Source organism: Neoarius graeffei, chromosome 19 (assembly GCF_027579695.1).
Source record: "Neoarius graeffei isolate fNeoGra1 chromosome 19, fNeoGra1.pri, whole genome shotgun sequence".
In the NCBI taxonomy this organism is placed as follows: Eukaryota; Metazoa; Chordata; class Actinopteri; order Siluriformes; family Ariidae; genus Neoarius; species Neoarius graeffei.
In genome coordinates, this window is record NC_083587.1 from 42,910,155 (window position 1) to 42,970,005 (window position 59,851).

At 42.9% G+C, this 59,851-nt stretch overlaps 1 protein-coding gene across 1 annotated transcript; it reads left to right on the plus strand.

Moving 5' to 3' along the window:
- The first annotated feature begins 10,260 nt into the window (after positions 1-10,260).
- On the plus strand, positions 10,261-56,269 carry txndc5 (thioredoxin domain containing 5). Its single transcript, XM_060900099.1, has 10 exons — positions 10,261-10,546; positions 13,973-14,125; positions 28,478-28,583; positions 28,838-28,934; positions 29,333-29,448; positions 30,885-30,971; positions 38,811-38,960; positions 39,518-39,600; positions 46,725-46,854; positions 55,070-56,269. Exons 1-10 carry the CDS (start codon positions 10,359-10,361, stop codon positions 55,190-55,192), a joined length of 1,233 nt encoding a protein of 410 aa, XP_060756082.1. The 5' UTR covers positions 10,261-10,358; the 3' UTR covers positions 55,193-56,269.
- Positions 56,270-59,851: the final 3,582 nt, after the last annotated feature.

Sequence of the window (59,851 nt, forward strand, 5' to 3'; positions counted from 1 at the left end):
CCAGAGGCGGCACGGTAGTGTAGTGGTTAGCACTGTTGCCTCGCAGCAAGAAGGTTCTGGGTTCAAGCCCAGCGGCCGACGAGGGCCTTTCTGTGTGGAGTTTGCATGTTCTCCCTGTATCTGTGTGGGTTTCCTCCAGGTGCTCTGGTTTCCACCACAGTCCAAAGAGATGCAGGTTAGGCTAATTGGTGGCTCTAAATTGACCATAGGTGTGAGTGTGAATGGTTGTCAGTGTCTATGTGTCAGCCCTGCGATGACCTGGCGACTTGTCCAGGGTGTGCCCCGCCTCTCACCCATAGTCAGCTGGGATAGGCTCCAGCTTGTCTGTGACCCTGTAGGACAAGATAAGCGGCTACAGATAATGGATGGATGGACATGCCAGAGGTAGTATCAAGCCACCTAAAATTACTTGCGGCTGACACAAAGATGATCCGCCCAGTCTGTCATGAGTGGGAATGTGAACTGCTACAACAAGACCTTTCTAGTCTACAAGGATGGGCAGGAAAGTGGCAGTTGTGCTTCCACCCTGACAAATGTACAGTGATCCGAATTGGTTCAGGGCATCCCGGCTACACGTATACCATGACTGATAAAACAAGAATGGTGCCGTTAGCCTTCACACAACAGGAAAAAGATCTGGGGATTCTGGTGGACAATGTGCTCAGTTTTGAGAACCATATAGCAGCTATAGTCTCAAAAGCCAACCAGTTTGCAGGACTTCTGTGGAGATCATTTGGATATGTGGATAAAGGTGTCTTCTCTCTCCTGTACAAGCCATTGATACACCCACATCTTGAGTACAGTGCCCCAATATGGTCGCCCTACACGTGGAAATTGGCGGAACAGATTGAGAGCGTTCAGAGACATGCCACAAAACGAGTACCTGGACTGAGGGATCTTTCATAGAAGGACAGACTGAAAGCTCTTAAGCTACCTACATTAGTGTACCGCATACTACGAAGCGATATGATAAACACCTACAAATATGTACATGAAAAATACAATACAAAGGCATGCATAACAGGAATGAAGATAAACACCAAGACAAGAGGGCATAGTCTATAACTGAAAAAGAACACTGTCAAGAGCAACAAAAGACTATTTCTTCAGCAACGAAGTGGCCTGTTGGTGGAACAACCTGCCTGAGACAGTTGTTACAGTGCCAAATGTTAATGTATTCAAAGCACGGTTGGACAAATGTATGGAGGACCATCCCATGATATACAACTCACAGAAACCTGAAATGACATCCATCCATCCATCGTCTGTAGCCACTTATCCTGTTCTACAGGGTCGCAGGCAGGCTGGAGCCTATCCCAGCTGACTATGGGTGAGAGGTGGGGTACACCCTGGACAAGTCGCCAGGTCATCACATGGCTAGCACATAGACACAAACAACCATTCACACTCACATTCACACCTACGGTCAATGTAGCGCCACCAATTAGTTAGCCTGCATGCCTTTGGACTGTGGGGGAAACTGGAACACCTGGAAGAAACCCATGCGGACCCAGGGAGAGCATGTAAACTCCACACAGAAAGGCCCTCGTCAGCCGCTGGGCTCGAACCCAGGACCTTCTTGCTGTGAAGCGACAGTGCTAACCACTAAATGACAGTCAACTGAAAATAGGAGTGGCTCAACTTGGAATACTACAATTTCTACCCAGCTGAAAGACTTTAGGTGTCGATAATTGTAGCCGCCCCTCTATCATACCACCAATTTAGGTACGTCATCGAAATGTACGTTAGTAAACAGTTATGGCGGCCAAACTTGAAAATCTTAAGGTTCACACAGTATTGACTTGGATTTCTAATATTTTTGGACAATTTAATAAACAGGGTAAGGGTAGGTAACATTAGTTTTAATTTATTTGTTGTCGTTCTGTTCCTTAATACCACCGAAACAGGTTCCTTGAGGGTAATGTCATCTTCACCATGCCCATAAGTATACACATAGGCGTAGAATTGGGTATGGATGGTATGGACGTGTCCCTACCAATATCAAATGACAGCTGATATGTCCCTACCAATACTGCTGATTGAAGAAAAAAAAAATCATGCTCCGTGCGCGGTACACAAATGGTTGCTGTATGTTTCCACTGGGTGAAACACCACGCAAAATTCACTCATGAATATTCGCTCTAGAAGTGTGGTCGCGAAAACAGCAAGCAAGTTTGGGTACCATGTCAATCAGCAAGTGCGGTTGTAGTGCAGTGACCGGCTGCTAGCTAGCAAGCTAGCAAACTGTCCTTGAGCAATGTAATGTTAGATTAGCTTGTAAAATGAATCCGTTAACAACAGTTCGTATTTAGTGTGTGACAACGACAACATACGAATATGTTTTCTGTTTTCTAAGTTTGTGTGGCATGTAAATAACAATCCGACTTGATACTGACAACAACTGGTGTTCATTAAGGTCACAAAGACATTATTAAATCATATCAAGTTGTGCTAATGTTGGCTAATATTGCACCTAGTCTTGCTTGTGAAGTGCCTGCAAACTTTAGCAGCCAGCTAACCCTTAATTTGAAGTGCTTCAGTTAAGACCTGCAGAGAGCCCTGACCAAGTTTGTGTAACACGACACATGTAAACAACAACCCGATGGTGATGTGGACATTGTTCGTGGCCCAGACACCTTTTAAACATTTTCACGTCATAAGCATAACAGCCTCTGCCTTCTTGATCAGAAATTTTTGGTTACTCCCTCTTCTCTTTTGAAAACGTCACATACCGAGTACATACATACGCTGAACTAATTGGTTTTCGAGGGGGTTCATTTGAACATGGTAGGCTAAAAACTTTTCTCTGTAGAACCCTGTCACTCCCTCCTCTCTGGGCTCAAGAAGACAACAGAAGGGCAATAATATAACAACAACCAATCAGAATTCAGGTACATTCTGTTGCCAAGTAAAATTGTAACCTTTCAACTTGTCAAAGTTCTAGGGTCCTCATCCTGTTTTACCGTTAGATCAATCACATATCAGCTTAAACTAGCATTCTAAAACTAGTTAAAGATCACACAGAAGATAGCCTACTCCCCCTGCCAGCCTGTCACTCACTGCTGTCCTTGTCACCGGTGACAATTGGTAACCCTGTCGGCTTGTCGGTTGTGTTGTCTGCGGCGTCTGGCCTCAGCTCTTTCTGTAAGCTTCGTCTCAGCCAGTGCTTTGCCCCGTCTTAGATTGTTTCGCAATGCATCATGGTTTGATGTTTCCTCGTACCAGTTTTCGCCAAAACCACAGATGTTCAGATCTTCTTTGGCACAGTCTTTCCACCTTTTTCTTGGACACCCTCTGGACCTGGTTCCACTGGCTAATTCACTGAATAGGAGCTGTTTAGGAATTCGGTTGTCATCCATGTGACAGACATGGCCAAGCCAACGTAGGCAGTTGGTTCTGATGGTGGTCTCTATGGTGGTGCAACTAGCTCTTCTTAGAACCTCCCTGTTTGTGATACGTTGCCACCAGCTGATTTTGAGTATGTGCCGTAGTGATCTTTGGTGGTACATTTCCAGCATATGTAGGTGGCGGGCTAGGGTGGGCCATGTTTTGCTGCCATAGAGGAGTGTTGGCAATATGATGGTTTTGTAGACTGCCAGCTTGGTGTTGATTGATAGAAAAGGGCCAGCCTAATGTAACGCAGTGTTTAAGGCTCCGTATGTGTTTTACTTCCATTTATGAGGGAAAGGAACATACTCCATCCCGACAGTCAATGCGTTATTCGCTTGTAAAACACATTTGCAAATTGGTAGAATGAGTTAATCATCACATGCAAGATTTGCAATTAATCAGATGAATTGCATATTATTATTCATGAATTACTACAGTTCTAAACTTCAAATTTTTAAAGTCTGGACTTTGGAGAGATGATGGATACTCTTTTGGTGGAACACAACAGAGTAAAATATTGTGACCCTCTAATGTTGACCTGAAGTTGGTGCCACTGGGGGTTGGCATTGGGTTTATGTCCCCACCCATGTTAATACCAAACCTACGCCCTTGAGTATACATGATTAGAATATGCACCTATCTGTTTGTATAACAAAAATAGAAACAGCTTGCTTTGAAATAATTTATCTGGTGAACAGAGGTGGACAGTAACAAAGTACACTTACTTGAGTACTGTACTTAAGTACACTTTTTGAGTATCTGTATTTTACTTGAGTATTTTTAATTTTTTTTTGGAAACTTATGACTTTAACTTCACTACATTTGAAAGACGAATATCGTACTTTTTACTCCACTACATTTCTATCAAGGTCCTCATTACTATGAAGCAGCTTTGAAAGTGGATGTTTTGTGTTTTCTTTTCTAAAATGTAATTGGGTTTTTTCACAGCTGACACTGAGACAGTCTATCAGTAATCACTAGGGTCACGTCACATCCATAGACTGTATAAACTCAAGTTCAATTTCTCAGCAGTATTATTTGAACATAATTAGTTGATGACAGAATGGAAGAAGGCGGTTTTTCTGGAGAATGCACACACTCATGGCCATACCTAGAACCCATGTTTCAGTTTTCAGAAAGGATTAAAGAGTAGTTTCGTTTTAAATGTTTTTGTTTGCCTAAAACGAACCACGTCACAGCCTTCAAAAACTTGCCGTCCGACCTGCGGAAGCATATTGAGATACACTACCGTTCAAAAATTTGGGGTCACTTTGAAATGTCCTTATTTTTGAAAGAAAAGCACTGTTCTTTTCAATGAAGATCACTTTAAACTAATCAGAAATACACTCTATACATTGCTAATGTGGTAAATGACTATTCTAGCAGGGCGGCACGGTGGTGTAGTGGTTAGCGCTGTCGCCTCACAGCAAGAAGGTCCTGGGTTCGAGCCCCGGGGCCAGCGAGGGCCTTTCTGTGTGGAGTTTGCATGTTCTCCCCGTGTCCGCGTGGGTTTCCTCCGGGTGCTCCGGTTTCCCCCACAGTCCAAAGACATGCAGGTTAGGTTAACTGGTGACTCTAAATTGACCGTAGGTGTGAATGTGAGTGTGAATGGTTGTCTGTGTCTATGTGTCAGCCCTGTGATGACCTGGCGACTTGTCCAGGGTGTACCCCGCCTTTCGCCCGTAGTCAGCTGGGATAGGCTCCAGCTTGCCTGCGACCCTGTAGAAGGATAAAGCGGCTAGAGATAATGAGATGAGATGAGACTATTCTAGCTGCAAATGTCTGGTTTTTGGTGCAATATCTACATAGGTGTATAGAGGCCTGTGGCAGCGGGGGCGTGGTCAAGCATCAGTCTGTGACCGGAGGGCGGAGTCAGGGAAGGTAAGTGGCAGAATCACTACACCTGTCGTTAATTAATGTTTGTGTGTCTTCCCAGGGACCGCGCCCTATTTAAGGAGAGAGAGCGAGAGAAGAGGGAGCTCTCTCCCCACCCAGACGACGGATGCACTCAGACACATGCACACACATCCGTTGTCTGGGTGGGGAGAGAGCTCCCTCTTCTCTCGTGCTCTCTCTCCTTAAATAGGGCGCGGTCCCTGGGAAGACACACAAACATTAATTAACGACAGGTGTAGTGATTCTGCCACTTACCTTCCCTGACTCCGCCCTCCGGTCGCAGACTGATGCTTGACCACGCCCCCGCTGCCACAAGGCCCATTTCCAGCAACTATCACTCCAGTGTTCTAATGGTACAATGTGTTTGCTCATTGCCTCAGAAGGCTAATGGATGATTAGAAAACCCTTGTACAATCATGTTAGCACAGCTGAAAACAGTTGAGCTCTTTAGAGAAGCTATAAAACTGACCTTCCTTTGAGCAGATTGAGTTTCTGGAGCATCACATTTGTGGGGTCGATTAAATGCTCAAGATGGCCAGAAAAATGTCTTGACTATATTTTCTATTCATTTTACAACTTATGGCGGTAAATAAAAGTGTGACTTTTCATGGAAAACACAAAATTGTCTGGGTGACCCCAAACTTTTGAATGGTAGTGTATATAAACGTTTTATTCCAAGAGAAAGCTTGCCATGAAATGGTCTGTGCTTTTAGAGCTAGCAATAACGTTACAATAGCTGTGCAGTCTGGTTAGTCAAATGACTTTCTATGGATTTGCCCACCAAGTTGCTACAGCCTTGTCCATGGCTAACGTTAACACACAGCTAGTTAACTTGGACACTGTTAGTTAGCATGCAAAAACAGTTATGCTAACATGAATAACATTAACTTTAGCATAATCTTGCCAAATAAACAGAATGTAGAACTCTTTCTTTTCTAGTGGCATGGTGGTGTAAGTGGTTCGCACGGTCGCCTCACAGCAAGAAGGTTCTGGGTTTGAGCCCAGTGGCCGGCAGGGGCCTTTCTGTGTGGAGTTTGCATGTTCTCCCCGTGTCTGCTTGGGTTTCCTCCGGGTGCTCCGGTTTCCCCCACAGTCCAAAGACATGCGGTTAGGTTAATATGGGACGGCCTTGGGCTGAGGTGCCCTTGAGCGAGGCACCTAACTCCCAACTGCTCCCCGGGTGCTGTTAGCATGGCTGCCCACTGCTCTGGGTATGTGTGTGTGCTCATTGCTCACGTGTGTGTTCACTGCTTCAGATGGGTTAAATGCAGAGAGGAATTTCACAAGTGTGTGATGAATAAAGTTGTGCTTTCTTTCTTTCTTAGTAACATTAGCTACCCAATATGATTTCGAGTTTGAAGAGAGTTTGCTACAATAGCATGTCAGGTGGAGCTTCAGCTCTACAGGTTTTACAAACTAGTCAGAAAATCCAGTCGGTTGCTTCAGAGGCATTAGGTTTTGTAAGTGTTGTGGCAATAATACAACAATGCATTGACAGAAAATGTACTTTTAATACTTAAGTATTTTTAAAAGCAAGTACTTTAACTTAAGTAAAAATTTGACTGTACAACTTTCACTTGTATCTGAGTAACATTTGACCAGTGGGACCTGCACTTTGACTTAAAGCTCATAGGCAACGATTTTAATTTTATGCACATTTGAAACTTTATATGTTAAAAACCCTCTGTAATTTTCTTCTGGTCCCAAGAAGTATTCTTAATAAGTAATAATTAAAATAAGTTTGCGCGGATGGCAGCGAATTTCTGTTCGGCTATTTTCATGACCACTTGGCGCATGACGTCATTTAAGACAAACAAACCGCTTGAGTTGAGTCCACTTCCGTTTACTTACATTGCCGTTCGGCTTGAGTGCAGACGTGCGTTCGGGAATTTCCAAAGAAAAACCATGCTTTATTGTTGTGCAGTGAACTGTAACAACAGGACCGGTTCAGGAAGAAGTTTTTACCTTTTACTGAGAGGGGAGAAGAGGCAGAGAGAGTGGATTGGCTTTTTCTGGAACAGGAGAAGAGGTGGAGCGAGATGATTGGCTTTTTCTGAAAAAGGAGAAGAGGCGGAGCGAGTGGCTTGACTTTTTCCGAAAGAGGAGAAGAGGCGGAGCGAGTGGGTTGTTTTTTTCTGAAAAAGGAGACAAGGCAGAACGAGTGGGTTGGCTTTTTCCAAAAGAGGAGAAGAGGCGGAGAGAGTGGATTGTGCGCGTGAAGCCAGAGGGTTGGCTTTTTCCGGAAGAGGAGGCGAGGCGGAGAGAGTGGATTGTGCACGTGAAGCTAGAGGGTTGGCTTTTTCTGGAAGAGGAGGCGAGGCGGAGAGAGTGGATTGTGCGCATGAAACAAAATCAAGCAGTCAAAGAAGAAACGGACCAGCAACACTCAAGCAAAAAGGAGAAGATTGGAGGTAAACATTTTTACTTTTGCTTGCAATTGACAAGTCAAGAATCCTGAGGGATCCTGTACAATCATTGTGGAAATGAGACAGGGATATTTCATCGCTTAGAGTAGGCTATAAATAGTATAATGCCACGGATGGCAGGCTAATGTGGCCTACCGGCGCACTGTCAAGTAATCGTTAGCTATATCCACTACGGAGGGCGGTTTAATTATTCTTCAAAAGGGCTCTTATTTAGTATTCCGACGAAAGTAAGAATTTATCATAATTACCAGGATAAATTGTTTGGGCACGAGTCTTGTTGAGGTCCGGCGTCACCGCGATCAGAGTCGGCCGAGTCACTGTCCGATTCCGAGGCCGCACAGTCAAACCAGTGAGCCACATTCACCGATTGCTTCGCAACGGCCATAGGTTCATATATATATGGTTTCACCTCTCGATATTTAATTAAATATCGCTATCACTTTCAGACATTTTACACAAACTCTCACGACCAGAATCCGTACACGTGTGCTCAGTTCGCAGGTAAACATAGAACTGCTCCCGGTCTATTTGGCTTAAATGACGTCACGACGACGGTCCCCTGGCGGTGAAAGTGCGCATAAGTGAGATGGAGACAAACCTTCGGAAATTGCGCAAAACAGTATATTTTAAGGGCGGCACGGTGGTGTAGTGGTTAGTGTGGTCACCTCACAGCAAGAAGGTCCGGGTTCGAGCCCCATGGCCGGCGAGGGCCTTTCTGTGCGGAGTTTGCATGTTCTCCCTGTGTCCGCGTGGGTTTCCTCTGGGTGCTCCGGTTTCCCCCACAGTCCAAAGACATGCAGGTTAGGTTAACTGGTGACTCTAAATTGAGCGTAGGTGTGAATGTGAGTGTGAATGGTTGTCTGTGTCTATGTGTCAGCCCTGCGATGACCTGGCGACTTGTCCAGGGTGTACCCCGCCTTTCGCCCGTAGTCAGCTGGGATAGGCTCCAGCTTGCCTGCGACCCTGTAGAACAGGATAAAGCAGCTAGAGATAATGAGAACGAGAAATTTGACACTTTTGGGTCGTTCTTCTAGACAATATAGTTGATATTCTACGTTTCACCTCCGACCCTTGCCTGTGACTTTTAAGTAATAAACTTGGGTACTTTGTCCACCTCACGGTGGTGTAGTGGTTGGCGCTGTTGCCTCACAGCAAGAAGGTCCAGGTTCGAGCCCCGTGGCCGGCGAGGGCCTTTCTGTGTGGAGTTTGCATGTTCTCCCCGTGTCCGCATGGGTTTCCTCCGACAGTCCAAAGACATGCAGGTTAGGTTAACTGGTGACTCTAAATTGACCGTAGGTGTGAATGTGAGTGTGAATGGTTGTCTGTGTCTATGTGTCAGCCCTGTGATGACCTGGCGACTTGTCCAGGGTGTACCCTGCCTTTCGCCCGTAGTCAGCTGGGATAGACTCCAGCTTGCCTGCGACCCCGTAGAACAGGATAAAGCAGCTAGAGATAATGAGATGAGATGAGATAATGAGAACGAGAAATTTGACACTTTTGGGTCGTTCTTCTAGACAATATAGTTGATATTCTACGTTTCACCTCTGACCCTTGCCTATGACTTTGAAGTAATAAACTTGGGTACTTTGTCCACCTCACGGTGGTGTAGTGGTTGACGCTGTCGCCTCACAGCAAGAAGGTCCGGGTTCGAGCCCTATGGCCGGCGATGGCCTTTCTGTGTGGAGTTTGCATGTTCTCCCCGTGTCCGCATGGGTTTCCTCCGGGTGCTCCGGTTTCCCCCACAGTCCAAAGACATGCAGGTTAGGTTAACTGGTGACTCTAAATTGACCGTAGATGTGAATGTGAGTGTGAATGGTTGTCTGTGTCTATGTGTCAGCCCTGTGATGACCTGGCGACTTGTCCAGGGTGTACCCCGCCTTTCGCCCGTCGTCAGCTGGGATAGACTCCAGCTTGCCTGCGACCCTGTAGAACAGGATAAAGTGGCTAGAGATAATGAGAACGAGAAATTTGACACTTTTGGGTCGTTCTTCTAGACAATATAGTTGATATTCTAGGTTTCACCTCCGACCCTTGCCTATGACTTTGAAGTAATAAACTTGGGTACTTTGTCCACCTCACGGTGGTGTAGTGGTTGACGCTGTCGCCTCACAGCAAGAAGGTCCGGGTTCGAGCCCTGTGGCCGGCGATGGCCTTTCTGTGCGGAGTTTGCATGTTCTCCCCGTGTCCGCGTGGGTTTCCTCCGGGTGCTCCGGTTTCCCCCACAGTCCAAAGACATGCAGGTTAGGCTAACTGGTGACTCTAAATTGACCGTAGGTGTGAATGTGAGTGTGAATGGTTGTCTGTGTCTATGTGTCAGCCCTGCGATGACTTGGGATAGGCTCCAGCTTGCCTGCGACCCTGTAGGACAGGATAAAGCGGCTAGAGATAATGAGATGAGATGAGACTTTGTCCACCTCTGCTGGTGGACATGATAAACGCTTCACAATATGAAAAGTATTAAAATCCCAGACATGGCAACCCTATTTGCAATCTTCAGGGACTGTACTACGTGTCTCCTGTAGGAAGAGTGAGTAAGTACAGACAGAGTTGCGAATCTGCTGCAGTGTAATCGTGTGATTGGGCCTTTTAGAAAGCAGTGCAGTCCCGTTTCATTCACTGTGTAACTGTATTCCGCTTAGTGTCATCATGGCCACATCAGCACTGAAAATGCACCGCGTTGTAATAAGTGTCCTTTACAGTGCATTTCTCTTTAGTGTAACGTTGTGCGATAATGACACAGACGAGGATGAGCACACCGAGCACACTTACACAGTGGAGATGTTTAACGACGCTATTCCGACCGCTCCACACTTCGTCATGTTCTTCGCACCTTGGTAAAGTTATATAAGTTTTGCTAGCTAGCTAAGATCTTTCGAATTGCAAATGCTTTAGTTTGCAGTGACTTGCTAAATTTCAACTAACCCGTTACAGTAGCTCATTTAGCTATCTAATGTTCGTGTAAAATTCCTAATTTCCCTCAAATATCGCAGCTTCATTTGACTACGGTGTTTTTAGGTTGAATTTAAAAAATAAAATAAAGTTTCTTCGTTGCTGAGGTTTGTTAGCTGTTAGCTAGATAGCAATTCCTTTTACACTTGGAATGGTTTACAAACTTATACTGCTGGTAAGACATATTAGTTTGGAGAATCTGTAGCTTTTTTTTTTTTTTTAATTTTTATTTTTTATTCCCCCCCAAGCTAGCTGAAAGTGCCTAGCTAAGAATGCTGCTAAGGATAGTGAAGCTAACAGGATTTCTGTTTATCAGTTCATGAGACTTCAGCCTACGTGGCGAGATTCCTCTTTACTTCAGGATCATTTTACTTCATTTGGTAGTTCCTTGTACTTTAAGTTCTACCTCGTTAAAGTTACACTGCCGTTCAAAAGTTTGGGGTCACCCAGACAATTTTGTGTTTTTCCATGAAAAGTCACACTTTTATTTACCACCATAAGTTGTAAAATGAATAGAAAATATAGTCAAGACATTTTTCTGGCCATTTTGAGCATTTAATCGACCCCACAAATGTGATGCTGCAGAAACTCAATCTGCTCAAAGGAAGGTCAGTTTTATAGCTTCTCTAAAGAGCTCAACTGTTTTCAGCTGTGCTAACATGATTGTACAAGGGTTTTCTAATCATCCATTAGCCTTCTGAAGCAATGAGCAAACACATTGTACCATTAGAACACTGGAGTGATGTGCTGCGTTCATGTGCTGTGGGAAGATGATGTTTTCCAGTTGGGAAGTGGTATTTACCAGTGTGTTGTGTTCACATGTTTTTGTTGTTCTCTCATCTCATTATCTCTAGCCGCTTTATCCTGTTCTACAGGGTCGCAGGCAAGCTGGAGCCTATCCCAGCTGACTACGGGCGAAAGGCGGGGTACACCCTGGACAAGTCGCCAGGTCATCACAGGGCTGACACATAGACACAGACAACCATTCACACTCACATTCACATCTACGGTCAATTTAGAGTCACCAGTTAACCTAACCTGCATGTCTTTGGACTGTGGGGGAAACCGGAGCACCCGGAGGAAACCCACGCGGACACGGGGAGAACATGCAAACTCCACACAGAAAGGCCCTCGCCGGCCACGGGGTTTGAACCCAGGACCTTCTTGCTGTGAGGCGACAGCGCTAACCACTACACCACCGTGCCGCCCTGCTTTTGTTGTTGTTGACAAATTAAAGATGATGGATCAGAATCAGGCTGTTATTTGGCTAAAACAATTATAGATTGCCTTGTTCATCAGCTGCAGCAGGAATATGAGTTATCAAAAGGTAAATAATCGCTGAATATTTCCTGATCATGACAAGTAGAGATTTTCTTAACACATTGAATGCCACGCAGTTTTTGGAAATTTGGCTGTAGCCACAATGAGAGTAGCCAGTATCTAGATCATTGTTGGCGTTCTTTGGACAGCCGCAGAAAATTTTGTATTAGGCTATAATATACATATTATAATAATATAATATACATTACATGACTCGTTTAAAAGGCGAGAGTCAGCTTTCCATAGGTGAAAACCACTTCTTTCTTGGTTCATAAGCTAGTCTTGTACCGCTCGCCGCCATGTTGAAAAGGTTAAAGTTCATCTCATCTCGGCAACTCATCTCATTATCTCTAGCTGCTTTATCCTGTTCTACAGGGTCGCAGGCAAGCTGGAGCCTATCCCAGCTGACTACGGGCGAAAGGCGGGGTACACCCTGGACAAGTCGCCAGGTCATCACAGGGCTGACACATAGACACAGACAACCATTCACACTCACATTCACACCTACGGTCAATTTAGAGTCACCAGTTAACCTAACCTGCATGTCTTTGGACTGTGGGGGAAACCGGAGCACCCGGAGGAAACCCACGCAGACACGGGGAGAACATGCAAACTCCACACAGAAAGGCCCTCGCCGGCCACGGGGTTCGAACCCAGGACCTTCTTGCTGTGAGGCGACAGCGCCAGCCACTACACCACCGTGCCGCCCTGCTTTTGTTGTTGTTGTTGACAAATTAAAGATGATGGATCAGATTCAGAATCAGGCCTGTTATTTGGCTAAAACAATTATAGATTGCCTTGTTCATCAGCTGCAGCAGGAATATGAGTTATCAAAAGGTAAATAATCACTGAATATTTCCTGATCATGACAAGTAGAGATTTTCTTAACACATTGAATGCCACGCAGTTTTTGGAAATTTGGCTGTAGCCACAATGAGAGTAGCCAGTATCTAGATCATTGTTGGCGTTCTTTGGACAGCCACAGAAAATTTTGTATTAGGCTATAATATACATATTATAATAATATAATATACATTACATGACTCGTTTAAAAGGTGAGAGTCAGCTTTCCGTAGGTGAAAACCACTTCTTTCTTGGTTCATAAGCTAGTCTTGTACCGCTCGCCGCCATGTTGAAAAGGTTAAAGTTCATCTCATCTCGGCAACTTATCTCATCTCATTATCTCTAGCTGCTTTATCCTGTTCTACAGGGTCGCAGGCAAGCTGGAGCCTATCCCAGCTGACTACGGGCGAAAGGCGGGGTACACCCTGGACAAGTCGGCAGGTCATCACAGGGCTGACACATAGACACAGACAACCATTCACACTCACATTCACACCTACGGTCAATTTAGAGTCACCAGTTAACCTAACCTGCATGTCTTTGGACTGTGGGGGAAACCGGAGCACCCGGAGGAAACCCACGCGGACACGGGGAGAACATGCAAACTCTACACAGAAAGGCCCTCGCCGGCCCCGGGGCTCGAACCCGGACCTTCTTGCTGTGAGGCGACAGCGCTAACCACTACACCACCGATCTTGGCAACTCGTGTATCAAAATTTTCTACGAGTTGCCCAGTGGAAAATACCACAAGAGGGGGTGTTCATGTGTGCTTTCCATGTCGGCGTTTGGTATTTACCATAATTCCCATAGCACATGAATGCACCAATAGTTGCTGGAAATGGGCCTCTATACACCTATGGAGATATTGCACCAAAAACCAGACATTTGCAGCTAGAATAGTCATTTACCACATTAGCAATGTATAGAGTGGATTTCTGATTAGTTTAAAGTGATCTTCATTGAAAAGAACAGTGCTTTTCTTTCAAAAATAAGGACATTTCAAAGTGACCCCAAACTTTTGAACGGTAGTGTATATTATTGCATGAGCTGTGCTTGTAAAACTTACAGCAGTTGGTTCTTTTTAGTAATCATTCCATTATTCAGGAAAGCTACAACCTGTATTTTTATTATTTTTTTTCCCTGTACAGGTGTGGTCATTGTCAGAGGCTGCAAGGGACCTGGAATGAGCTGGCAGAGAAATACAACAACATGGAATCTCCCCCTATCTATGTGGTTAAAGTAGACTGCACAAAGGACACAAAGTTTTGCTCCAGCACCCATGGGATTCGAGGATATCCCACGTAAGCATACTTGCCAACTTTTCAAAATTCTCATTGGGGAGAAAAGTGCGTGAACGACCTTTTTCAATTGGACGAGGGTATGATGCGCGGTTGAAACGATAAAAACAGTGGATCCCAATTAATTGCAAACCATTTGAAATTCATACAATTAAAGAGTTTTTGAATTGTTGATATTGTTCCATCAATTACTATAGGTTATGGGATTCATGTATCAGGCATGAGAGAGCTCAGAGTGAAGAATCTGAAATGCAGGTAGTCGTCGACTTACGACTGCGTTTGGTTACGACTGACCGGTCGTAAACCGATCTGGTCGTAAGTCGGCCTATGTTAAATGAACGTAAGTATATTGTGATGTGTAATGATATTGTAATCATCTTAAAGTCTTATTTTATCAACATTTTCTTATTTCATTACCTTGGCTCATTATTTGGTTTAAGTCAAACACTGCATACTACACTGCGTACAGTACAATTCGTTTAATATGTGCAAAACAAAAAATACGAAATACAGGTGTGAAAAATAGAAAACATTTTAGTTTGAAACATACCAAAATACAAATGTAAAACATAGCAAAATACAAAACTTAGTGACTGCTGGCATCACTGGTGCTTGGCTGTGGGTCGTCTGCGTCATCATCAGCTGTTGCAGCGCTCGGGCTGGCGGGAGGATTTGCTCGTTTCATAAACCAGGAGCTGGGGCGGAAACTGTTGTACGCGGTGAGAGGCTGGATGCTGGGCGCTGCCAGGAGCTGGGGCGGAAACTGTTGTACGCGGCTAGAGGCTGGATGCTGGGCGCTGCCAGGAGCTGGGGCGGAAACTGTCGTATGCTCAGCTAGCTCAGCTGGAAAACACTTGCCAGTCATAACCAGACGGTCATAAAGTCGATCGGTCGTAAGTTGCATAGGTTGTAAGTCGACGACTACCTGTAATACTCGTCTTAAATTTTTAATATAATACCAATGAGAGGGAAGTCAGCTTAAATCAGATTTTGAGCTGAAAAATCTCCTGCCTGAATATTGTATACATACAGAGACCCACAGAAAATAACACAAGTGATGCTTTAGAAGAATGCTTATAATTTCTTAAAATAGTCGCAGTGAATGAAAGTATTATTGGATTGCATCAAATGTGTTTTCCTTCTGTAAGCTCATGTAAAAATACAGAGAACTATATCATATATAAATTAAATAAAATTTTAAGATTTAACCAAAATAACTCAATTAAATAAATACTGCCCTGTCTTAGTGCTACTAAAATGCATCTCTCTCACTAAACACTTTCCAACAGAATTTTTAAAAAGCAATAGAAATACTATCCAAATCCTATCGGAATGCATCAGAGGAATTTGCTCATTTGCAAACTTTGACTGAAAGTTTTCAAACAAAATTTAAAAATGCCACTATAAATACTACCATACTATCAAAATATACTCCACAAAGAAATTCACTCGACTGCAAAGTTTTAGTCCTACCAAAATACACTCACTAGTAATCTTTCACTTAAAACCTCAAAACTCGATCAAAATCAATCACTTTCCAGATAATTCACTTGTAAACTTTCAAACATAAATTCAAAATAGCACTAAGGCAGCCTTTCAACCGGGGTGCCGTCCGGCTTCGTTAGGGGTGTCGTCAAAAAGTTGTATATTCTAACATTGAAATAAATAAAATGAATTAAAATAAAAAAAAAAACGATAGTTACGCTAATGCAGATCATCGCCGCCTCATGCATCATCAAAATTTGTCTCACGGCCCCCTTTCCCGTGTCACAACATCACTGCCGGGGTCAGCGTATGGTCAGCGTGACTGCGCATGTTTTATATGGGGGTGCCTTGAGAATTTGCATACTTCTGAAGGGTGCCATGACTGAAAAAAGGTTGAGAAACGCTGCACTAAGACACTACCACACTATTCAAATACACTCACCAAACAAATTCTCTGTCATGCAAAATTTCACTGAACACTTTAGAAGTTGTACAGTTTGTTTCTGAAATGGTACGGAAGACTAGTTTAATTTCACACTCAAATGTCCATTATATTCTGATTTAAGGTATCTTTACCTTAAAATGTGTAACTGGCTGGTCGAACATTTGCTTATCCATGGAAATTCATTCTCTCATGCAACCTGGGATTTGCATTCATATTTTTGCTGTTTGGGTTTAGTGGCCATGATGACTGAATGCTTGTAAAAAATGTCGGACAGCCTGGGTGAATCCTACATTACGGCAGTGACTGTCGTTCTGTTTGCTGATTGGTTAAAAATCAGTTGACGTCAGCAGTGTTTCTCATACGATTCTGATCGGACGTAATCGGGAGTATTTTTAACTTGGCGGTAGGGATTTCCCCAAACCGGGAGATTACCCAGTTTTTAACAAATATGATCGGGAGGCAGGAGACGGAGGCTAAAATCGGGAGCCTGCCGCCGAAATCGGGAGGGTTGGCAAGTATGCGTAAGCAGTACAAGTTTTCTCCTGTTGAGCGCTTGAAGTCTTGTAAGACTAAAATAGTCAAGATGTCATGGATACAGATATCACATGCACACGTTACAGCAGCAGTAAAGAAGAAGAAGCCTTTGTCACATGCACACTCAAGCATAGTGAAATTCATCCTCTGCATTTAACCTATCTGAAGCAGTGCGCACACACACATATACCCAGAGCAGTGGGGAGCTATGCTACAGCGCCTGAGGAGCAGTTGGGGGTTAAGTGCCTTGCTCAAGGGCACTTCAGCCCAAGGCTGCCCCATGTTAAAGTGCATATTCTGGACCAATTTTGTGTTGTGTGTGTGTGTTTTTTTTTTTTTTATGAAAATGTGTCCCTTTACACACTCATCCAGAAGGGTAATTTTGTACAAGGCCATCTGTCTACAGCAGAAAAAAATAAAACGCGTCTGGAAAAATCCCAAGGGAGTCTGGAGCCAGATTCGTGACGTCACCTGCGGAAGCACCAGCAGGCTGTGCGAGCTTTGCACGGTTTCAGTGCACAGCCTGTGTACACCAAGCACTCCCATTTCTCTCTCATTGTCCGGTCTTTTGGGAAACGATGAGTACTAATCCCATCAAGATTGGTGTTGCTACACCCTCCTACAATACATCTGTTAACCATTTTAATAATTACGCGATAATGTTGAAGAAATTTGAGAAAATGACCTGGTGGTTTTCTGTATAAACAAACCAGCGCTGACGTAGGATTCAGAGGGAAGCGTCCCGCAGATGACGTCACGAAAATCAACGTTTGCCGGGAAATCCAAATGCCAGTTTTTTTCGGAGGCGGACCAATTCGCCTCAAATGGCTTGATTTCAACTGAATTTTTCTGGTATTGCACAAGGTAAAAAAATTGCAGAGAATGCAGAATGTTATGCCGCTTTTCCACTACAAACGCGGCTGAGCCGTGCCGTGCTGAGTTGGGCTGAGTCGAGCTGAGCGGGGCTGTTGGAGTTGCATTTCGACTACAACCGCGCTGAACCGTGCTGGCTGGAAGTGGGTGGACACATTGGGTGGAGTTAGTGAAAGTGGGTGGACGTCACGTGATGTCGTTAAGCAGCGCAAACAGTGACATCAGTGAGCTTTTAAGCGGTAGTCTCACAACCCGGATAGTAAACAATAAACATGGAGGACATGGAGTCGTTAGTGTGGCTGGTCTTGGTGCTGTAGCTTGTTGTCACCAACAACGCCAACAGATACTGGCAAGGGCGTATAGATGAGGCGAGGCGCATAAGGCTCCAGAAATTCTCGTAATTCGTAATTATTATTCTTCCGGGTTTGCGGTGTTTACAGATCCCAGTGTGCTCGCGGGGCGTGTGTGGGCATGTGAGGACACTCCTCCTCACCAATCAGTGCACAGGGGAGTGTCTGCTCACACCCCCAGCCTCACTCGGCTCGGTTTGGCTCGCTTCAGCCCCACTCCAAAACGGTGCGAGTTTTAGGGGCTAAGCAGGGCTGAAGCGAGCCGAGTCGTGCTGTTTTTTGGTAGTCGAAACGCGAGCCGTGTCGGGCTGAAGTGAGCTGAAGCGAGCTGAAGTGAGCTGAAAAAGGGTAGTGGAAAAGGGCCATTACAGATATTTGACCAAAGTTTAATATAAAATAGGAGAATTACATTGATCTTGCTCCTGAATTTACCCGTGATATGCACCTTAACCTAACCACATGTCTTTGAACTATTTGGGAAACTTATGCAGACACAGGAAGAACATGCAAACTCCACACAGAAGGGCCCTTGTCAGCCACTGGGCTCGAACCCAGAACCTTCTTGCTGTGAGGAGACAGTGCTAACCACTATAGCACTGTGCAAACCCCCCCCCCCCCCCCCTTTTGTTTCAAAGATTAGAGTGAGCAAGTAAGAGCTATTCAAAAATAAGCATTCAGTAAAAATGATAAAATATAAAAGTATAGAAGTATGGGTATTTTACACTTTACCCTACCGCTTATTCAGAAATGTGTCATGCGGTATATGAACCACCTCTCTTTGCATTCATGCACGGGCATTCCTTCGATTCGAACAATTCAGTCGATAAATTAACTTATATAAAGTGTAATGCAACGTACCTTATATATCTAAGCAAAAAGATCAGGAGACTGGGGACTGCTGGCTGGGACTGGCTGCAAATTTTGGATTTGTGCAAGAGGGGTCCAAAAAGCTGCTGGCTGTGCTTGTGCAGGTAGTGACAGGCGAGACTGTGGCATGTGAACATGCTTGAGTTGGTCAAAAAAAGCGAGGAATTTATCACTTTTGTCCTCAAGATAACATCATCTGAATATGAATTCAGCAAAGTGTGCGTCATAGAGACCCTTTGTTGCGCCAGAACCAGGGAGAGACCTTTTGACAGCTCGCCATGTAGACCCAATAGTTTGCGTGTGGTCGCCAGTTTCCGAATTCACAAATTCCCCCAAATGATTGACAGTTCTGTGAATATAGGCTTCTTTACTGAGGCATTCGTACAATTTCCAACAGGTCAGATATAATTTTGGTTCCAGGAAGTATGAATTTCTTGATGATCGGTATGGAACAGTTGTCAGAAAGTTTCCTTGATCCCCACTCAATATCAAATCAAATCAAGTTTATTTGTACAGCGCTTTTAACAATAAACATTGTCGCAAAGCAGCTTTACAGAATTTGAACGACTTAAAACATGAGCTAATTTTATCCCTAATCTATCCCCAATGAGCAAGCCTGTGGCGACGGTGGCAAGGAAAAACTCCCTCAGACGACATGAGGAAGAAACCTCGAGAGGAACCAGACTCAAAAGGGAACCCATCCTCATTTGGGCAACAACAGACAGCCTGACTATAATATTAACAGTTTTAACAGGTATAACCCTCAACTGTCCTCATGGGGCCGTCCTTCACAGGAGCGGTGCGATAAAACTCCGACCAGACACAGGGCACCAGGATGGATCAAGCAGGTCCGAGGGGCAGAAGAGGCCAGCATCTCAATCCCAGGATCAACATGTAACTCAGAGGGACAGATGGGGGGGGGAGAGAAAGAAAACACGTTGTTAGGTATGCCCTAAAAATGACAAGTATTAAATCTGTGTGGTAGGCTTGCAGAGACGAGAGTCTTTACATCAGGCATAACACACAACAATGGCATGTTATTATGGTAAAAAATATCATGACCTGCTCTGGCTGGATGCTTGATTGGGTGATGGGAGCACACTCCTCAGCAATGATGAGATGCAGATGGGACCCTTAGGGCTGGCCAAGACAATTCAGTTTCAATATCACCAAAGACCCAGGCTCCATCTACTCTCCTACATTTGTGGTATTTTCTTTTTGTGCATTTTGATTCTTCAATTTCAGCTGTGTGTCCTGGTCCACCAATTGGCCCAGAATCCCTCTCCAAAATAACGACACGCACTTCCCTGGCAAAATTGTACCAGTCCACGGTAGTCAAGTTGGAGACGAGCCTTAGTTCGCTTTGAACAAATTGTTCTGAATAATGGTATACCCAATAGTACGTAAGCTTTACAATCTGCACAATATCCAGGTGCGAACCAGCAAACCAGCTTCCTTTACAAATGGGCACTTTGTGATGACAGGAGCGACAGTACTACACTAGTCTGTCCTTTGAGTAACTTTTGTCTTTGATTAGATACAAACTTCCTGCGCCACACTTACAACAAACATCACCACAAAAGTCCCCCAGTAATCCTCTGTCCCTTAACCATCCGTGTAATCCTTCCCGAATAGAACAAATTCGGTAAATATCGTTGTAAATCAATGGAAGCTCATGGGCCATCACAGAAATGACGGGCGCTGAACACACAGGGAGCGCATGTACACATTCCATATGTTGGAAAAGTAGTTCAGCACAGGCTAAATAGTTCCACTTCCTTCACTATATACAATGCCTTGCAAAAGTATTCATCCCTCTTGGTGTTTGTCCTGTTTTGTTGCATTATAAGCTGGAATTAAAATGGATTTTTGGAGGGTTAGCACCATTTGATTTGACCTACCACTTTAAAGGTGCACTTTTTTTTTATTGTGACACAAACAATAAGATGAAAAGACAGAAATCTGGAGTGTGCATAAGTATTCACCCCCTTTTGTATGAAACTCCTAAATAAGAGCTGGTCCAACCAATTCACTTCAGAAGTTGCATAATTAGTTGATTTAAGATCCACCTGTGTGCAATCAAAGTGTCACATGATCTGTCACATGATGTCTGTATAAATCAACCTGTTCTGGAAGGACCCTGACTCTGCAACACGACTAAAGGCCTCTGCATGCTCGTGCGACAAGGCTTTCGCAGATAGCTTTTCGCAGACAGTTGTAATTTATTGTTGAGCGGGGAGTAAAGGCGTGCGCGATGTTATTCACCGGCACAACGCAAGGGGGCGCGAAGTCGCTAGGAGTAGTTGGTGGGTGTGGTTAGTGGAGTGTTTATCCTCCGGTTATAATGACTAGAACTTTTTTTTTTATAATGACTAGAACTGGAGTCGTATAGATGTACGTACTTCCTCACTTCCTCAATCAACCGCTCTTCATGCTGCTCCATCTTCACTCGTGTTTTTAAAAATGGCGGTCGTGAAAACAAAACAAACTGGGAAAGTAGGGAAGCGGAAGTGCGTGTACAGCGGATGTAGAGTGGACCAATCAGAGCCCTCTTGTCTGCGGCGCTGTCTGCGAGGCTTCTGCGGTGGTCACAATTTTTGGGAGGTGCGCGCAGAGCGTCTGCGAAGGTGGGGGGGCTACGCAGACACTGTCTGCGACGCTATCTGCGAGGACTGGGTTGTCAGCATAAATTGGCCTTAAGCAAGCAACATGAAAACCAAGGAGCCTCCAAACAGGTCAGAGACAAAGTTGTGTAGAAGTATAGATCAGGGTTGGGTCATAAAAAATATCCCAAGCTTTGAATATCCCACGGAGCACCATTAAACCCATTATAGCAAAATGGAAAGAATATGGCACCACTACAAACCTGACAAGAGGAGGTCACCCACCAAAACTCACAGACCGGGCAAGGAGGGCATTAATCAGAGATGCAACAAAGACACCAATGATAACGCTGAAGGAGCTGCAAAGATCCACAGCGGAGATGGGAGTATCTGTCCATAGGGCCACTTTAAACCGTACACTCCACAGAGTGAGGCTTTATGGAAGAATGACCAGAAAAAGTCATTGCTTTAAAAAAAAAAAAAATCACGTTTGGAGTTTGCCCAACAGCATGTGGCAGACTCCCCAAATAGTGCAGCGGTTAATTGCATATTTCATAAGAATCCTTCAAATGGTGACACAAGCATGAAATTCTCCACAAATATGCTTTAATGTCCTCTCTTTTAGAAAAGGGTCCTGGCCACGCCAAAAATTCAAGATGGCTGCCATTTTCCAAGATGGCTGCCCGAATGTGACAATTTTTTGTTATTTTCCCTCTTTTCTTAATTTAATTTTCCAAGTGAACCATGTTTATGCTCTTATATGCTAATTTTACAGATTTTGTTGTCTCTGATATAAATTTAAGAAGGTTAGCCTTCAATGTGGTGCTCAGTGTGCTGCCTTTCCTCCAGAGCTTGGGACTTGATCAGCTATGGCTGGCATTTGGTCAGGGTCAGAGCATGCGCTATATCAGTGTGCATGACTTGTGTCACAGCTTGAGCCAGGAAAAGACCAAGGGCATACTCTTCTTTCATGCGTTCACAGGCTGTGATATAGTGTCAGCTTTCAGAAACAAGGGAAAGAAGACTGCCTGGCAGACCTGGGATATCTTCCCAGATGTCTCCCCTGTGTTCTCCAAACTGAGTCAGTACCCTCTCACAGTGCAACAGAGCGACCTTGACATCCTGGAGAAGTTTGTCATATTTATGTATGACAGATCCAGCACGGCTGCCACTGTAGATGAGGCGAGGCTTGAATTATTTGCCAGGAAACAACGACCTTATGAGGCCATCCCACCAACCAAAGCCGCTCTTCTCCAACATACCAAGCGTGCTGCCTACCAGGCCGGTTGTGTGTGGGGCCAGGCAACCCTGTGTCAGCCTGAACCTGAGAGTCCTGCTGACTGGGGATGGCAGAAGTCTGGTGAACAGTGGCACGTTTTCTGGACGGCCAATGCTCCCATAGCCAAGAGCTGTGAGCAACTGACCAAATGTGGTTGCAAAACCAGCTGCCGTGGTAGATGCAAGTGCTTCAGGCTGGGCCTTGTGTGCACAGCACTCTGCTCCTGCAAATGTGAACTGTAGATAAATTTTTCGCATTGATTTTGTTTGTCTTTTGGTGGATGGCATGCGTTGTCGGACCATCACTTTTGGGATTATTGTGACTTCCTACAGCCTAAAGGTTTTTTATATAGTTGCAAATAAGTTAGAGTTAAGTTAGTCATAAGTGTTTAGAGTTAAGTGTTAGAGTTAAGTGTTGTTAAGTGTTAGAGTTAAGTGTGTTTTAGAGTTAAGTGTTAGAGTCAAGTTAGTCATAAGTGTTTTATAGTTATAAGATATGTATAAGATTGTGTAACAGTATTACTAATGTAGATATTAAGATAACACTAGAGGGCAGTAACAGATACGAGATAAGATAACATAGAAGTTATATATGTCACTGTAAGTAAAACAAATCGAATCCTGTTGCTTTCTTTTCAATGCAGTTCAATGCAATTAATTTTTTTTTTGTTGGACATCTTCGCTGATTGCGCATAATAGAACATTTTCTTCTCTTCTTTATTTTCTCTGGGGCTGGAGCCAGGTTCGCCTGGTTTGGTGGCCCCATGATAACTGGGCTGTGCCCAGTGCCACTGCTGGTCTGTGGCTGGATACGGAGCAGGCAGAGCTGGGCTCTCCTAGCTCCGATAGTTTAGGTTGGACTTGGAGGTCTTCTTTGTTTAAATCTTGAATGACATGGTAGATTGTGGGAAACAGTTCATGATCACAATCCCATGATTTAAAGTTCATTTAAATGGAAAAAACATGTTTATTTCAACAGATATATGGTCTCGGTGTGAGATTGCCAGATACTGATGGTGGCCATCTTGAAAAAAGGTCGCCATCTTGAATTTTCACGTGGCCAGGATCCTAATCTGAAAGAGTATATCCAGGAGGGTATCTGTGCAAAATTTCATGCTTGTGTCACCATTTGAAGGATTTTTTTTAGTTATCTGCTCCACTAAAACACATGGAAGAAGATTCTCTGGTCAAATGAGATAAAAATTAAACTTTTTGGCCATCATGGGAAATGCCATGTGTGGTGCAAACCCAATACCCTGAGAACACCATCCCTACACTGAAGCATGGTGGTGGCAGCATTATTCTGTGGAGATGTTTTTCATCTGCAGGGACAGGAAAGCTGGTCAGGACTGAAGGAAAGATGGATGCAGCGCTCGAAACTAACGGTGTCCCGACGTCCCGGGGACCATAAAAAATGTCATCGGGACACAAAATTATCATATCTGAGACAATCCCGGGACAATGGGAAAAAAACAGATCTAGAAAAAAAGTTCTACATTAAAACGTGCAGTACGAGATTTTGGAATAACGGTTCCCGCAAGCCATATTTTGAAAAGAAACACTCCCACCCCCTGCGTCTCCACCCCTCCTCCCCCTCATAAAGCCTGAGAAATTCCGGCTTTATAATGGGTGTCTATTGCGTTACACACCAGTGGAGCTCGTTAAGTTAGAGTGTAGAGAGCTTGGAAAAATAGCTCAAACTTTCTCATTTAAACTGTGTTTTCAGCCCCAATTTTCACTCCACACACATAATTTTCTCAAAAGTAGTAGCCACACTCGTCCTGATTCACACAATGTGTCTACCTGAGCGATAGGATTTACAGTTTTTGAATGAGAAGCCTGAAAGTAACGAGAGCGCAGCCTCATAGACTCCCATTATAAACGTGGCAGAAAAGTCACTCGTTTTTAACTCGCTCTAGTGACCTCATTTTTTACACTACAGACAAAAAAAATTACATCCGTGTGTTCAGGAGAGCCTTGTGGCACTCACTGTGAAAGAATTTTGTGAATATCTCCTTCCATTTTCGTGTAAATCCCCGTTGTTTGGAGGGAGCGCACTGAGAGAATCCTGCGCTCTGTGTGACACTCTGCTCGCTCTCACACACACACAGAAGGGACGGGCTGCTCGCGGGCTTCAGTCTGATTGACGTGTCAGTATCCAATCATTTTGAGGTGGTACCTCGATATGATTGGATGGCGTTTTTCCTTTATTTTACACTGTAGACTGGATTAAAATATTTCGTTTTTTGGGTCAAACCTTCTATTGTACTGCTTGCAACATGGGTGTGCATTTCATCCATTGATGGTATGGCTGATGGCTTTCAAAACATCTCTGAATGGGGTAACAGGTATATTACATAAAAATGGATAACGGTAATGGTGAAAATGATAAGTTGGCCTTATATATGCCAACAGATATTCAAGGTATAAGTAGATGAAACGAACATAAAAGGGGTCTTATTTTCAGCTAAAGTGTACTGCAGATGTAGTGAGTTGAAACATTTTCTGAATGAGCTAGTTGGCCCCTTTTAAATAAACAGGTATCTATTCATACAGTGAGATCGCCAAAGTTTAATAAACTGAAAATGCAATAACTGTAATTTTGAAGTAGATGATGTATTGGACATGTGTCACTTGTGTTTTGTGACTTATTGTAAAAATGATATAAAGGGTTCAAAATCGTATAGTTATAAATATAATAGTAACTTCATATGATAATATTAACCACTGGTTATTTCAGAGAGGAAAAAAATGGGGACACTATTGCTTCCATTCGGGACAATACAACACAGAATTCGGGACCACTGGGGGACACAAAGAAAAAAAGTTAATTTCGAGCCCTGGATGGATGGCACTAAATACATGGCAAGTCTGGAGGAAAACCTGTTTGAGTCAGCCAGAGGTTTGAGACTGGGACAAAGGTTCACGTTCCAGCAGTATAATGACCCTAAACATACTGCTAAAGCTACACTGGAGTGGTTTAAAGGGAAACATTTAAATGTCTTGGAATGGCCTAATCAAAGCCCAGACCTCAATCCAATTGAGAATCTGTGGGATAACTTGAAGCTTGCTGTCCACCAACGCAACCCATCTGACTTGAAGGAGTTGGAGCAGTTTTGCCTTGAGGAATGGGCAAAAATCCCAGTGGCTAGATGTGCTGAGCTAATAGAGACATACCCCAAGAGACTTGCAGCTGTAATTGTAGCAAAAGGTGGCTCTATAAAGTGTTTTTTTTTTTTTTTTTTTTTTTTGGGGGGGGGGGGGGAGTACTTATGCACACTCCTCCAGATTTCTGTTTTTTTTTTCATCTTAATTATTGTTTGTGTCACAATAAAAAAATAATGTGTACCTTTAAAGTGGTCGGCATGTTGTGTAAATCAAATGGTGCTGATCCTCCAAAAATCCATTTTAATTCCAGCTTGTAATGCGACAAAACAGGACAAACACCAAAGAGGATGAATACTTTTGCAAGGCACTGTATAACATAGTTCTAATGATATTGGTAAAGTGTAAAATACCCATATAAAGTAAATGTACCCATGTAAACACCAGTCCTCTGAGTAAGTGTAAAAGTGACAGTGCAGTAGTTACACGTGCAGCAATGTAGGTATGATCAGCAGAGTATCCACAATAATTTAAGTAAGAAGTACAGTGCGCTTATATAATGATTTAATAGCAGTTCTGTAAACCAAGTGCAAAAATGCAGCAGAAGTCCAACGAGCTTATTCTAGGAATAGACCCGAATGCACATGAGCTGTTGTACAGGGCGTACAGTTGTCTAACTGTGTGCTGGCAGGAATCATGTCCTGAGTTTGACATGCCAAATAATTTCTTCCAGAAGCAAGATTATTATGGTTATCTATAGCCCTCCCCTTCTCTTATGCTTCTCTTAGAGAGCTTAAAGTTTGATCCCTAATATGACTGAGTTACTGAGAAATCAAGGCTAAAATCATGTTAATGTGTGCACTAGGCTTGAATCGTACATGTGAGTGGTGAGGTGTGACTTGACCTGAAATACAAGCAAGAAACGCATAATATTCCGGAATAAAAACCCACAACTGTGTTTACTCTTTGATTTCACAGTCACAACTTCTTTGCTTAATCTTTCAGTATTTGCATCAGTCACAGAATGCATAGCTGCCAACTACTACGAATGAATCGTATTTATTACGATTTGTCGTTTTGATTACGAAAATACGAATTTACTACAATAAAATACGATTTTGCCAATTTTCATGGGTCATTTTCAAAGTCTATCGCCGGTGGGATTCGTATTTGATAAAACACCGCTTCGTTCCAAGCGGCAGATACTACGCCAAATTTTATTGGCTATTGCTTGTTCTCTCAGCCAATCAATGATGCTATTAGATCATCCATGGCACGCTATCGTCTGGCATTTGTTCACGAAGTTTCTGAACAAAGCATGCCGTTTCAAGCTTTTGTTATGAAGATGTAGCGTAGTACTAATCTCTAAAGAAAGCATGGCTAAGGGGAAGGGCCAGCGCTTCAAGGACTCGTACCGAGAGGAGTTTCCCTTCATTTCTAAGTCAAGTAAGGGCGATCACTACGCGTTTTGTGCTCCATGTCGGTGAGACATTTGTGTGGTGCAATAACATCAACTGTTGACTGAGTAAGCTCTAGTCTATTTCTCTAATGTGTACTTTGTCAAAAGTTATATGTGCCAATTGCATTGTTTGAAGTTTTTGCCTGATTCACTGACTATTTTATACTATTTTATTGACTATATAATGTTGTTTTCTGTTTCCGGTTGAGAGTACGTCGTGCGCATTCTGGCTGCCGCTTCTCACCGGAGCTTTTTTTATTTTATTTTTATTTTATTTCTTTTTCAATTTTCATTTTTTTTCTCTGTGTGTTTGTGTAGTTTGATGTTTGTTTGTGTGTTTTGTCCGCCGGTTGTGGTGTGGCTCCGAACCCAGTTTTGGGCGTCGGTTCCCTCCAGGCCTTGGTTCGCTGTGGGTGATACCTGTGCTCCCAGCTGTGGACTGCAGTGAGCTCGTTGCTCATTTAACATTCGTGGTTGTCCAGCGCTCTGCGCTTTAACGCTTGGCGTGATGTTCCGAGCGATGTTGCTCGGTGGCGTCGCGGCGGCTGTGCGGGTGGTTTGGGACACACCAGCGCTCTGCGTGGCACAGCTTCTCTGCTCGCTTTGTGGATCCACGGCGTGGTGTTCGGGTGATGTGGCTGGCGGCGTCGCGGCGGCTGTGCTGGAGATGTGGGACTTGTTTTCGTGTGCCTTTTGGTGGGACTGTGGCTGCTACACCACAGGAATTACATCCTGACCCCTACTTGGTGGACTTTTTATTATTTATTCATTTATTTATTTATTATTATTTTTCCCCCCTTTATTTATTTATTTATTTATTTATTTTTTCTTTGTCTATAATTGTAAAGCGTCCTTGGGTTTCTTGAAAGGTGCTATATAAATTCAACTTATTATTATTATTATTATTATTATTATTATTTTCATACATTGTTGAAAAGAACTTTGCAAATTAATGTAAGATGATAGTTTAGTTTGTAGAATAAATTTTGTCAAACTATTTTGTTTTAGTGTGATTTTTCAGGGTAGTTTTGCTAGAAAGCTTTGGCGGCGGGAAGCCCCCCCGACCCCCCACCAAGACTCAGTACCCAACCTTGTATTACTATTTACAATTTCGGAATGTTGGCAGCTATGAGAATGTGCAGTATTAGTATTTTGGAGGTGTACATCGGCAAGCCTCTGACCTGCTGGAAGCTACAATTACCAATAAACCCCCTCTCTGTTTTGGTCTGTGAACCAGTTATAAAGGAAACTAGAGGGTGTGTCGTTTTTTTCATTATAGGTTCTTCCAAATTGGGTTAAATAATCCCAGTTCACCTATTTGTACCGTGTGTGTTTGTGTGTGTGTGTGTGGTGTAGTTTGAAGCTATTTAAACCTGAGCAGGAAGCAGTGAAGTATCAGGGGCCAAGAGACCTGCATTCTCTCGAGACCTGGATGCTGAAAACACTTCAGGAGGAGGAAATGGTAAGAAGTGTGTGTCTTCACGCCTGGCTTTAAGTAGGCTTTATTACTGGATGATGTCGTGGTCCCCCCCCTTTTTTTATTTAATGTATTTTTTTAAATAAACGTTTTGAAATGGTTGGAACAGTGGTCATGGTTTGTGGCCAGTACCTTTTTTTTTTATAGTTTCAGGAATATTTAAAAACAAGAGAATTTTTGTCTAAATAAAAGCAGAAGTATGTGTAATTTGCCTAGGTTATGTCTTTTGTGTTTCCCAGGTGCCACAGAGTGAGCCTGAGGATCCCAAAGTGCCAGAGTCCCTGCAGGGCATGTATGAGCTTACTGCCTCCAATTTCAAATCGCATATCTCCAAAGGTATATTTAAAAAAAAAAAAAGTTAACACAGTTAAAATTTTCATGATATTAACAGGGCACGGTTTTGTTTTGTTTTTAAATTGCCCAACACATTGATTTACTGTGGGATTATTATGGTAGTCTCTTTGGGTTTCGATCTCAAACTCTGTTACATCAGTGAAAAATGTTTGTTAAAGATGCCACTGAAATGTTTGGTGGAAAACAGGGTTTTGTTTGTTTATTTAATAAATAAATTTTATTCCATTTTATATATATATATATATATATATATATATATATATATATATATATATATGGGTTTTTTTTGTTTTGTTTTTGCCTGGAAAATGAAATACTATTTTGCAGCAGGTAAAAACAGATAATGCCAAATTTCAGATTTGTGTTCTTTCCTTTTGCAGGCTCTCACTTTGTGAAGTTCTTTGCACCATGGTGTGGTCATTGCAAAGCTATGGCTCCCACATGGGAGCAGCTTGCCACCAGTTTCGAACACTCAGAGTTGGTCAAGATTGGCAAGGTACAGCCATTAATGATGTCGAGTCTGTCTGTGATCCAGTTCTGATATCAAGCCATCTAATAAAGATACTTTATTACATTTGGGGCCATTGTATGGCAGCAGTTTTAGATGTTATTGCATATAAATGGCTTTCGAAGTGTTTGGTTTTCACAGAGTCCATCTAAAAAATGGATGCAAAATAAGGGTGTTTTCACACCTGGTCCCCTTTAAAGGAACCAGACTCAGTCCTATTTAAGTGGACCAAAAAGTGGACCAACAGAAAAAGAACTCAGTTCTTTTTGTGTTCACACTGTGAATTTATTACAAAGAGGACTGGGTTCTCTTTCTGGTCCAGTTAAGCTTTGATGGGGCTTCAGTCCTCTTTCTCTTCACACCAGGTCCTCTAGAGCCCTCAGACCCCCAGTGCACAGAATTCTGGGTAATTTTCTCTTGAATCAAAATGTCTGCTGCCATGCTTGCCCTGCTGTATTCTTTGATCAAAATAGTGCGGATTAAGGAAAATAAATTTATTATATATTTATTAATAAATATATATTATCTCATCTCATGATCTCTAGCCGCTTTATCCTTCTACAGGGTCGCAGGCAAGCTGGAGCCTATCCCAGCTGACTACGGGCGAAAGGCGGGGTACACCCTGGACAAGTCGTCAGGTCATCACAGGGCTGACACATAGAGACAGACAACCATTCACACTCACATTCACACCTACGGTCAATTTAGAGTCACCAGTTAACCTAACCTGCATGTCTTTGGACTGTGGGGGAAACCGGAGCACCCGGAGGAAACCCACGCGGACACGGGGAGAACATGCAAACTCCACACAGAAAGGCCCTCGCCGGCCACGGGGCTCGAACCCAGGACCTTCTTGCTGTGAGGCGACAGCGCTAACCACTACACCACCATGCCACCAAATATATATTATATTAATATATATATATATTATTTATTTATAATATAGTTATATTATTGTGGCCGACTCATCAGTCAGTAAGTTCAGAGAACTGTAAAGCGGCTGTGGTAAGTTCCAAAAGGAAGTTGAGTTTCCCTTCTACAGTCACGTGACCAACTACGGCAAACGAAGAAGGTTAAACTACAGTGAAAAAGGCGAAGTGAACCCGGTGCGCTTTTTGTTCACAATGCGCAGATTAGTCGAACCGTACCATTGATTTTTAGCGAACCGTACTGAGACCACCTCCTGAGGTGGTCTCAGTTCGGTTCGCTTTAAAGGGGTCTGGGTACGGTTGGAGTGTTCACATATGCGCAAAAAATGCTGAGTCATCGATCTGAGTTCGGTTAGATGGCTGAAAGGGACCAAGTGTGAAAACACCCTAAGATTCTAGCAGAAAGTTGCCACTCTGTGGTACTGACTAGAACTGCATGAAGTTTGTTTTTTTGTCATGTTTGGTTTATTTGGTTTGTTTGTTTACTTGCTGCAGTTAGACTGTACTCAGCATTATGAGATCTGTTCAGAGAACCAGGTGCGAGGCTACCCCACATTGCTGTTCTTTACCGATGGAGAAAAGGTAAGGACTATGCTTTAAATAGATACCAAACTTTCAGTGTTCTCATGCTTGGGAGGATTTATCAGTCATTTGTGAAAATCCATGAGTATGTAGAGCCATGTAAATATGAAAAATCAGCACATTTTGGCTGAATTAATGCTTTTGATGCAAAAGCTCTTCGATCATAGATACACAACTCCCCCATCATTTACATTCTTTCCATCATAATACAAATTTGCCCTTTGGGCAGGTTTTTTTGAGACCACGTTCGTGATGGTGAGTCGTCCTTAAAATCAGTGTGTTATGTACTTTTTGGAGAAATATGCTAAATTATTATGGGAGTACAGATTCTCTCAAAAATCATCCAGTGCTGCTTAATGTTTGAACCTGGGCTAATTACTGAAGGTGAATTTTTCTTCTTTTTCTGCTTTGACTGACTTGATTTTTGTACCTGAAACCTCTGCTAGGAAATCCGGTCTTAAAGGTCTGATGACACGAACATGACTCTATGCAATTTCTTAAATAAACTATACAACATGGCAAACATGTTAGATTTCTGTTATAATTACGTGAAAAGAAGCTGTTGTTACGCGAATATCCAACTTTTAATTGCACAGCGCAAGAAAACCGGGTCCGTGGCTCGCGGCCATGTTGTGACGTCAGCGGAAGAACACGCTGCGGTTCACTGGCTGTTCTACTCTAGTTCTACTCAATGGAAATGGCGCATGAAAACGCCGGTGAACTCTCTAGTGCTAGCTCTTCCTCTTCTGGGAGTCTAGAATTGTGTTGATCTCTTCCGAATAGAATCTATGATAGCCTACCCTCTTTACCCTTTGCCTCTCGTTGCTAGGCGGCAGTTACATGAAAGCCGCAAGCTTTCACAAGCAAATACATGACTGATATCATGCCGACTTTATGATTACATTTATGATTATCATGTAGAATCTATAGCTCTACGTACCTTTATCTTATGTCGTTTCACAACACATGTTCTGACAGGAGGACTGTCTTTGGATCCGGCATAGCTACTAGTAGACCCCCTCCGGAATACTGGCAGTGTTGCCAGATTGGGATTTTTCCCGCCCAGTTGGGCGGTTTCAAGTGCATTTTGGTGAGTTTTGAACATATTTTGGGCTGGAAAACGTCAGCAGTATCTGGCATAATAATAATGTATAATAATGTCTAATAAAAATACTAATAATGATAAACTGAACACCTGTCGCATCAACAACAAACTGGTAAGTTAGGAGGAAGGTTCTTTCGCTGACGTCATATAGCTCCTCCTCCTCCTTCGTCTCCTGGGTGCTACAGCCCCGTCAAATTTGCCCAAATAGCCGCGTTTATCATCATAACTTGTAAAATAGGCGCCTTCATGAATTAATATATGGATCATCGGGAATTACTTTTTATGTTATAAAACATCGCCAAAGATGTCAAAAACGTGTCATCAGCACTTTAAAGCAGTAGGGAGGAGGGAGTATGTATGCGTGTAGGTGTCTTTCCCCTGAAGAAAATAAGTATGTTTTAATATTAAATGCACAATTTGGTGCACTTTGAAAGCAAAATTGAGAGGTTAGCTTGATGAGAAATTTTGTGCTTTAAACGATTGTGCTTTAGTAATTTAATCATAAACCCATTGGTTGGATAGGAATGAATGATTACACAGTTCACACCCACAAAGCATAGTAAAGGAGTTTAACAGCTCACAAATGGAGGACAAGAGCACACAGGGCCGTCGCAGGGGGGGTGCGAGACCCTGTGCGAACTTGAAATGCGAGGCCCTAATCTTTGACATGGATGCGTAATTGTGCATGAATAACAGTTGCACGGATGCAACTATTCTAGTTCTATTGCACGCATAATCTCGCTGCAATACGTTTTATCAAGTAGAATAATACAGCATAATCATGCACATAGTCTCAGCTATGACTTTTTGCTATTTATTTCAAAGGGAAAAAAATCAACTGTGCAACGAGTGGCTACAGTACATCAAGTCAGTTCAGTCACTTTATTTTTGGCATCTTGACATTTTAAACAAGCAGATTAGGACACTTTTCATTCATTATATACATTTATTAATCACAACTATACACAACTCATTTTACTTATTATTTAACTTATTTACAACACTAACCGGGAGATGCTAATTGCTGCCACAGCATCACTGGCAGTACTGATAAATTTATCCAGCGATCCCCGCAGTAACTTGTGAAATTCCTTCTTTTTAAATTTTTTCCTCTTCTCAGCACCCGATTCGTGCTTGCGAAATCGGTCGCGTTCTCTTGCCGTCGACTTGTTTACTTTCCCCCGCTTTAACTTTCGTCCTCTCCCGTCTTCAGTGAGGACGCATTACGTAATGACAATGAAAAACTCGCTTTGTTTGGATTTGTTTTTTATTTGTTTGTTTGTTTTTATGTGACATCTCATTGATACAAAATCATACATAACTAATGTATTTATTTAAAAAAATAATAATAATTAAAAAAAAAAACACAGCAAGATTTAAGGCGCGAGGCCCCCTAGTGGCGCGAGGCCCTGTGCAGTTGCACAGTTCGCACAGCCTATGGGACGGCTCTGAGAGCACACATTTCAGCCCTCAAAGAAATGAAGCAAAAGTGGTGACCTGTGTTCAACTGGTTGGTCTGTCTGTCTAGCTCTAAAATGTAACAAATAGACTGACTTCACTCTCTTTTTGAAATATTTTAAAAATGCTCGTGATCTGAAAATCAAGGGCACAAATATTAAGCATAAAACAGTAGCAGTAACTTCACCTTGATTGGGTACCACTACTTCAACTTGATTTGTTGCACTTAAGTGTCCAGGAGTGGACACTGGCACAGGAAGCATGAGTAGGATGGAAGAAAATGCGCTTTTATTTTCTTTTTTGTGTGTGTGTGGCGAGGGGAGGGTGCCGGGAAGGGGGTGTGCCTGCACATCTTGGCTGTGAAGGTGAGCTCAGTGTAGGGTGGAGGAGCGGAGAGCCTCTGTGCCATGTGGCAGTTGGTCTGTGGCGCTGTATCTCTGTGAAGGTGCGTGAAGTCTCTCTGGGCTGGAGTCTGCTGGCAGAGATGTGAAGCAAGTCAGAATCAGCATGTACTGTAGGTGCTGAGATAGAGCGGATCAGCCGCTGTTCATTCAACACCACTGAGGCAGCCAGGCTGCCACTGAGGAGCACAATGCTGGCTTGTGTGTGAGGGCCATTGGATTGCCATCGCCACATTAGTTAACATTACAAATAGTCTTATGGCCTTCTGCAGCCAAGTGTTTCAACAAAGAAATCGTGTCAGCTCTGCACTGGTCCTCAGAAGGCGCAGCCAAAAGTAGGTCGTCAACATACTGAATTAAGGTGGAGCCTTCTGTTAGCACAAGAGAACTGAGGCTTTGTCTCAACGCTTCATTGTAAATAGTGAGAGACTTGCAATATCCCATCCTCGTCGCCAAAACTATGGTGGAAAAAACGTAATAAGACTTGAGACTTTTGGGGGGGGAGTAGGCGGAAATATGAGTTTATTATACTCCTTGCAAGAGGGCTTTCTCTGAAATGAAAAATCGCAGCATTTCACCCAGAGAAAAGGCTCCCCCGTTAACAACATGCTTTTTTTTTTTTTTTTTTTATACAGTTCAACATGACAGACATATCAGATGTTCCTCTGTTATCTCCTTTTATGGTCAGGGGCAGATCATCATCTATCTCCTCACGTAGACAAACTTAAGAAAACCTTGTAGGCAGGGGCGTAGCCATCATTTTTGAAGTGAGGGGGACAAATTGTTCAGAGGTCTATTGAGTGATTTATCATCCTCTCGCATTCAGTTGCACCTCTCCTTAGCAGCTAAAGAACCACATAACCACAAACAGCACAGCACCAGGGAACCGACTTGAGTTCTTTAAAATGATATATACTATCAAAATCTAAAGTCTAAATCTATAAATAAAATTTATAAATAGAATTAAGAATAGTAGTAGTGACATAGCTAGTTTAGGGTGCATCAGTTGCCCCCTAAAAATGAAAAGTTCCTCCGATCATGATGCATTTTTGTTTTTATGTTCCTTTTGGTAAGAAAACACACTGGGTGAAATATTTTGACAAAATTCAAAAGTTTAATGGTGGCACCAGGAGCTCAAAGTTATGGAAAAAGCTGCTATTTTTTGACAAAATTTCGATCAGTTTTCATGAAACATTATGGCACCTTATAGAGTATACCAAATATCTTAGATACACATTTTTAGTACATATTCTAAATATATTATCAAGCACAGTTTGAGTTTTAGCTGTTCATTGAATCATTGTTCAACTACTCTTAAACAATACAAATGTATTATGAATCACATTAATGCTTCTCAATCCCTTGCAAAGGTTCTTAACATGATCTCTGGCTCACAAGAAATCAATAAATGGAGTCCAACATTGTGATTCAAACCTTACGCGAAAACATAAGCGTTTTTTGGCAAAAAATGAACCTCATGGTGCCACCATTAGACTTTTGAATATGGTCAAAAAATTTTACAGGATGTCTTTATTGGTGAAAAGGAACACCCAAACAAAAATGCATCAGATTTTATGAAAGTGAGGGCAACTGATGCGCACCCTAAGCTAGTTATATTCTCTTCTCACCTGTGACCCTGCATAATCATCCCTGTTGGCCTCTGGTCCACTGTCTCCTCTCTCACCCTGCTCTTTCTATTGTGGCAATAAAGATTAAAAAATATGTGGAAAGCAACATTTTGAAATAGAATTAGGAATACAGTAATAATAATCAGAAAATTCATGTACTTTAAACTTTAACTACCACAAAAATAAATTAAATCTTTACAAAAATAAGTCAAAGGAACACAAATACATTTATATTCTTATTTTCTACCCAGAAGTGAGTAATCTTGGAGTAGCCAAAATAGTAACGTTACTCAAGTAAGCGTATTGTTACTTTAGAATAATATTACTCAAGTAAAAGTAAAATGTATTTTGCAACAAAACAACTCTTAAGAGTACAATTTATCCAAAAAGTTACTCAAGTAAATGTAACGGAGTAAATGTAACTAGTTACTACTGCCTCTAAGTTAGCTAGCTAGCTTAACTAACTAAATTGACATTGATTTGTCATCTTTTAGCTAAACATTATCTACATTCAACACCATTACTCAACTTACACGGTTTATTTGGAAAAAACTGTCTAAAGTCTTTAGCCTCTTGGCTGGTTTGCTGAACATACAGAAGCGCTGCCCAGATCTGAATCACACCAAAGATACTCATACAATATTTTCTAAAGCGTCTCTGATCACACACGACAGCGGTGTTTGTTTGCCACCTTAGCTCCGCCTGCTCATGATGCGTTTAGAGGCGGCTTGGAAAAACGCGTTTCCACATGTTAAAAATGAATTGAGTGGTTGTAATGGCTGCAAAAAGTGCGGGGTACAGAGGGCACAAGTACGGGAAGTGCAGGGGACATGTCCCCCGCGTACCCCGCGTCCGCTACGCCCATGCTTGTAGGATAGAACAGTGTAACACAAAACAACATACTTCATCTTATATAAACACAAGCAGGTTACCTGGCATTGCCTAGGTTTTGCAAAATTCTGGGCTGCCCCCTGACTTGCATGTCAAATTTGGTGAAGATCTGTCGAGAAATGGTGATGTTAACCCAAGACAAACAAAAATCCAAACATCCACCACCCAGGGGCCCATTGGGGACCCCCTGGGGCCCAAATATGGAATTTCTGAGTTCTGCCAAATTGTGGCCGTCTCCTGTACCGACGTGCCAAGTTTAGTGAAGATCTGTCTAGAGTTGTTTAAATGTAATGTGAAAGACATTGAGGGAGGGGGGTGGGTGGATGTTTGGTTGGTTGGTATAAACCTGTATTAAGTCCATTTTGATAAGTCGGTAACTAAGGAAAAATACAGACTAAGAAAAAGTGAAGAATACTTATTTGACTTTATTTTTCAAGGAAAAAAGTGGAGAATATTTTTCCAAGCCCTGTACAGTAAACTTTGTCTGCAGTTGGCTGTCTAAGGACAAAAAATGATGGCAGTGCAGATGCAATGTTGTTGGTGTTGGCTAGTATGCAAATATGCAAGCATACCATCATCACTATCACTTTGTCATTGCAAGATGAAATAAGGAGTGGCTGCAAGGAAATGTACGCTAATCCAAAAAAGGTGGAAATGTATTTAATATGTATTTTGCAAAAGTCAGTGTTGAGGTCATCCCCTGATCATATACTGTGACTTGATATGAAACTGACACTGTAGCACCCCGTAGTCTATAGATAGTTTTCACTGACGTCACGGCATTCCAGGGAACGCCCTCCAGCCGCCATCTTGTGCGGCAAACAAAACGGACCATTGCCATTACCGGCTATGTTATCTCGGACGAATTTATGAAGTTATATAGTCAGTTTTCTAAAATAAAGATCAATGTCGGCAAAATCAAGCAAACAGAAGTACTCGTATATAGATACATTAGATGACATCTCACGACAACGGTATGCAGCCAAACTGGCCTTGATTGGGGGAATTGACCCCTACGAAGTGGACAAAGATGCATTTTCAAGTGACTATGCAGGGCTGCCAAAGCCTGAAACTTCCAAAGCCTGCTCCAAAGCCTGAAACTGACTTCATCAAACTTTAAAGACTGTCTGATATATACAACTTTATATATTCACAGCGCGCCTTTTGGCGGATGCCGCCTTTTTCATGGCTGAATCGCGCAGATCCGATTTTTTTTTTAGGGGGGGCGTTGGAGTGTCTGATTATAATTTCAAAGTAAATTCTGTATTAAAATTACTAAACAAGAAGTATAAGGATGAGAAAAAAAAACAGTTTAAATCGGAAAGCTGCGCACATTTGCGCAGTCCTGCACACCGCTCGGGCTGCGCAAATGTGCGCAGCTTTCCGATTTAAACTGTTTTTTTCCTCATCCTTATACTTCCTGTTTCATGGACTGTAACGGATTTGCTTATTTAGTAATTTTAATACAGAATTTACTTTGAAATTATAATCAGACACTCCAACGCCCCCCCTAAAAAAAAAAAATCGGATCTGCGCGATTCAGGCGGCATCCGCCAAAAGGCGCACTGTTTGCATCCCAAACACAAATCAAATCATACAGAATAGACCTAAAATGTGTTTCAAAAATGACCCTTGCGTGAGTGAAGTGACAAGTTTCAAATAGAAATGTGACAAACGAGCGATATTAAGTGTACATTACAATGTAAATGTACACTCAGCGGTTCCAGTTAGGCATTCTCCAGAGATTGTTCACATGATGTTTTGGTTTCCAAAAACAAACTTAAACACAATTGATTATTTATTTAAACAACTTACCACTTATAAAATGATCGGAGCAGACTTTGCTGTGTTTGGAAGGCTGATAATCCTTGCGGTTGATTCTCGCAAGCCATAGATTTCTCCTTTGTATGCTGAGTTTCTTTGTTTGCTCGCCCTCGTGCTCCCGTACAGTGGGAATTCCATAAAAGCTCCGCTTGACTTCATCATCTGACCTATTACGACAGCCGTGAATACAACAGGTGTGCACCATTGCTAGCTTTAAATAGCCTGCTTGGTTTCTTTTGAAGACTTTGTACTCGCGCGTTACAATGTGTGCTCAGTGACCCGTACGGTAAGCTTGACCCGCAAGATGGCCGCCACTAGGGAATCCCCGACTCTGTGACGTCATGTGAAAACTATCTATAGGCATAGAGCGAAGAATTGTTTGTTTTTAATTTATAAATGGACATCTTGGTGCTGAAAATTTGTTCATCTGTCTCTTCCATAGAAATTCTAAACCAGTTTATACTGAACTTTGTATTCCGCTTATTGCATCACCAACGTAAAATTGACCTTCACCTGATTTGTTTGTTTGCAGATAGATCAGTACAGGGGAAAACGTGATCTGGAGTCCTTTAAAGAATTTGTGGATAATCACTTGGCAGCTGCCTCTTTAAAAGATGAGGCTGCTGCCGAGGATGCAAAAAGCAATGAAGTGCTACAGAACACGGATTCTGTTAAAGAGGAGGTAAGACATGGATGTGAAAGGATTTCTAATAGTGGAATTAAAGTGTTTATTACAACTCGTATAAGTAAGTCCAACTTCCGCATATTACTGAAAATCTAGAGGTCCCTTGTGTTTATTAATTATTGTAAAAATCTTAGGAGCTATGTCCGTCCGTCCCCCCCCCCCCCCCCGGTGCTTTTTCTGCAGCTCAACTAGTTTTGCTTCATGCCCCCAATCCCAACATCATGCCGATGAAAATTCATAATTGTATGGAGTTTTCGGTTTTATCGGTCAGTGGAGCTAACCAAGTATGATAACCAAAATGCACTTTCTGAAAACTGTAGTATTCACTTCTGTAGGTCACTTTGAGTTGGACATCTTAGCCCTTGTACAATTTTTTTAGTTCATAGCTCATTTAAACCACATTCGTGCAAACCTAGGAAAAGATTGTTTGATTGATCATCACCAACTTAATGATTCACCGCTACAGCATATTCAGGCTACAAAAACTGAAGGACCCAATGATTGCTGCTGATGGTTATTGTTGTCTTTTGTTTGTTTTATTCTTGTCTCTTTAGTCCACGGTCAAAATCCTCACTGAAAGCAACTTTGACGAGTCTATTGCTAAAGGAATTGCCTTCATCAAGTTTTATGCTCCATGGTAAGTGCTTCTCAATGGCTAATTTGACCAGTTAGCAGTTTACTTTGACAGCCAGGTGATATTCTTTAAACAATGCAACTGTTGAAAGCAGCCATTTCTGCTATCATAGATGCTCAAGGAAACTTTGTTCAGTTTGAAAAGTGAAGTGGTTAAGCTTTTGTTGTTTCTTTACCCCTTGATGTTCTGACGGCCTGTGGGTGGGCCGTCGAGACCGTGCGTGGGGTGTCGGAAAAAGTACACACATCTTTTAAAGGTCATAGGCAGTGGTCGGAGGTGAAACGACAGAATATCAACTTTGTTGTCGAGAAGAACGACCCAAAAAGCGAATTCAGTCTTCCTAGTGTCTAATTTGCACCCTAAAATTGAATAAAATGGATAAAATATACTGTTTTGCCCAATTTCCGAAGGTTTGTTTACATCTCACTTATGTGCACTTTCACCGCCAGGGGACCGTCATCGTGACATCATTTAAGCCAAACAGACTGGGAGCAGCTCTGTGTTTACCTGCGAACCGAGCACACGTGTACGGACTTTGGTCGTGAGAGGTTGTGTAAAATGTCTGAAAGTGATAGCGATTTTGAAGGAGGAATTCTCCAAATTAAATATCGAGAGGTGAAACCATATCTGTATGAACCTATGGCCATTGCGAAGCAATCGGTGAATGTGGCTCACTGGTTTGACCGTGCAGCCTCGGAATCGGACAGCGACTCGGCCGACTCTGATCACGGTGACGCCGGACCTCAACAAGACTCGTGCCCAAACGATTTATCCTGGTAATTATGATAAATTCTTACTTTTGTTGTAATACTAAATAAGAGCCCTTTTGAAGAATAATTAAACCGCCCTCCCTAGTGGATATTGAGGTATTTCACTCACGTGACCAAGTCATGTGACGCTGCCATTTTGGACGGCACGGCTCGAATCAGTTTGAATGCGAGGAAGGCGACAAACGAAAAACATAAAAGAAAAAGGAGCGAGATGCAGAAAACACCTTCACTATCCAGCGACGTAGGGCATTTACAGGGCGAGCAGAGGGAGAGGTATTTGCAAAAATTGAGGTTAGCAGGCTTAGAGAACGACGTTTACCTGCTTCCACCAGGATTGTTCACTGACGTACGGAAGTACACGAAGCCCTCGTCTTTACCTGACTTCGGCCCACATGATCTGTATACCTATGTCGTTAAAAACCCATCGCCATACACAGGTATTGATCTGAAAGCGTATACGAGTTTGGATGCCTACAAATATTTTGTGTCAGGCTGGGTAACATGCCTACATCAGCGGGTCGTCCCTGGAGCCGGTGGTCGCCATCTGATTACAGCTAAGGTTTGTTCACATTTTCATTTACTTTCGGTCCTCAGGATAAACAAAATGTTATTAAATGTCATTGAAATAACTTCTTAGTCTGTTGAGACATGGCCCGTTATAAATTTGCTGTTACCAGGCAATGACCAAGAACTGTATTATTAGGGTCGGTGTAGTTGTAGCAGTGTATTAGCAACTAGCTGTTAGCACTAGCTAATGTCAACAACAGTAACTAGTATGTTACTGTAGCAATGTTTACGTTCAGTCATTTGGATGACTGTTAAAACCTTTCAGTCTCAAGTTTTTCCTTTACTGGATTTACTAGTTTACTGAGCTAGCGCGCTCGGGCAAGCTGGGAGCCATCGCGCGCTCTCCGGCCGAGCCGGGAGCCATCGCGCGCTCTCCGGCCGAGCCGGGAGCCATCGCGCGCTCGGCGGCCGAGCCGGGAGCCATCGCGCGCTCGGCGGCCGAGCCGGGAGCCATCGCGCGCTCGGCGGCCGAGCCGGGAGCCATCGCGCGCTAGCTCAGTAAACTAGTAAATCCAGTAAAGGAAAAACTTGAGACTGAAAGGTTTTAACAGTCATCCAAATGACTGAACGTAAATATTGCTACAGTAACATACTAGCTACTGTTGTTGACATTAGCTAGCTTGCCGTCCAAAATGGTGGACACCGGGGCGTCACGTGAGCCTGTGACGTCAGGTGAAATACCTCAATAGCTAACGATTACTTGACAGTGCGCCGGTAGGCCACATTAGCCTGCCATCCGCGGCATTATACTATTTATAGCCTACTCTGAGTGAGGAAATATCCCTTTGTCTCATTTCCACAATGATTGTGCAGGATCCCTCAGGATTCTTTTTTTTTTTTTGATATTCTCTTGGGCTTCTTCACCCCCACTGGACAGGACAGTGCAGAGACAGGACAGGAAATGATTGGGAGAGAGAGACGGGGAGGGACCGGGAAACGACCCCGGGTCGGAACCGAACCCAGGTCCCCGGACCCATGGCACGGCACCCCAGCCACCCGAGCCACGACGCCCCCCCCCCCCTCAGGATTCTTGACTTGTCATTTGCAAGGAAAAGTAAAAATGTTTACCTCCAATCTTCTCATTTTTGCTTGAGCGTTGCTGGTCCGTTTCTTCTTTGACTGCTTGATTTTGTTTCACGCGCACAATCCACTCTCTCCGCCTCGCCTCCTCTTCCAGAAAAAAACAACCCTCTGGCTTTACGCACATAATCTACTCTCTCCGCCTCGTCTCCTCTTTCAGAAAAAGCCAATCCACTCGCTCCGCCTGTTCTCCTTTTTCGGAAAAAGCCAACCCTCTCGCTCCGCTTCTTCTCCTGTTCCAGAAAAAGCCAATCCACTCTCTCTGCCTCTTCTCCCCTCACGGTAAAAGGTAAAAACTTCTTCCTGAACCGGTCCCGTTGTTACAGTTCACTGCACAACAATAAGGCATGGTTTTTCTTTGGAAATTCCCGAACACACGTCTGCACTCAAGCCGAACGGCAATGTAAGTAAACGGAAGTGGACTCGACTCAATCGGTCTGTTTGTCTTAAATGACGTAACACGCCGAGTGGTCACGAAAATAGCCGAACAGAAATTCGCCGCGATCCGCGCTAACTTATTTTAATTATTACAACCCCAATTCCACAAAAGTTGGGACAAAGTACAAATTGTAAATAAAAACGGAATGCAATGATGTGGAAGTTTCAAAATTGCATATTTTATTCAGAATAGAACATAGATGACATATCAAATGTTTAAACTGAGAAAATGTATCATTTAAAGAGAAAAATTAGGTGATTTTAAATTTCATGACAAATCTCAAAGTTGGGACAAGGCCATGTTTACCACTGTGAGACATCCCCTTTTCTCTTTACAACAGTCTGTAAACGTCTGGGGACTGAGGAGACAAGTTGCTCAAGTTTAGGGATAGGAATGTTAACCCATTCTTGTCTAATGTAGGATTCTAGTTGCTCAACTGTCTTAGGTATTTTTTGTCGTATCTTCCGTTTTATGATGCGCCAAATGTTTTCTATGGGTGAAAGATCTGGACTGCAGGCTGGCCAGTTCAGTACCCGGACCCTTCTTCTACGCAGCCATGATGCTGTAATTGATGCAGTATGTGGTTTGGCATTGTCATGTTGGAAAATGCAAGGCCTTTCCCTGAAAGAGACGTCGTCTGGATGGGAGCATATGTTGCTCTAGAACCTGGATATACCTTTCAGCATTGATGGTGTCTTTCCAGATGTGTAAGCTGCCCATGCCACACGCACTAATGCAACCCCATACCATCAGAGATGCAGGCTTCTGAACTGAGCGGTGATAACAACTTGGATCGTCCTTCTCCTCTTTAGTCCGAATGACACGGCATCCCTGATTTCCATAAAGAACTTCAAATTTTGATTCGTCTGACCACAGAACAGTTTTCCACTTTGCCACAGTCCATTTTAAATGAGCCTTGGCCCAGAGAAGACGTCTGCACTTCTGGATCATGTTTAGATCTGGCTTCTTCTTTGAACTATAGAGTTTTAGCTGGCAACGGCGGATGGCACGGTGAATTGTGTTCACAGATAATGTTCTCTGGAAATATTCCTGAGCCCATTTTGTGATTTCCAATACAGAAGCATGCCTGTATGTGATGCAGTGCCGTCTAAGGGCCCGAAGATCACAGGCACCCAGTATGGTTTTCCGGCCTTGACCCTTACGCACAGAGATTCTTCCAGATTCTCTGAATCTTTTGATGATATTATGCACTGTAGATGATGATATGTTCAAACTTTTCAATTTTACACTGTCGAACTCCTTTCTGATATTGCTCCACTATTTGTCAGCGCAGAATTGGGGGGATTGGTGATCCTCTTCCCATCTTTACTTCTGAGAGCCGCTGCCACTCCAAGATGCTCTTTTTATACCCAGTCATGTTAATGACCTATTGCCAATTGGCCTAATGAGTTGCAATTTGGTCCTCCAGCTGTTCCTTTTTTGTACCTTTAACTTTTCCAGCCTCTTATTGCCCCTGTCCCAACTTTTTTGAGATGTGTTGCTGTCATGAAATTTCAAATGAGCCAATATTTGGCATGAAATTTCAAAATGTCTCACTTTCGACATTTGATATGTTGTCTATGTTCTATTGTGAATACAATATCAGTTTTTGAGATTTGTAAATTATTGCATTCCGTTTTATTTACAATTTGTACTTTGTCCCAACTTTTTTGGAATCGGGGTTGTACTTATTAACAATGCTTCTTGGGACCAGAAGAAAATTACAGAGGTTTTTTTTTTTTTAACATATAAAGTTTCAAATGTGCATAAAATTAAAACCGTTGCCTATGACCTTTTAAGTAGGTACTCGTGCAACGTATCTTCAGAAAGCCAAGGTTCTTGTGATATGGTTGATGCAAACCATTTCAAAATACAATCACAACAGGTACACGCAACACCTCTGTCACATGACCAACCAGCAAACAATAACGAAATTCAGGTAACTCGCCTGTGAGTCTTGTAGTAATCCACCGATCGATACTGTTCTGATTAAAAACAGTTTTGTTACATTGGGAAAGGTCAGGGCACTTGCTGTGATGGGCAACCGGCATTTTTTTGGGGGGGGTTATTTGACTTTAAGCTAACTCCACTGACAGAACAAAGCTTGAAAGAGAAGTTTTTTTCCATTTATATGGGTATTTTACAGAGTGTCAAAGCTGAATTAAAATTGAGCATTTTTTTCCCTTAAAAAAACTGTAAATGTTGCCTGGTGTTTACTAGTATGTTTGGTTGATGCATTGCATTTTATAATTATACTGACATTGCTTTGATGTAATGATTGATTAGTCAGTGTCCGCTAGCTAGCAGATGGTAGCTCAGTCAGTCATGACTCAAAGCTCTAAATCCAGTACGTTCATGCAAGTTACATGATTACAATTTAGCATTTTACATATTAATTAGTTAATAATGCTGCAGCTGCTATTTTGTTTTAGCGTGTGATAAAGTTGCACTTCAGTTGTCAGTTGAAGCAGATCCATGATCAGTATCGACGATTGCAGCCTCTGACTTCAAAGTCTCTCTAAAAAGTTGTGTTTTGTGCACTCACAACTAAATTGCTGCGAATGAAATAAAAATCATTAAACAAATTATTCGGGAGAAAACACGCTGCTAATGTAATATTAAAGATGTCAACAGTGATGTCTAAATTCTTAATTTTTCATATATCTGTTTGTAAAACTCCAATCTTGGTGAAATAAACTGTAAAAGAAATATAATGAATTGGTACACTGGATAGTGGTAGCTGCTACATAATGTGTACATATACTGTAATATGCAATTATTTTTCAGTTAAAACAGGTACTTACGTATACAGTTGAAATAGCATAACTTGTATTACACCAGTTTTGATGCTTTGTTTTGTTTTTTTCGTTTCCATTTCCGGTTGAGAGTACGTCGTGTGCGTTCTGGCTACCGCTTCTCACCAGAGCTTTTTTTTATTTTGTTTTTATTTTCTTTCTTTTTCTATTTTCATTTTATTTATTTATTTATTTATTTTTCTGTGTTTGTGTAGTTTGATGTTTGTTTGAGTGTTTTGTCCGCCGGTTGTGGTGTAGCTCCAGACCCAGTTTTGGGCGTCGGTTCCCTCCAGGCCTTGGTTCGCTGAGGGCGATGCCTGTGCTCCCAGCTGTGGACTGCAGTGAGCTCATTGCTCATTTTACATCGTGGTTGTCCAGCACTCTGTGCTTTAATGCTTGGCCTGATGTTCTGAGCGATGTTGCTCGGTGGTGTCGCGGCGGCTGTGCAGGCGGGTTGAACATACCAGCGCTCTGCATGGCGGTGCTTCCGTGCTTGCTTTGTGGATCCATGGCGTGGTGTTCGAGTGATGTTGCTGACGGCGTCACGGCGGCGGTGCTGGAGATGTGGGACTCGCTTTCGTGCGCCTTTTGGTGGGACTGTGACTGCTACACCACGGGAATTACATCCTGACCCCTACTTGGTGGACTTTTTTTACTTTTTATCTTTTTTATTTTTTATTATTTTATTTTTTATTTTTTTCCCTGGGCGGTACAGTGGTGTAGTGGTTAGCACTGTCGCCTCACAGCAAGAAGGTCCGGGTTCGAGCCCCGTGGCCGGCGAGGGCCTTTCTGTGTGGAGTTTGCATGTTCTCCCCGTGTCCGCGTGGGTTTCCTCCGGGTGCTCCGGTTTCCCCCACAGTCCAAAGACATGCAGGTTAGGTTAACTGGTGACTCTAAATTGACCGTAGGTGTGAATGTGAGTGTGAATGGTTGTCTGTGGCTATGTGTCAGCCCTGTGATGACCTGGCGACTTGTCCAGGGTGTACCCCGCCTTTCGCCCGTAGTCAGCTGGGATAGGCTCCAGCTTGCCTGCGACCCTGTAGAACAGGATAAAGTGGCTACAGATAATGAGATGAATGAGATGAGATTTTTTCCCTTGTCTATAATTGTAAAGCGTCCTTGGGTTTCTTGAAAGGCGCGATATAAATTTTTTTATTATTATTATTTATGATAAATCAGTCAGAATGGAACACTCGTACTATTTGCCTTCACACCTTTCAGCTGTGTTCATATATAAACTAAAATGCATAGGTAGCATTTTTCAGTAATGTCTTGGATACTATCGTATAACATGTCTTTGTGTACAAGCACAAGTTGATTACCATATAACCCTGTACACATGGAGTTTCTACCTTAGACAAGTAATTCATGAAAAGAAATTCTAGGACTACCTACTCTTTAGGGTTGGCAGGTGTCCGTTATAAAGGCAGTGCCTCATACCCAGAATGCCACTGTTCATTGTGTGTTATGTTAAAGGTGTGGCCACTGCAAGAACCTGGCTCCTGTTTGGGAGGACCTGTCTAAGAAGGACTTTCCTGGCCTGACTGATGTCAAGATTGCAAAAGTGGACTGCACTGTTGAGAGAACACTCTGCAACAGGTTTTCAGTGAGTCACATACTGTTGTTCCTATAATTAAGGTGGTGTTTGTGGGTTGTTGGTTTTTTTTGAGTAGTTAGATTTATTTAGCTCCGTCTCATTTCCACTAACGTAGATGGAGTTGCTGGATCACTAATAAGTACTAGATTTAGGTACTAAACATGGTTTACAAAAACATTGTGCACTACTTGCAGTACAATTGGCAACAGCATGGTGTACAAAATAATTGCAAACTACTCGCCACGGTGCATTTTATCATTCAGCAGAATTAATAGCATTTAGCTTCATAACCTGGGCTGTGTTGTGTCTTCCTACATTGTATGCAGGCTTTCGTCTAAACGGGGGAACAGGGGCGCTGCGCCCTCTTACTCTCGGCGTGCGCCCCCTTACCGACTCCGTGAAAACATCCCAGCAACACTACGTGACAATGTGTCTGATCATCAAATACGTTATAATTGCTCCAAAAATATTCCAATCATAGTAGATACACCGCCAGACGGTGCAAAAACAATCCGAATTGGCGTTTTCCAGACCGAGGCGCCATGTTGTTTAGTTGTTTACTTGTCGCGGCTGCTCTTGCGAGATTTGACATGGGTTACATACAAGGTCAGCTGACTTGTAGAGCGAGATTTCTCGAGACTGAATGACCTTTCACCCACCAGCGCGGGAGCTTTTGACAGAAGTAGTTCGCGAGTTGTTTTTGTTGACACTTGGGCATTTAAAGATGTCATCCCGCGGCACGAAGCGGAAGAAAGCCAAAGACTGTCCGGGGCAGAAGAAGATTACTTCTTTCTTTTTCAATGTTGACAGGCAATTTGTTACAATTTCCCTCTCAGATAGCCTCAGAATGTCCCATTGTAGCATTTTTCAAAGGCTTTGCACGGCGGGGGGGGGACAACCGGCACCAAATCCCCCCCCCCGCTTCGCTCCCTCGCCATGGTGAGCGCCCTCATACTAAATTTTTCTAGAAAAAACCCTGGTATGGGTTTATCTGAAGGCAATGAGAGGCAGGTAATTTACATTCAATGAGAATCCAAGGATGAGTCTGCCACCCGTTATCAAGGTCTCCGAAGTATTTCACTCTCAGGTGAAAGAGCAAAACCTTTAACAAGATCTTGCTTTTTAGCTAGTGCGCTAATACAGGGTTAGTCAAAATTATGTTCACACTTAAATGGTAGAAACCGTTTATTCACAAAACATAGATCATATGTGCAAGATGATTTTCCAGGACGGTCTCAACCTGTTCATGTTCAACACACAAAAACCAGCGAGCAACATTGGCGTACGTCTATCGACAGGAGAAAAATAATCCATTAGTGTTAACATAATTTTGACTAATTCTGTATTATCCAGCTGGCAGACCAACATCGGTTGTTTTGCTCTTTGTTGCAATTACACAGCAGTGCTATACCTGAGTACATCATAGCTTCAAGTTAATAGCGGCATGCTAGTCAGATAAAATTAGCACACTTACTAAAATCTAAGGTTATGTAGAAGGAGAAAGGATTTATTAAACAAACACGGGTGTAAGCAGTGAGGGGGAACAGATGGAAAACAAGGCCAAAACACCGGGAATGAAAGCAAAGAAAATCTCATCTCATTATCTGTAGCCGCTTTATCCTGTTCTACAGGGTTGCAGGCGAGCTGGAGCCTATCCCAGCTGACTACGGGCGAAAGGCGGGGTACACCCTGGACAAGTCGCCAGGTCATCACAGGGCTGACACATAGACACAGACAACCATTCACACTCACATTCACACCTACGCTCAATTTATGGCCCTTTTCCACTACCCTTTTTCAGCTCACTTCAGCTCACTTCAGCCCGACACGGCTCGCATTTCGACTACCAAAAACCAGCACGACTCAGCTCGTTTCAGCCCTGCTTAGCCCCTAAAACTCGCACCGTTTTGGAGTGGGGCTGAAGCGAGCCAAACCGAGCCGAGTGAGGCTGGGGGCGTGAGCAGACACTCCCCTGTGCACTGATTGGTGAGGAGGAGTGTCCTCACATGCCCACACACGCCCCGCGAGCGCGCTGGGATCTGTAAACACCGCAAACCCGGAAGAAGGAGAATTACGAATTACGAGAATTTCTGAAGCCTTATGCGCCTCGCCTCATCTATACGCTCTTGCCAGTATCTGTTCGTGTTGTCGGTGACAACAAGCCACAGCACCAAGACCAGCAACACTAACGACTCCATGTCCTCCATGTTTGTTTACTATTCGGGTCGTGAGACTACCGCTTAAAAGATCACTGATGTCACTGTTTGCGCCACCTAACGACATCACGTGACGTCCACCCACTTTCGCTAACTCCACCCAATGTGTCCACCCACTTCCAGCCAGCACGGTTCAGCGCGGTTGTAGTCGAAATGCAACTCCAACAGCCCCACTCAGCTCGACTCAGCACGGCACGGCTCAGCCCGACTCAGCCGCGTTTGTAGTGGAAAAGCGGCAATAGAGTCACCAGTTGACCTAACCTGCATGTCTTTGGACTGTGGGGGAAACCGGAGCACCCGGAGGAAACCCACGCGGACACGGGGAGAACATGCAAACTCCGCACAGAAAGGCCCTCGCCGGCCACGGGGTTCGAACCCAGGACCTTCTTGCTGTGAGGCGACAGCGCTAACCACTACACCACCGTGCCGCCCAGCAAAGAAAATGTCAATAGCATTTTCAAATCAAAATCAATAGCATAATGAGTGCTATTAGTTCAAATATTTTTTTTTTCTATAGTCTTTATGTTGATCTCTGCATTTGCTATAGGGGAAAAACATGAATACTATTGAAAGACAGTTGCAGCTATGCATAAATGTCAGTGTGTTTGGTCAGTCAAAAATGGATTTAAATTTTCCAGAACAAAAATTGTCTCTATACATTTTTGTCTCCTGCAGTCCCTGAGCTTGTCATGGATGGATAAGTTATCAAAGTGGTAAAGGAGACTAAACTCCTTGGACTTATTTTTGATAACTGGTTGTCTTTTATTCCACGCATGAAATCCTTAAGAAGTAGATGCCTCAAAGCTCTGGATATAATAAAAGTCTTAGCAAAAGCCAACTGGGGTGCAGAGTGCAGTGTCATCCTGCACCTTTACAGAGTACTGGTTAGATCTCAACCAGTACTCAGTGGTGTAGTGGTTAGCACTGTCACCTCACAGCAGGAAGGTTCTGCGTTCGAGCCCAGTGGCTGACGGAGTCCTTACTGTGTGGAGTTTGCATGTTCTCCCTGTGTCTGCGTTGGTTTCCTCTGGGTGCTCTGGTTTCCCCCACAGTCCAAAGATATGCAGGTTAGGCTAATTGGTGGCTCTAAATTGACTAGGTGTGAACATGAGTGTGAATGGTTGTGTGTCTCTGTGTCAGCCCTGCAATGACCTGGCGACTTGTCCAGGGCAGGGCTCTACACTAACTTTTTTTTTTCAGGAGCACACGTGCTCCTAAGTTGAAAATTTTAGGAGCACAGGGGAAAAAATGGGGGCACAAGTAGGTTTTCATTTTAAAGGTTTATTGCAGCGCAAACCTTAGACACACCAACACATAAAACGCAAAATTCAATTGAGAATGAATGAATGAACGAATGAATGAACAAATGAATAACGAACAACTGAATGAATGAACAAACAGTAGCTAAACAGAGAGCAGAGCTCAGCAGGGCTAACAACATCATCAAGGACAGCTCCCACCCTGGCTCTGAGTTCTTTGACTTGCTGCCCTCAGGCAGGCGTTACAGGTGCATCAAAGCAAGGACCATCTCATCTCATCTCATTATCTCTAGCCGCTTTATCCTTCTACAGGGTCGCAGGCAAGCTGGAGCCTATCCCAGCTGACTACGGGCGAAAGGCGGGGTACACCCTGGACAAGTCGCCAGGTCATCACAGGGCTGACACATAGACACAGACAACCATTCACACTCACATTCACACCTACGCTCAATTTAGAGTCACCAGTTAACCTAACCTGCATGTCTTTGGACTGTGGGGGAAACCGGAGCACCCGGAGGAAACCCACGCGGACACGGGGAGAACATGCAAACTCCACACAGAAAGGCCCTCGCCGGCCACGGGGATCGAACCCAGGACCTTCTTGCTGTGAGGCGACAGCGCTAACCACTACACCACCGTGCCGCCCAGCAAGGACCAACAGACTCAAAAACAGTTTTTCCCACAGGCCATAACCACCTGAGGGAAGGATGGAGCGTGAGATCGACAGGCGGATCGGTGCAGCCTCCGCAATGATGCGGTCGCTTTACCGGTCCGTCGTGGTGAAGAAGGAGCTGAGCCAAAAGGCGAAGCTCTCAATTTACCGGTCGATCTACGTTCCGACTCTCACCTATGGTCATGAGCTTTGGGTAATGACAGAAAGAACAAGATCGCGGATACAAGCCGCTGAAATGAGTTTCCTTCGCAGGGTGGCTGGGTGCTCCCTTAGAGATAGGGTGAGAAGCACAGTCACTCGGGAGGAGCTCGGAGTAGAGCCGCTGCTCCTCCACATCGAGAGGAACCAGCTTAGGTGGCTCGGGCATCTTTTTCGGATGCCTCCTGGACGCCTCCCTGGGGAGGTGTTCCAGGCATGTCCCCCCGGGAGGAGGCCCCGGGGAAGACCCAGGACACGCTGGAGGGACTATGTCTCTCGGCTGGCCTGGGAACGCCTCGGTGTTCTTCCCGAGGAGCTGGCCGAGGTGTCTAGGGAAAGGGAAGTTTGAGCTTCCATGCTTAGACTGCTGCCTCCGCGACCCGGTCCCGGATAAGCGGAAGAAGACGAGACGAGACGAGGCCATAACCACCTTGAACAATTAGCCTTTTTCACATTACGTCACTTGCAGGGGAACTCGTATCCATTTTCAGCCTTTTGACTGGAAGAAGAGGTATACGGCGGCAACATATGTTCACAAAACTGTGTCATTCACAGATAAGATTGATAATAATATTGCACATTGTTGTTTATCATTACTTATTGTTAGCGACCATTCCAGTCACCTATCTGCCTTGTTTTGGAAAGGAAGTTTACTGACTTTCTATGGTTGCTACTTGTTAGCCAGCAGATTAGCATGCCGCCTCTTCTTCCATTCAAAAGGCTGAAAACGGATGTGAGGTTCTTCTGCAAGTGACATAATGTGAAAAAGGCTAATTACATGCACTGACTGCCACTTCTGGCAGGTGCAACAATGCACCAACAAGGACCTAAAAGGACAATATTCTCACACTTACCTGATACAGTGCAATACTTATTACAGTGCAACCTCACAGAGCAACTTTTTAGTTTTTCTAGCTTTTGTATATTTTATATTTATATTTCTACACTTTTACATCCATACCCAATACAATGCAATACCAAATACAGTGCAGTATCCTGAGTTTTGTAGCTGAACTGAGTTTCTATAACTAATGTGCAATTAACATCTGCAACTCAACACGCCCAGTTGTGTGTGTATGTATGTGTGTGTGTGTGTGTGTGTGTGTGTGTGTATGTATGTGTGTGTATATATATATATATATATTCTTTTTCTGCTGTGTTGTGACATGCACCATTTGTATATACTGTATATTATTTGTTTTTCTGCTGTGTTGTATGTTCCCATCTAAATGTTTGCACTGGGGTGTGTGCTTTCCATCTCATTATATAATTTTCCCGCACCTTCTCCCGTTGTTCTAGCGTTCTTCACTACACTTTCTTCCTCGTCCGTTCTTTTATTCTTGTTTCCACCATCATTGCTTTTAAAAAACGCCGTTATTCTCTGCATAGCGAATATATTTCTCAGCTCGGTCCGAACCAGCTCTCAGTTGAATGATCTGATGAATCCCTAAAAAGCACTTTTCCCACCTAATGCCACACCCACAACATACAACCGTCAGGGATGAGAATTTTCCGCCGATTGGCGGATTTCCGACTTTTTCAGACCAAAATGATCGTTTTTGAGATCGATGTAAATCCGTTGAGAATTTTTTTTTATGGGGGTATGATTAACGATCTGTGGTCACCTTATAACGCAGACATCCCAAGTCTCCCGGAAGTTCCGGGAGTCTCCTGCATATTGATAGGAGCGAGCAAGAGCGTGCGCGCGTAACATTAAGGTCTGCATCACGCATCTTAGAATGTGCGCACGCGAGGGGGTGCGTGAGGGTGACTGTGTGCAGTGTTGCCAGATACTGCTGATGTTTTCCAGCCCAAAATATGTTCAAAACCCGCCAAAATGCACTTAAAACCACCCAATCTGGCAACACTGCCTGTGTGCCTGTTCATGTAGTGCATGCCAGACAAAGAGCATCTTGATTGGGTTACTCAGCAAAATAAGCCAATCAGCTTTCAGTGTGGGCGGGCTTTTATCTCTTTTCTCGAGGACCGGAGTTTTTAGTTGTCAGTGCAGCCTACAGGATTGGCATGGCAGAGAGGGAGCGCGCGCCCCAAAAAATATATATCAATTACATGTCATATATATATGTGTGTATCTTTTATAAATGGGGTTAGCTTATCTAATGTAGCATGTTGGGGAGAATCATAGTATCATATCTATATTTCTGATGAAATTTTAAGTATGATAGCATGTATAACTCTCCTACTTATTGCTCATTTCATAGGGGGACGGAATTGCTGGGATGTGCCGTGCGGGAGCGTCTGCCCAAACTTTTTAGGCCGAGATGAACTTAGTTTTTGATTTTAAAAAATTTCCAATATGTAATGCCCATTGTACATGCCTGTTCTTTAATTCAAAATCACCATCTTGATCTTCAAATTGACCATATGGTATCTGTATTACATTACACAACATCCTGTCCAGATAAAACCTAGTTAGTACACACAACAGTTGAAAGGGAAGTGGTGAGTGATGTTGAATGTTGCCTGCTTAATATGCAAGACCTCCTGCTACCATGATAACATCAGAAGAAAGCTTAAGAGAATTATATGATAGAACTTTTTTCTGGTTTGCACTTCATTTTAAAGGATTATAGTATTCAAAGACATGAATAGCAAAAATGCAGAAATATAATACTGTAGAGCTCGTTTATATTAAAAGGTGCATTGACTTTTTGAAATCATCAAATGTGAATTGATTAAAAACAAGTCTCTTGTACCATATTAATCATTTTCACCTGAGAGTCCACCAAGAAGGGGAATTTATTTCTAAATAAATTGCAAATTTTTGCTGATAAAATTAATGGTTTTGGGGTTAAAAAAAAAATAGCCAAAAATCATTAGCCCCATGGCCCCCCCGGGCCCCGCCCTGGTTTTTTCAGACTTTTAAAATATTTTTCATTCTCATCCCTGAACCGTGGGAAAGCGGGGCAATCACAGAAAGATGGGTAGAAAACGGGAAATGTTACGGGGGATATTTATTGTGATAGTAGGCTATTGTAGCGTCAGCACAAAAGCACCAGACTCAACTTTAACTGAAAGTGTTATTCAGTAGCCTAAACTTATTCAAGCTACAGACCGAGAAGAATAAAAATGCTGAAATCTCATGTCCCGGTAAAACGCACTAGCATGGCAGAACGGCAAAAAAAATTTAACTTTTTCACTCTTCCCCCCCGGCTACCGTGGGAACCACCGCAGTGCAAGACAGAGGCAATGCACGCAACTACAAACAGGGAGCAAAGGTGCAGGCAGAACACGCACGCACGTACACAACACTGAGCACACACACTTACAACAATACAGGCCGTTACTCGTTACACTATATTAGGTAGGCTATCCAGCGCTGGATTTACATACTTTGCAGTTTAACGTTTGATGCATTTTAGAATGTTAAACTCGTCGCATCTGTGCTCAGTGCTTTCCTAAATTGTCGGCCGCAAGAAGCCCTCTCATGAATGCGCGTTTTTTTTTTTTTTAACGTCGTTCGCATGCCGAAAAATTTGCTTGCAAATGCGAGTGAAATGTGCGCACTGTAGAGCCCTGGTCCAGGGTGTACCCCGCCTCTCGCCCATAGTCAGCTGGGATAGGCTCCAGCTTGCCCACGACTCTGCAGAGGATAAGCGGTTACAGAGAATGGATGGATGGAATACTTTGGATGATGTTTTTAAGAAGGTGCTACTACAAAAGGTTCTAGAATTTGTCCCATGCATTTTTGAAGCATCTCATTTTAGTTTTTTATTTGTTTTAATGATTTATTTATAAAGTAATTATAATACTTTTTTAGAAATGCTCGTGCAGTGATTTAGCCGTAGGTGTTGACATGGCATTTAAAAAAAAAACACTCGCTCACTCACCCTTTCACTGATGTTTCATCACTGCAGGTGAACGGATACCCGACACTGCTGATATTCCGAGGAGGGCAGTTGGTTGAAGAGTATAACAGTGTACGTGACTTGGAGAGCTTGCACAGCTTTGTCATGAAGCAAGCCAGAGATGAGCTGTAGCTCTACCTCATTACTCACAAAACCTGTAGTTATACTTGACCTTGTTCTGTTTTTTTTTTTTTTCCTCCCAGCTAGGCAGCACTTATTTCCATAAATGAAAACATCTTCCTTTAGAAATATACAAGCTTTCCATTCTTGCCTATTTTTTTACGAGAGCAGTTACTATAACTTTTATTATTAAATGAAATTTGAATGTATTTGAGTTCAGCTATGTCTCTTTCAATGGATGGAAAAGGTACTTCTGACAACCACTTTTCCAGTAATGGAGATACCTCTTCTTTTTCCGTAAACTATCTGTTCAACATTGTTATAGTCTGGCATATTGGGCCAGCAGTACAGTTTGTAACTTGTAAGAAACTGTAACTTGGCTCTCAGGGAGAACTTTTTGTTTTAAATATAATGAGTTGTTCCTTCATTTTGCCTTGTTTCTTACCCTTTTCACCTCTGGTTCCTACTTTATGCTTGAAATGTGTTGACTTCTTGATACTTAAACTCCCTTTGTGTTTTATCAGGTTTCCCTGTGGGAAAACTCAAACTTTAAAACCATCTTCAGTCATCACTGACCTATATTTTCCCCAGTTAATTATCACACCCTTTTAGAGATAGTACACCGTGATTAGTACAGGAAAAACACAAGGCTTCTGGGAGTCCTGGAGAATCACTGGTGGTTTTAGGGAGATATCTGAAATTGTATTTTTTTTGCAGAAGAAGCCTTTGTCTTCATTCCTTTTAAATACTTGATTAGAAAATGTAACCTTTGATCCCAGAATTGGCATCATGATATGACACTTGCAAATCAAAATGGTAAAACGTCAATTTTATCACTACTTATAAGTTTAAAAGAGCAGTGCAATTTTGTATATGTATGATTACTCGCTCATACATGTTACTGGGTTTCTACTACCGGTACACCTGTTTCTATACCTGTAAGATAAATGAAAGAAAAACGCATCCATCTAGAAAGTGGTACGGTAAATACAGAAGCAGACCAGTATCTTTCACTACAAAATGATTTTGTACAAAACCATTTTAAAACTTGTACTACAAATGTCATTAAATTTTTTTAAAATCCAAAAACAGAGCTGTTGCATGTCTCTATAAAATGCTTCAGTGATTTAAATAACTTGGAATGCATCAATACATTTACACACAAAGTGGGCTGCAAAAATAGTCCAGATTTGTCTGATATACTCGACAAATAATATGCATATACTTCCTGTCAGTATTTTATTGCAAACTTGTGTTCTCTTACATTTGTATTTTCAAAATGAATAATTGATAGGCAAATATTTCAAAGTAAATTAAAAAATTCTGGAAGCTCCAGATGAAAAATATTGTCTAAACAATGGCACATTCTACTTATTGACTTTCACCTGTGGAATATTTTAAATGACTCCCATTTTGTGAACACAAACCACGTCTGTTGGAACTGTCCATTAAAGAGACTTTCTGCCTGAGGTGTAAAATAGACTGTAACATTTATATTTTGTGGAAACCAGCCGTTTATGTAAGTGGCATTGATTTAAAGAATATGTAAAATTAAGAAAGTGAGTAAACAAAATGGTTAAATTCATCTCATCTCATTATCTCTAGCCGCTTTATCCTTCTACAGGGTCGCAGGCAAGCTGGAGCCTATCCCAGCTGACTACGGGCGAAAGGCGGGGTACACCCTGGACAAGTCGCCAGGTCATCACAGGGCTGACACATAGACACAGACAACCATTCACATTCACACCTACGGTCAATTTAGAGTCACCAGTTAACCTAACCTGCATGTCTTTGGACTGTGGGGGAAACCGGAGCACCCGGAGGAAACCCACGCGGACACGGGGAGAACATGTAAACTCCACACAGAAAGGCCCTCGCCGGCCACGGGGCTCGACCCAGGACCTTCTTGCTGTGAGGCGACAGCGCTAACCACTACTACACCGTGCCGCCACATGGTTAAATTATGACGAAGAAATGCTTGTGTACAAATGGAGGACAGGCTCATCTGTCTCTCATAGCTGTAAGTTTTAAACAAATGCCTCAGCTGGCAAAGTTTCAAGGCATCACATACTGTACATGTCAACACCACAAGGCAGTATTGTATACAGTAAAATTATTAGCCTTTTCACTCCTCCATAAAAATAATAAACTAGTAATAATAATTAGAACAAATAAGCATCTCCAAAAAAAAAAAAGAATTGAATCTACATTTGGGGTAAGTAGAATAAAGTGAAATGGGTATGATCTGTAAACAATGCTCAATGTCCAATCAGATACCCTAACTAATGATGGACTTGAGTATCTTGATGGCTTGGGGATAAAAGCTGTCTTTGAGCCTGCTGCTTCTGGATTGAATAGTCTGATACCTCCTGTTGGATGGTACTGTAGTACGGTAAACAGTCCATGGCTAGGGTGCTCCAGAGTCCTGATTGTCCTTAGGGCCTTACAGCCCCTCCTCTGAGTGTAGAGGCCCTGTATGGTTGGTGCTCTGCAGCCACTGTCTGGATGGCCTTTTGGTCCGGCTCAGAGCAGCTCCTATGCCAGGCCATGATGGCCCCAGCCAGGTTTCTCTCACTGGTGTACTGGTAGAAGTTCATCACAGCATCTGTCTGTGGTCCATTTCAGGTCCTCACTGATGGGTACCCAAAGTATTTGAAACTGATGACCCTCTGCACTGCGATACCTTGGATGAAGATGGTGGTGTGTGTTCTTTGTGTCCTCCTTTTGTCCACCACCTCCTTAGTCTTTCTGACACTCAGTCAGAGGTTGTTATCCTGACACTAGGAAGTCAGGGCTCTCACGTCCTCTCTGTAGGCCATCTCATCTCTGGCCCTAATTCGTCCAAAGATGACTGACTTATCATTAAAACTGACAATGTTGTTGGAGCTATGAGTGGCCACACAGTTATACAGGACAGGACTGAGCACACAGCCCTGGAGAACCCAATGCTGAGTGTCAGTTTCAGGAAAATCAAGGTCTCACTTATAACGGAAAGAATGTTGAAAGACCAGCATAATTATTTTTAAAAAATTTTTGAAAGGAAGGTGATAAAGCATTTACCACTTTATAATGGTGCCATTCCTCACAGCATTTAAAATATATTTAGGGACAGAAGATACCAACTGATGAAGCATTACAGGTGTTATTTTTCCCCCATACTTCCTGCAAACAGGTCTTAAGGTGTGCAACAGTCTGGGGTCGTCATATTTTTCGTTTCAAAATTCATTACATGTTCTCTCTTGGGGACAGAGGGGGCAGGCACCCTCTCCTTCTACAGCCATGCCTTTGTAATGTGTGCAGATTTTTTATTATTATTGTTTTGTTGAAATATCTCTGGAAAAGATATCTTGGAGGCAGAATACGTTGCTCCAAAATCTGTGTACTTTCCTGCATTAATGCTGCTATCACAGAAGTGCAAGTTATCTTTGCCAAGGGCACTGAGATAACCCTCAGACAGACCCTGTCTTTTTGACTTACAACCCCGATTCCAAAAAAGTTGGGACAAAGTACAAATTGTAAATAAAAACGGAATGCAATGATGTGGAAGTTTCAAAATTCCATATTTTATTCAGAATAGAACATAGATGACATATCAAATGTTTAAACTGAGAAAATGTATCATTTAAAGAGAAAAATTAGATGATTTTAAATTTCATGACAACACATTTCAAAAAAGTTGGGACAAGGCCATGTTTACCACTGTGAGACATCCCCTTTTCTCTTTACAACAGTCTGTAAACGTCTGGGGACTGAGGAGACAAGTTGCTCAAGTTTAGGGATAGGAATGTTAACCCATTCTTGTCTAATGTAGGATTCTAGTTGCTCAACTATCTTAGGTCTTTTTTGTCGTAATTTCCATTTTATGATGCACCAAATGTTTTCTATGGGTGAAAGATCTGGACTGCAGGCTGGCCAGTTCAGTACCCAGACCCTTCTTCTACGCAGCCATGATGCTGTAATTGATGCAGTATGTGGTTTGGCATTGTCATGTTGGAAAATGCAAGGTCTTCCCTGAAAGAGACGTCGTCTGGATGGGAGCATATGTTGCTCTAGAACCTGGATATACCTTTCAGCATTGATGGTGTCTTTCCAGATGTGTAAGCTGCCCATGCCACATGCACTAATGCAACCCCATACCATCAGAGATGCAGGCTTCTGAACTGAGCGCTGATAACAACTTCGGTCGTCCTTCTCCTCTTTAGTCCGAATGACACGGCGTCCCTGATTTCCATAAAGAACTTCAAATTTTGATTTGTCTGACCACAGAACAGTTTTCCACTTTGCCACAAACCATTTTAAATGAGCCTTGGCCCAGAGAAGACGTCTGCACTTCTGGATCATGTTTAGATACGGCTTCTTCTTTGATCTATAGAGTTTTAGCTGGCAACGGCGGATGTCACGGTGAATTGTGTTCACAGATAATGTTCTCTGGAAATATTCCTGAGCCCATTTTGTGATTTCCAATACAGAAGCATGCCTGTATGTGATGCAGTGCTGTCTAAGGGCCCGAAGATCACGGGCACCCAGTATGGTTTTCCGGCCTTGACCCTTACGCACAGAGATTCTTCCAGATTCTCTGAATCTTTTGATGATGATATGCACTGTAGATGATGATATGTTCAAACTCTTTGCAATTTTACACTGTCAAACTCCTTTCTGATATTGCTCCAC

What these genes read in the sequence shown, in the direction of transcription:
- txndc5 (XM_060900099.1), top strand. Translation starts at nt 10,359, where the DNA reads ATGGCCACATCAGCACTGAAAATGCACCGCGTTGTAATAAGTGTCCTT. An exon ending in AGTTGGTCAAGATTGGCAAG is followed by an intron (nt 29,449 to 30,884) that starts GTACAGCCATTA and finishes TACTTGCTGCAG; the next exon opens with TTAGACTGTACTCAGCATTA. An exon ending in CACTCTGCAACAGGTTTTCA is followed by an intron (nt 46,855 to 55,069) that starts GTGAGTCACATA and finishes TCATCACTGCAG; the next exon opens with GTGAACGGATACCCGACACT.